General features: G+C 37.0%; 1 protein-coding gene across 1 annotated transcript; it reads left to right on the plus strand.

The window, feature by feature from the left end:
- The first annotated feature begins 33,516 nt into the window (after nucleotides 1-33,516).
- Nucleotides 33,517-36,459, plus strand: SLITRK3 (SLIT and NTRK like family member 3). Its single transcript, XM_068989068.1, has one exon. The coding sequence runs from the start codon at nucleotides 33,517-33,519 to the stop codon at nucleotides 36,457-36,459; it is 2,943 nt and encodes a 980-aa protein (XP_068845169.1).
- The last annotated feature ends 35,630 nt before the right edge of the window (nucleotides 36,460-72,089 follow it).

Consider the following 72,089-nt stretch of genomic DNA (forward strand, 5'->3'; position numbering starts at 1 on the left):
GATCTCTCGCATTGCAGGCACATTCTTTACCATCTGAACCACAGGGAAGCCCGAGGAAAATCCGAAGTGTCCTCTGAAACAATCTTAGTTGCCATTCCCTATTATGATTAACAGCATCATTAGCTACCCAGTCACATGAGCTAGAAATCTCAGAGTCATCCTTAACTCCTTATTTTCCCTTGTCTGTTAATCTACTTCTCAAATGTATTTCTAAATATTTTCCCTTCTTTCCATCATTACTGCCACTGACTTAGCTGCGTTTCTCATTTTCTCCCAATAAGACTTTTTTTTTTTTTTTTTTTCCAATTCATCCTTCACATTGTTTCCGGGATTATCTTTCTGAAACACAAAAGCAGTAACGCTATTAAATCATGCATAAACCACAGGTAAGCCTCCAGTATCCAATGAATAAAAGCTCAAATTTTGAATCTACATGAGAGGTGCTAAATAATCTGGTCCCAAGTTCTCTTTTCATCCCATAATACTACCTCCTTCCCTAGATGCTAGACTGTAATACATTTAATGTCCTTTTAAATACAAAGGTTCCATAGCTCTAATATTTTTCACTTATGGATGAGAAAGGTAGCAGAATTCACATTAAATATGCCCCACTACACTATCTTTATATGAGAATCCTTTATCTTGTTTCTGGTGAGGTTTCAATTTTGAGTAGATATTCCCAGAAAGAAAGACATCAAGAACAGGAAATGTACAATGGTCTCTTCCCTACCATAGTGATTATAACTGTTTTATATGTTCGGTAGTCAAAAGAGGATGAAATGGTTGGATGGCATCACTGACTCAATGGACATGAGTTTAAGCAAACTCTGGGAAAGGAAGGACCGGGAAGCCTGGCATGCTGCAGTCTATAGGGTTGCAGAGTTGGACACAACTGAACAACTGAACAATAACAGTCAAAAGCAAGATGCTAGCAGGTATTTATGTTTTGCTTTGTCATATTCTTAAATATTTAGATTTTACAAATACATACTTCCAAAGATCAGGGATCCATAATGCCAGCACATATCTTCTCCCACTGGAAGGCTGAGAGGTTTACTATGTATGGTACATTTTCTTTTTATGAAGTGCAAAAATTTCTTCAGGGAAGGTTAAAAATGTAACAGTCCTTTGAGGGTAGCCCTGAAAGGAAAACAAATATTTGATTATCTAATGTGTGTAACCAGGGTGAAGTGACTGAACATACAGATGGATAAATGTTTTGCATGAAGCTAAGAAAGACCTAGTGAAATATATTTGAGTATATACTGCATTGAAATACCTTAAAGGTACACCCATCTCAAAATCTCTTTTTAAAAGGTAAAAATAGAGGCATGTTTGGGGAAGCGCAAATCAGTGCACCCAAACCCTCTATATTTGCCTTTGGAATCTGGATTTGTTTACACTTTCACACACATGTACTCAAATAGCCTCTTCCTCCGTGTTGAAGCTGAATCCTTCCTAAGGAGACCCTATATGACTGGCAGCCAAGAACAGTTAGGTGTTCCAGAGAAGCAAGTCTGGGGTTACAGCCAAACCTCTGCAAAGAAGAGAGTTATCTAAATAATAGAGATGACTCTGATGGCAAAAGCCTTCTTGCAGGTGCAGATGTATGTATTTTGAAATGTAGGTTAACTCTTTCAGTTGCTTCTCCTATCCCACCTGTGCAAGCATGCTTAGGAGCTCAGTAGTGCCTGACTCTTTTGAGACTTCATAGACTGTAGTCTACCAGGCTCCTCTATCCATGGGATTCTCCAGGGAAGAATACTGGAGTGGGTTGCCAATTCCTCCTCCAGGGGATCTTTTGGACCCAGGGATCAAACTCAGGTGTCCTATATCTCCTGCATGGCAAGTGGGTTGTTTATCTGCTGAGCCATGGGGGAAGCCCTATTCCACCACCACTACCTTATTTTCACAGTGTTCTAAAACTACTGGAGTTCTTCACACAAGGATTTCTTTACTCAAAACTGTTCAAGGTGTGGGATAGAGAAGGAAAGCAGTGAAGACAAAGGAGGGTGGTGTACAGAAAGAAAGCAAAATAAAGTAAGACTGGGGTGGGGGTAAAGAACTTTCTGCTCTTTCCCAGGCCTTATCCTAACCTTTATGCAATATAATTTGAAGTATTCTATTCAGGTTTAATACATAAGAACAGGCCTTCATGAACACTTTGCTGGCATCTGAAAGTAGTAAATCAATGGACTACCCTATCAAAATGAACCCCCAAATGTCAAGTAAGATACCGTCATCATCACTGCCATTTTTTAAAGAAAGCATATTTCCTGGTGTTTATTAGATAAAATTATTTTATTCATATTAATCTCCACATTCATCTTTGTAATAAATTAGTTTGACATCATTTATTTTTTTAATCAGATCCTAGGAAACTACTGAAAATAACAATTTTGGAACACCACATTTCCTACCTGGCATACAAAACACTTCCTCCCCAATAATACTTCTTAATAAAAAAACACAAATAGCAATTTAATCTGGTTAAGTAGAATTTTAGGCAAAATTAAACACAGCAATTTCTCAAGCTCTACAGTTTTCTTATTAGAGGTAAATAAAAGTTAAAAATAAAGAAAGCAATCCACAAAGCATCATTTTCTGATATTTAGCCTAACAGTTATACAAACCTAGCTTTTCCTGTTTTTCTCAGTGTGATGAAGTGAAATGAAATGAAAGTCACTCATTCGTGTCTGACTCTGTAACCTCATGGACTATACAGTCCATGGATTTCTCCAGGCCAGAATACTGGAGTGGGTAGCCTTTCCTTTCTCCAGGAGATCTTCCCTAACCAGGGATTGAATCCAGGTTTCTCTCATTGCAGGTGGATTCTTTAGCATATGAGCCACCAGGGAAACCCAAGAATACTGGAATGGGTAGCCTATCCCTTCTCCAGTGGATCTTCCCGACCGAGGAATCGAACAGGGGTCTCCAGCATTGCAGGTGGATTCTTTACCAGCTGAGCTATCAGTGAAGCCCCTCTCAATGTGATATGTATCATCAAATCAGACAAAAAATACCCTTACCTTATTGATGAGGATTTTCTTGCTCACAAACTCAGTACTGTATCTCTTTGGCCATTTGTAATTTGCCCATTTTCATAGTACTGGCTGAGGCTAGGGTGACTACTTTTATTAGGAATATACCAACACAGAACAGTAAAAAAAAAATATATCTGCAAAGCTGACAAATATTTATTCCAAAAAATGGAATAATACATATGTAAAGTCCCTCTGAAATTGACTTATGAAATCATGCAGATAGTTCAGAATAACTGATTGCAGTGAACTAGACCCAATTTTAATAAACAGGCATAAATTTGACAAAGCTAATCTATAGTGAATCTAATTTCCCATATGTGACATATCTACATAATAAGCTCTATTTGACATTGACTAGAAGATTCAGCATAGAAAGTGTCAATGAAACCTTAGCAACTTTACCAAACTGAAAAATCTGTGCACATCTCAGAATAGAAGGTACCTTACAAAATGAGAAGAATGAAAAAAATCACAGACATTTTGGTAACTAGAACTGGGTAGGACAAAACTATGGTGCAATAACTGATGAGTACACTCTAAAGGGACAGAAACATGAGGGCAAATTTCTAAGCTGAAAGATAGGTCTTTACTTCTACAAAAAGTTATTATTCAGGAAGCAGATGAAATGATCAGCATGACCATGATGGGGAGCAGATTATGCCACCTCCAAATGTGCCATTGTAGCATTGGATTATTTTGAGCTGAAGGCAAACAAGACCCAACAGACCCAGGAAAATCTTTTGCCTCTCCTTCCTTAACTGCCTAAAAGAATTTAAATAGAGGGCTTAGGCCAGAAAGATAGCTATTACAAAAGATAACTTTTTAAACTTCTGATATCAAATATCTGCTTTTCTCATTTTCCTGTGAATTGTCCTCTTCCTCTTTGAAGCCCTGGGACCCTATTTCTTTTTTTAGCTCAGGATAGCATATAAGTCTCATCTGTCTGATTCCTTTTGGGTCCCATATTTTTATGGGACTCTCATATAAAAATAAATTTATTCTGCTCTTATTAATCTAAATTATGTCAACTTACTTATTAGATCAGCTAAAGAACCTAGAAGGGCAGAAAGAAATTTTTTCTATGCTGACAATCATTTAGTCAGACAATTTTAGTTGTTGTTGTTGTTGTTGTTGTTGTTTTCCAGTGTATTCATAATATTACCTATCACCAATATTGTTATTTAGATTCAATATACAGCAAGTGAATGGTAATATTATTGCTAATGTCACATATATACCTCAAGGGCAAGGTTTACTCTTTTGCATTATTTATAACCCCATTTAATGTTTGGGATAATGCTCTGCATATGAATACTGCATGCCTAAAGGACAGTGATGATAGGTGTCTCTGAAATTTACATATAAAATCATGAGTATATGAAATCATATTCAAAGTGATTCTTTTTTAAAAGATTCAGCTGCCATTTTTTTTTTGTTTTTGATTGTGGCTGGGCAAGAGTGGAAAGGCAAGAAGTAACAAATAATAAAGAGTTTAGATAAAGCTAAACCAGGGAAACTCATTTTTAAAACTTAGAAAAAAGAACAAGGAGACCGGAAAAAGCCCCTCTTGTAGTTACCTCGTGAAGCAGGCAGCACCCTGCTCTGGACTCTCTGCAGAAGGAAATAGAAGAGCACAGGTGATGTAGGTCATTTGTCTGAATTACTTGCTAAGGCAGATTTTGATAATAACTTTCTAATATTTAAATGACACATATTAAAAGAACCATGTGATTCTAGTGATTTTCTAAGTCTGTACTAAGATCAAGCAAAAGGATGTGGGCCTGTGTAGCAGCAAGAGAGATTTCAGAAACAGTTTAGGTAAGAATTTCACAACAATGCAAGTAGCTATACTTGGTGATGAATAAGCAAGGGAAGTTATAGCATAGCTTCTTTGAAAGTGTTTTGATATTGAAGAGATTCTGATATCATCCTAAAAATCACTTCTTAAGCTCTTCTTTAGCCCTCTAAGATTTCAAGATTATATGTTAAGGGCCAATTCAAAAATACAACTATAAAGAACTGGTTATTTTAAACCAGAAAAAGTCTATTGGTAAACTAAGAATATCACTTCTTATGAGTCAAATATCTAGCCTTCATTAAGTTTTTTATTTCGTAATATACCAATAAAATTGCTTGGAACAACTGAAAATTTTTCTTTAGCTGAAGGTACAACAAAGAATTTAATACCTTCAACAACAATTTTTAAAGAAATTGTCAGGCAATTTACTAATTCCTGAGGAAAAAAATCCACAATTTTAAAGAACACTGGTGTTACATGTAAGAAATGCTTCCTTTGGAATGCTCTTTAGAAATTAACATCAATACCCAAAATAGAAAAAAACAAATGTCCTAAAATCTTTGGTATCATTTTAAAGAGTTAGTAGTATATGTGTCCCATAAAAATATGTTTTAAAAGTTAAAAAATATTTCAATCTAGTATTAAAGAGAATGACAATATGGGTTAAAAAGTAACTCATTCAAGAACTTTTTCTTACAAACTCTTATTGAATGAATTGAGAACCCTGTCTTCCAGGAGCTCCTCATGTAGCTGCTGCTAAGTCACTTCAGTCGTGTCCAACTCTGTGCAGCCCCATAGATGGCAGCCCACCAGGCTCCCCCGTCCCTGGGATTCTCCAGGCAAGAACATTGGAGTGGGTTGCCATTTCCTTCTCCAATGCATGAAAGTGAAAAGTGAAAGTAAAGTCGCTCAGTCATGTCCGACTCTTAACGACCCCATGGACAGTAGCCCACCAGGCTCCTCCATCCATGGGATTTTCCATGCAAGAGTACTGGAGTGGGGTGCCATTGCCTCCTCCCCTCATGTGGCAGGCAAGACCAATTTTATCAATTACTACCCAATATGAAAGGCTGGAAAAACTCCAATGGATATGCAGAGAAGTTAAAACCAAATCTTAAAATACTACCTTTTTTTAAGTTAAATCAAAAAATCAAATTAGATTTTTCAGTTTAGGTAGTGTATGTCTGATTATGATACATAGACATCAAAGATCCAATGCATTTACTTTCAAAATCAACATTCTTTAAAGCATATCCCACCAACCTCAGTAAAACTTTACTGTCTACCATTTCTGTTAGTCAAACTGAGTTTTATTTTTGCTTTTGATTTCAAGCTCCTTTAATGTGTTTTGTATTTCAAATGATCGACCTAGGAAAATGAGGCCTTCAAGCCCTGAGCTGATTTTATATCCTGACAGTTTCTAGCCATGCTATGCTCTCCCTGGGGGCTGGGAGATCTCAGGAGAAGGCTTCATCTATTTCCAACTAATATCTGACAACTGTCAAATTTCTGTGTCTCATTTTAAACTTTTCATCCTCCCTTCAGCCTCATTTTTCTAGTTGCCTATATATCTGCTTGCCACTTAATAAAATATCATCAAAATCACCAAGGGAACTTGTTAAAAACAAAAACAGTGACCCATTACAGACTGAATCTCCTGGATTCAAGCATGGGAATTTGGATTGTTAACAAGCCTTTTGCCAGCCTCTGAATTCCCAGGGGATTATCAAGTTCTATCAGTGTGAAAGAGTACTTTATGACATATCAGTCTCATTGCTAACACTGAGCCCTAGGACATATATTTTAAAATCTCAGTTCCATATAATTTTCAAACTAATCATCACAATAATTCTATGCGGTGAGAATTATTGCTTCTATGTTACACAAAATGAAACAGAGGCTCAAAGAAATTAAGTATTATGTGGAGCTATGAACACTGCCAGCATGCTGTGTAGACTGTATGGTAGGATGAAAAAGATAAAGGGCCCAAAAGTGAGCCTTATATTTGAATCCTGGCAATGATACTACTCAGGGGGCTTCCCAGGTGGCACTAGTGGTAAAGAACCCGCTTGCCAGTGCAAGAAACTAAAGAGACATGGCTTCAATCCCTGGGTAGGGAAGATCTCCTGAAGAGGGGCATGGCAACCCATTTATACCATAGACAGAGAAGACTGGAAAGCTACAGTCCACGGCGCCGCCAAGAGTCGGACATGACTGAGCGACTTAGCATGCACACGCATAACGATACTACAGCAGCCTAATCTTGTCATTCGACCTTGCTGAGCCCAGGTTAATCACAGGAAAGTGGTGATTACAATGCTGACCTTTATAACTTATAGAATACCAAGGTCACTTTAGAAACGTTAATCCATTTCCATCTACAATTCCATTTTTTTTTCCTTTTTCAATCTCCTTAAGCATGAGACCATTTTAAAAGTCTTCTTTTACCTTCTTTACTTATGAGTAGAAATGCATTACCACTTTTTAACAACCTTATGTTAACCAGTCATCTAAATATGATTATTTGGGAGGTACATCTGTTATCTAAACCACCATAACAAGCCTGTTTAAATAGGCTAAAATTGGAAACAATAGAGTTTCCAAAATTAGGAGACTATTAAAGAAAGAGAAATTATTAATTAAAATTATAAGGTGAGCCACACAGTGTAATAATATACAAACACTAAAAACTATAATTTTTAAAGAACTGCTGTCAAATTAATAGGCATAAAAGAAGATGTGAATATTACATGATTTCATTTTAAGCTGTCTGTACACATGCATATGTATATATAAACATACATATTGGAAATTTTGTCAAAAGACAAAAAGGAAATATATCAATGTAGTAATAGTAGTTATCTTTGGATTTAATAATCATGTATTACTTTTGTTTTCTTTGTAGCTTTTCTGATTTTACGCATTTTCTACAAAATTATGTGTACATTTTACAGAGAGAAAAAGTAAACATTATTAAAATAAAATTTATAAGTAAGTTCAGTTCAGTCACTCAGTCATGTCTGATTCTTTGTGACCTCATGGACTGAAGCATGCCAGGCTTCTCTGTCCATCAACAACTTTATTTATAAATAAAACAAAAAAAATGCTTCAAAATATTAGAATGGGCCATGCAATCACTTACTTCTTTTTATCCTGGCATCTTCAACAAAAATACATTTCTTACAAGGGTTTCTTTAGTTTCTGTTATACCCAATATTATAAAATACTTAATAAAAGATAAGGATCTTCTCTCAGATTATACACATTAGTTTTCCTCTGACCATATTTGGCTTCCATGAGAATTCTACAAATAAAATATCTGCAACAGAAGGCTCTGAAATCAGGGAACAAACTGTTCTTAACTGTGTGGGATAATTTTTCATTTACATGAGAATCAGCCTTCCCAAAATAAAAAGGCAGTATTCACTCTCTCCTGGGCACTGTTCTTTTCTTTTTTTTTTTTTTTTTTTTTTCCAATTATCCTCTCTGTGACCTTAGGCAAGTAATTTAACCTTTCTGTGTCTCTATTTCTTACATAGAATAAAATGATAATAGTATCAACTTGATAAGCCTTTTCTTTTGAGGATTAAATCAGTTAATGTTTAGAAAGCCCCGAAGAAATTGATCATAACATAATAATGATAATAATAATAACAGATACTATTTTTAACCTTAACAACCACCTTTAAGAGGCAGGTATACCACTACCCTAGATAGTACATGAGGATTTGGAGACTAAGAAGCTGAGTTACTCCTCACCTTACACGTGACACTGATAGTCAAATGCAACATTTACTGACATCGAAGCCTATACATGGTCATTAAACCATCAGCCAACAGACAATATTCATAAATTTTAACTAGCCTATTGTAAGCCAGACACAGACACTGAGCAATACTGCTCAAGCCTCATCTCTTGCCTTTAGTCTAATGCGAAGGGCTATCAGGTCTTTGAGCATGAAGTAGGATGGCAACCATGAGGATATGAGGCCATAATAGCAGTGAGAATGGTGTTAAGTGTTTTCTAGAGAGGTCAGACAAAGCAAACTGGAGGAAGCAGCCCTTCAGTAGAGATCTGAAGGATGAGCTAGAGTTAGCCAGCAAGCTGGTGAGGAACAACAATCAGCTGGCATTTGCTCCCTGGCGTTCTGTGCTGGAACTCCAGAGATGCCAGCGTTAACTTCATGCCAGGTGAAAAACGATCTGAGTGCCCACAGCTGCAGCTGCTGCTTTATACCCTATCCCTCCTACTTCCATCGATAATGAGTCTGAGACCAGAAAGGAATACATCTTAGTAACTAAGGGCTCTTCTGTTAGTCTTTGTTCCAGAGACAGAAGAGAAGTTCTTCACTTCTGTTCATGAAACAGCCACAGATCCTTTGTTACTTTGCTTTAGCACTTTCTAAAATAGAAGTTTGATGCTACTAACTCTCATTTTTATACATCTTGGTGACAGGTTGCTGTATGCTCATAAATATACTGATTATAAAAACACATGATTTTTTTTTTTTCCCCAGGAAAGGTTCTAAAGCATGTCAAAACTTCTAAGGTTCCATAAGGTTAATTCCTGCAGTTAGGGATTCTTCTGATTTGCCTGAACTTTTAGCAATTCTGACTACTTGTAGTTACACAACACCCCAGAGACACAGGCATACCAGAAGGTATCTATTCCAGATGCAAATAACTTTACTGAGTCAAGGTAAGTTTGGGGCCTTTATAGATATCTCTATATTTCAAATATTATTTTTTAAAAAGATGTCTCATTTCAAAGTTATATTTGAGGAGAAGGAACTTTCTTTTTCTGCTGTGGTGTGTCAGATATAGCCTCAGTATACCGAGTCTAGAAAGATTTCTATTTTGACTTTTAGAAGTCACTTCTATATGACTACAACCACTTATTTGAATTTGTATGAAAAAAAAAAAAAAAGAATTTCATCTTTACTTAATCATCAGTAAACAAACTTCAGTGCTGTTTGTGGCTGGCAGTGTGAAATAGGAAGATTCAAAGGAAACACAGGATTTATTTCCTTTCTTCCAAGAGTTTGCATTATGGGTGGAAAAGCTAAAAATCATCTTAAACTGATTTGGGGCACTGACCACAGAAAAGAGTAATATCAGGACACCAGAGGAAGAAAACTTTTCTCTACAGTGAGAAAGAGGAGCATAACATGTGATCCAGTAGCAGCAGCTTTCTATTATTTATATATATTTTGCACCTGTGTGTTTTGAATCCCTAGTTTTCCAAATAAAGGAAAGCTTCTAGTATATTTTTCAAGGCAATGTATCTTTCAAAATGATCACTTAATTAAATTTAAAAAATGTGCTCTCCTGAAATAAGTTTTTAAAAATGTATGTTAGAGAATCTTCACCAAACTATTTCCAACATGCCAAGAAAAGTATATTTCAATTGTTACAAGAAACAGCAGCTTTAATTCAACCACTAGGGGGGAAATCCTGCAGTACTCAATGCAGTATATTTCTCTGAAGCTGTATTTTTAGCTTTATTTGAACAAGGTATGCTTCCTCTAAGCCGTTAGTCTCTAGCCGAGCCAAGCTCCATGGCTTAAAATAAGGTGAAAGTCTTGGGTCACTATATCTTATTACTTCTGCTCATATGGATTAAAAATAAAACAGTAACAGCGGATCCAACTCCAAGGAATGGTGTGGAAATTTGTCTTTCTGACACTGAAGAGAGAAGGTGCCTGACTCTGTGCAGATTAGTTCACAGAGAAATTCTGCATCCTCACTTCAACCGACACTTAAACATTTCAAAAAAAAAATTTTTTTTAATTGAAGAATCACACTCTTGCATAATTTTGGAGACATTATATAAAATCAAATTAAAACAAAAATATCATCATCACAGAAGAGAGGTCTGTCTTGGACAAAAGGGGAAATTCCAGGTCTTTGTATAATTTTTGATGCTATGGATTCAATGACATTGTTTTTTAGCCTCTTTATTTGTAAGACACTATACATCTATCTATAATTTGAGTAGATAACATTTATAAGTTTCTTTAAAATGTTTATTTTAATTTAGTGTCATCTTTTCAAATGACACAAGTTTTTCTTTACATATGCCTATCACTCTCCATACAAGGTATAGATATCATTACACAAAGACAAAGAAAAGGACAGCCTGTGTGTGGAGGCTGGGACCCCAAGAATGTTACCTCAGTGCTCCCCAAAACTATGCAAGCAAATACCTAAGGATCTCCCAAGAAATTACTTTGGACTCCTACAATTGTAAAAGAGCTGTAGAGAGTATGACCTAAACTATGTTATGGACAACCAAATATTTGATCTTTGTGTAAGAAGAGAAGCTTTTATTATAGGATGCAAAAATAGTCCTCAAACCCTTCAACTGTTTCCTTAAATTTATTGCTTTAACATGTGTTATATATCTACTCTATCTCTACTGAAGAGATATAAAAATGAGCTGGTGAATTCTGCCTGAATAATTATACAGTTTATAACTGTCTTAATAACAGTTTGAAAACCGTGAAGGCAAGACTATTCACGTAAGAGGTTAAAGACAGAGTAAGATTAAACATCAACAGTGACTATTCTAGCCACTATTCTAACTTGCTCTGCCTTACTTGAGCCATAAAAGCAATCAACTAGAACAACAGCTCCAAAGAGCTTGGTAAATTTTGAGGTTGTTAATCATTGTTGAGTATTAGGAAATCTACATGTAAATAATAAAGAAACCTGGCCTTGCCTTCATTCATTCATCTATTATGGTAGATAAACACTTTTCAAAAAATTTCTAGGTTCTCTGGATATAATATTGAAAGACTTTGTGTTTTGGAACTTATATTCCAATATGGTAGATACCCAATAAATTAATTACAAAATTACTGTAAAAATCTCATATTGGCTCTCTCTGTTATGCACAGCCCTCAGTGTTTCTAGAAGAGTACTGAATGCCTATATTGTTAGTGGCACTGGGCACAAACTAGTGATAAAATCCAAAATTTTCAGCCCAATGTTCAAGGCCATCTCTAATACTGTATGATTCACCCACCTGTATGATATGATCTTTTACTGCTCACATCTAAAACCAGTGGAGAAGGCAGAACCCAACACAAATGAAATGTATGGTTGGACACTCATTTTCACCCACCCAAATTGCTCTTTCTATCCATGCCTTGAGAGGAGAGCCTTCCAATATGGTCTCTACTAAACCCCTAAGTCGAATTGTTCCCTCCACTTAAATGCTATACACCTTGTGCATACTGTTCTCTAGTAGCATTTATTTTGATTTGTAATTTACTGGGTACTCATATTCATAAATACGCCCATCCTAGTCATTTGACTGACCACTTTTTGAGGGTAGGAACTGCCTCTAACTTTTCTTGGCATCTCAGGCTTTTCTTTTTGAATATATTATCTTACATAGTTAACTCAATTCATATTCTTTTATGTTGAATTGTATTATATTTGCAATGGCACCACATAAAATTCAGTATCTGATTCACATTACACATCTGTTACAAGGGAATACCTACAAGTTTATAAGTGGTCTAACATTAGTTTTAGAGTATTAATACTAAGAGTAAAACCTCAGCAACTCAGCATCTGATATTTCCAATTTAATTCTGAACTTTAGAATAATTCATTTTCTGGCTAGTTTCTAACATGAACTCTTAGTCAGAACTCAAAAGTTTTCAGAGTTTTTGTGCATTTTGGCCATCTCAACTCTAGGGAACCTGAATTTATATATCTATGTATCTTCTTTTCATATAATCATGTCAGCCAATATTTTCTGTTCAAAATATAAAAAACATTTCCCCAAAGTTTAAAAGCACAAAAAACTAAGCACACAACTGAGTGAAACAGTGAAATAAGTATATTCTTTGTATTTAATATTTTTCAATAGATAAGCTTCATACTAAGTTTTCTAGCTAGAAATTGGTGTGTGTATGTGAAGGTGCAAAAATCCATCTAATATCCAACATATTCATTTTATATCTGTGCAATATTTCTGCAACAAAGTCACATATACATGCTACTGACTACACATACACAACACACATTTACATGGCATATTAGACTACACAAAATTACACACAAAACACATATTTTCTATCTTCATTGTTTTCATAGTTACACAACATTCTTTCTGGCACACAGATGTGAAAATCACTCATGTTTTACAGGTGTGTTTATGTCTACACCTACAGATAAAAGTGATTTAATGTTTAATCCCTTGTAGTTAAATATAAATAATTTTTTGTTTTTAAAATTCGATCTAGTAAAATTACATGGTAATATGGTTTAGGTTTACTTTCTTCTTCTTTTTCCCCCTCTAAAAAAGAAATATGAAAGTATTTTGGTGCCACTGTCATGTGTTTCTTGAGACCATGATTCGGGTCATATTTTATCAATAAACAATTTTCTGTAAAGCTTTTATTATATCATGTTGGAGAAATTAAAGATTGTTATCCCAAGCCCCCATGATCCAGGTGAAAATGAAATGAGTGTATACACATAGGCACAATTCAGGACAGAGAACGTTTGGTACACAAAGAATAATCAGATGGGTTCCTACCCAGCACAATTCCATTTAGTAGTTTCTCTTGCACGTACCAGCTCAGCTGCCCACGATCCATGCTGCTTTTAGATACTACAAAGCAATTTTCACTCCAATTGTCGCCCGCTCAAGTTCTTCCTTTTGCACTCAGAAACAGATATGCCTGGACAGTGAGTGATGCCCTGTTGCAGCTGCTTCCCGGAATCCTTCAGCAACCCACCTCAGAGCTTCGCCGGGTTAAGCCCTGCCGCTAGCTCCAAGCTCGTTCTCTCCGGCAGCTGGTGGTATTCGGTCGGCCACTGGGCGGAGAGAACGAGCACTAGGGCGCCATCTGGAGGCGTCTTTAGGCAGCCACAGCAAGCTTAAAACAACTAGGTGGAACAAAAATGTCAGCAAATTCTTTGTTAAATAAGCATACCGTTCTATATATTTTCCTGCGAACATTTTTTTTTAAAGACAGAAAAATGTAAGAGAGCCTCATTCTGTTCCCTATGAGCATTCTCTTTCTTTTACACATCACAATAAAGTGAAAACTTCTATCTCATTTAGGTATAAATATCAAGAGAAGCCAAATTAATTATCTGCTTCTTCTTGTCTCATTTCAAAACAATCAACACTGGCTACTATCAGAAATTTTCAATATTTTAGTAGCTAACTCAAAGGCAGCTTTTCAATAAAGAAATATATGCCTCTGAACTAACATAATGTAAGCATGTTAAACATGCTGTGCTACTTTAAAAATTACAAAAGTTACCTCTGGAAATGTTTAGTGTGTTCCTTATCAATGCAATATACTGACTTGAGAATAACAAGGAAAACCAGTTTTGGTTCAAGCGCATGTGATAAGGTGTTCATATGACTTTAATATTTCAACAAAAGCTCTTTCAATTAATTTCCCTCTATATCTCCCTAAGCTTCTTTCCCTTAAAGAGGATAATTTGTATACCTGAATGAGATATAAGCTTAATTAATTAATTGAATGGAGCACTTAAAGTCTTATCTACTGTGATATGCATTTAGAAATGTGATTATTGGATGTTTCATTACTCCCTACAGATCAAAATGAATATGCATCACCATCCCCAATCCCCATCCAACCACTAGCCCTACTTCCACTAAGCATCATGATTTGGTATTTCACTTTTTCTTTAAAATTAAAATTTGACTTTTAAACTATTTAGTAATAGACACATCTACATTTATGGGACTTCCCTGGTGGTTCAGACAGTAAAGTGTCTGTCTACAATGCGGGAGACCTGAGTCTGATCCCTGGGTTGGGAAGATTCCCTGGAGAAGGAAAGGGCAACCCACTCCAGTACTCTTGCCTAGAAAATCCCATGGATGGAGGAGCTTAGTGCAGGCTACTGTCCATGGGGTCGCAAAGAGTTGGGCACAACTGAACTACTTCACTTCTTACTTCACTTCTACAGTGATTTATAGTTTTCCAAGCAAATTTGGACTAGAGCTTGATTATATACTCTGTGAGACCCTTGTGGGAAATAGAAATTCTTAACACTTCAATTTCAAATCAGTGTTTGAGAATTTCTGTCAGGGTAAACAGAGAATAAATTTGTTTCATCAATAGTTCATCTTAATTTTTGTTTCTGTGTGTATGATAAATGAATGTACTGGCTTTATAAGGCATGCCATTAAATATATTCTTAAGAAAAATGAGATTTTTTTTTCTTTTAAATAGAGCATGTACCAAATAATCAAGCCATAATTTCTGTGGGTTTGTAAAGTCTCTAAAAATGTATGTGCTGATGAGATTAAAAAAGAATGTTAACTCTTCATGTCTCTATATCCTCAACTCCTACTATTGTGGAATATGAAAACATATTAGTTAACTGATTCCTAAATTGTATGACTTACATGTTGTACTATGGTTAGTGTTGCATGGAACTTAGTTGACAAGACACTGAAATATATAAAGACAACAAGCAAAAAATAAGCCTTGGAAATTTACAAATAATAAAGTAATAAGCACTGACCAAACACAGATATGCCCAACTTTTACCAAGTAAAATTTTATACATGAAAATGTAAATGTAAGAAAGAGATAAATTAGAGGATAAAGTTTCCCACCATAAATATTTTGAACTTACAAAATTATTCTTTATGTAAAAAATCCCCAGAATCTCAAAAATGACTTCATTAAAATATAAATTTACATGCATAAACAGAAAAAAAGATATTAATGAGAAGAATAGATGTGTGAATTTCATAGCCAGAGTTACTCTGTCTATCCACATCATCACCAAAAGCTAAAAGTGATAGAAGATGGATGCTACATGCAAAAGAGAAGATTATGTGGCTAGAAGGAGAAGAAAAGTATTATAATCATGTACTGTCTCCTGAAGTGAAGTGAAGTGAAGTGAAGTCGCTCAGTCGTGTCCGACTTTTTGCGACCGTGGACTGCAGCCCACCGGCTCCTCTGTCCATGGGATTTTCCAGGCAAGAATATTGGAGTGAGTTGCCATTTCCTTCTCCAGGGGATCTTCCCAACCCAGGAAAGAAGGTCTAAAATTAACCGCAAGACACTGAGACAAGAAAAAAATATAGGGAAAGACTAAGTCCCCAAATAGGAGTATACTAAGGAAGTCAATTATTTCAGTTTAGCATGTAAAACTTATAGAAAGCAAAAAGGTCCAAGTCAAAGTCACATACAGGAGTCTAAAAATGAAAGCAATATGTGGAGTCTAAACATCTGTCTTTTACAATGAATTAAGATAAAATGTCTGTTAGTGTTCTATGTAACAACAACAACAACAACAAATTAAATGCATTACCTGTCAGTTTTTGTAGGGCAGCCATCCACAGACAAAACTTTGATGAGTACTCAGCTCATAGTCTCACAGGCTGCATCCTGGTATCAACTGGGCCATATTCTTGTCTGGAGCCTTGATTGGGGAAGAATGTTTCTAAATTAAATCAGGTTACTGGCAGAATTCATTTCCTTGACTTCAAGGCCACCAGGAAAACATATCTTCATTTCAGAGAAGCAGCAGTCTCTCTTTTAAGGACTTTCACCTGAGTAAGTCTGACTGATTCAGAATAATCTCCCTTTCAGTGAATTCAAGATCAACTAATTTGTGACTTTAATTACATATGCAAGTTACACTGACCAAACACATATATGCCCAACTTTTAACAAGTAAAATTACATATTTTTTTAATTACAAATACATATTTTTCTTTTTCTCTCTTAATTGGGTAGAAGCAAGTCATAGGTTCCAGTCGTACTAAAGAGGGAACTATGTAAGGGTATTTACACACTGAGGGTCATCTTAGGGTGTGTCTACGATAGGATCTATGTAGACACCCTTGAGTTTTCTTGCTTACTGTCCAAAAACATGAGTGGAGCAGCCTGATAGGAATGGGACTTCATTTTGTTGCCTTTAGGATCAGGGCAGAAACATATCATAGAGGTTTTATAAGTGCATGGTTATATCTAACAAAAAAATATAATAGCAACAACAACAACAACAAAACCCTAGAGCAGTCATTTGATCAAGGATACAGAGGCAGAACGTAGGGGCCTTGAATTGAAGAGTGGTATCAGACACATGAGCAAGACTTGGGACAGGGAAGGGCACTGTTGCTGATGCAGTTGTAATGGTTATTTGTACCAGACATATTTGTGTTGCCTGGTTGCCTGCTCACATCTCCTCACATCTAGTCATCCATACTCAGAAGAGACTCAGCCTTATTAGACCAGGAATATATGCCTGAAGAAATAAGACATCCAGAGATGGGCCAGAAACTTATGGGAAAAATATAAACCTGTCCAGTTAGATTTTCAGGAATTTGAACTCAAGTAAAAGGGAGAAGTTGCCAGTTGGTGGAGAACACTGCAGCTGAAAGGCCACATAGCAATTAAGAACCATGTGTTAGCTGATGCAGAGAAAGAAGCTTAGCATAAGGGAAAAAAAAAATGGTGCAGGCTCAAAAACAAGTAGAGATTAGAGAAACCATTCATTCTCTTAATTCCTCATATGGAGTTCCCATTGTGTACTAGGCACTGTACTAGGTGCTAGGAATACCGCAATGACTAAAACAAAGTCCCTGTTCTTGTGAAGCTTATTCTTGTAGTGAGAGATAGATGGTAAATATGTACCAGCATATAAATTAAATTTCATTAGTTGCAAAAACTGTAGACACAAAAACAAATCAGGGAATGCAGTTTAAAAGTAATGGGGAAAATGCTACCTGGGGAAATGGTCAGGGATATTTGATCATGTCTTTTGAATGGAAACTTGAATGCCAATGATGGTGCTAGCCATGCTGATATTTGTGGGAAAGGGATATTGGACAGAGTGCACGGCAGGTACAAAAGCTCTGAAACAAATGTGTGCTTGATGAATTAAGGCAACAGCAAAAGGGGAAAACTGCCTTGTATAGTGAAAGCAAGATAGCTGGCAATAGGATATGAAGTCAGATACGGAGTGAGCAAGAAGATCACACAGGGCTTGTGAACTTGGGTCAGAATGCTAGCTTTTACCTAGAGAGGTGAGGCTTACCAGAAGATAATATCAGGCTTACATTTTTAAGAATTATTCTGGCTATTGTACAGAACAGATGGGAAGTGAGGTAGGTGACTGGAAAGCTATTTGGACCCTGAGACAGATGAAGTCTGGCCTAATTTCCAATTATGTTTCCCATGAGGTCTATATATTTGTTTGAGTCTTTGAATTTCCATGAGCCAACACTATATCCTTTTCTTCCAGAAAAAGAAGAAAAACTCTTTTCTTAAACTACATTGCTAAAGACTCTAAGGAATGTTAAAAGTATTCAAGACTTGGATATTTTAAATTTTTATATGTTTTGGCATAAGAACTAAAAGATACTAGTACTTCAAAATCATGATAACTTTTTTTTGTTTTATAAATGATAGAAAGTGCATACACATGGGCAGGTGATGTCAACCTATTGAACAGAGTTATTTTTCCAGGGCATTGGCTTAGGCCAGAGAAAGGTCAGTTCCTAAAAATTATTTTCTGATCCTTTGTGGCATGAGTATTTCAAGAGTTTTCAAAACCATGAATATTATCATCCAATATCAATAAAAGAGTATTTAAGATATATATCTGAATTTTAATATTTTATGGACAACTATTTTCTTTGTTATACTATGTGTATGCTAAGTTGCTTCAATTGTTTTTGACTCTTTGTGACCCTATAGACTGTAGTGCACCAAACCCCTCTGTCCATGGGATTCTCCAGGCAAGAACACTGGAATAGGTTGCCATGCCCTCCTCTAGGGGGTCTTCCCAACCCAGGGACTGAACCCATATCTTTTATGTCTCCTGCATTGGCAAGTGGGTTCTTTACTAATACTGCCACCTGGGAAGCCCTTGTTATATTATAGTTTTTAAAACTAAGTATGCCTTCCTTTTTAGATATAAGATAATTTTAGAGGCAAAACAATTCAAATATTTTATAAAGAATCCATTAATTTCCAATTTTATATCCTAATTCACACAAATACAGAAACGCATACAGATATGGGTCATTTGTATACGTGTAGATATATTTTGGGTACTCTTCATGGCATTTCAAATTAAATTTTATAAAATCAGTCATAAAGTATTTCAAAATGAGAGGGAGTTGGGGCAGTTAGCAACACTCTGTCACACTATGTCACTCTGTGTTAACCATATGAGACATCTCATCACTACCTTTTCAATAAAAATATCCAATCAAATCAAGAAATAAGAAAATTAGTGTTTGTTCAAATTATCCTTTGAAAATATTAAGTGCACATCACATTAAAATACATGCTTAAATATACAAAATCCTTATCTTTTATTTATATTTTTGGTGAAGATTTCTAGAAGGCATTTAATTATATTTTTTAGAGGGGAGTAAATTTATAGCATCATCAGTTCCACATTGTTTGATAATCTTGTCATCATTAAAAAAGGTGAATGGTATCTTAGCTCTGCCACAAATGTTTATCTAATTTTTATTCTTATTTAAAACATTTGCTAAAGTAACATTTATAATAAACATTTCCCACTCAAGTTCTTAAAAATACCAACCATTAGAAGAAATCAAATTTAGACCACTATCTGTGAAAGAAGAGAATTTTGTTGGTACGTAGGTAAAACATTAGCATCCATGCAATCATATGTTTATGCTGAGATTTCCAAATGTAGAAGCACACACAAAACATCAGTTTTAACCTTAAAAAGGACAGACTTTTAGATACAGTAATCAACTAAACATTGAGTGGGCCCTTCCAGGTGACACTGTTTTAAGGAATTGGTCTGCTAGTGCGAGAGGGGCAAGATCTCTGGGTCATGAAGATCCCCTGGGGTAGGAAATGGCAAGCTACTCCAGTGTTCTAGCCTTGAAACTTCCATGTTCAGAGGACCCTAATGGGCTATGATCCATGGGGTCACAAAGAGTCAGACACGACTGAGCACACAGTACACACACAAAACACGGACTGACAACAGAAATGTGAAGGGAGACTTATTAATAGATATAACATAAAAATAGATATATTAATAGGACAAAAAGAGATGCCCTTATCATTCCGGGGGACTAAAATGCAAAAGTACAAAGTCAAGAGACACCTGGAGTAACAAACAAATTTGGCCTTAGAGTAAAAAATGAAGCAGGGCAAACGCGAATAGAGTTTTGCCAAGAGAATGCACTGGTCATAGCAAGTACTCTCTTCCAACAGCACAAGAGACAGCTCTACACATGGATATCAGCAGATGGCCAATATGGAAATCAGACTGATTATATTCTTTGCAGCCACAGATGGAGAAGCTCTATACAGTCAGCAAAAACAAGACAGGGAGCTGATTGTGGCTCAGATCATTAGCTCCTTATTGCAAAATTCACACTTAAATTGAAGAAAGTAGGGAAAACCACTAAGCCATGCAGGTATGATCTAAGTCAAACTTCTTATGATTATACAGTGGAGATGACAAATAGATTCAAGGGGTTAAATCTGGTAGAAGAGTGCCTGAAGAACCATGGATAAAGGTTCATAACATTGTACAGAAGGCAGTTCATCCCCAAGAAAAAGAAACCAAAAAGGCAAAATGATTGTCTGAGGAGGCCTTACAAGTAGCTAAGCAAAGAAGAAAAGGAAAGCTATAAGCATCTGAATGCAGAGTTCCAAAGAATAGCAAGAAGAGATAAGAAAGCCTTCTTCAGCGATCAGTGCAAAGAAATAGAGGAAAACAACAGAATGGAAAAGACTTTCTCTTCAAGAAAATTAGAGATACCAAGGGAACATTTCATGAAAGATGGGCACAATAAAGGACAGATATGGTATGGACCTAACAGAAGCAGAAGACATTGAAAAGACGTGGCAAGAATACACAGAACTATACAAAAAAGATCTTCATGACCCAGATATTCACCATGGTGTGATCACTCACCTAGAGCCAGACATCCTGGAATGTGAAGTCAAGTGGGCCTTAGGAAACATCACTACGAACAACGCTAGTGGAGGTGATGGAATTCCAGTTGAGCTATTTCAAATCCTAAAAGATGATGCTGTGAAAGTGCTACACTCAATATGCCAGCAAATTTGGAAAACTCATCAGTGGCCACAGGACTAGAAAATGTCAGTTTTCATTCCAATCCCAAAGAAAGGCAATGCTAATGAAGGTTCAAATTACCATAAAATTTCACTCACTTCACATGCTAGCATGATTATGCTCAAAATCCTTCAAACTAGGCTTCAGTAGCATATGAACTGAGAAATTCCAGATGCACAAGTTGGATTTCGAAAAGGTGGAGAAACCAGAGATTAAATTGCCAACATTTGCTGGATCATAGAAAAAGCAAGGAAATTCCAAACAAAAAAAATCTACTTCTGCTTCATTGATTACACTAAAGTCTTTGACTGTGTGGATCCCAGCAAACTGGGAAATACTTAAAGAGATATGAATATCATCAGACCAAGTTACCTGTCTCCTGAGAAAACTGTATGCAGGACAAGAAGCAACAGTCAGAAATGGACATGGAACAAAGGACTGGTTCAATAGTGGGAAAGGAGTAAGTCAAGGCTGTATATTGTCACCCTGATTATTTAACTTATATGAAGAGTGAAGTGAAGTTCGCTCAGTCGTGTCTGACTCTTTGAGACCCCATGGACTGTAGCCTACCAGGCTCCTCCCTCCATGGGATTTTCCAGGCAAGAGTACTGGAGTAGGTTGCCATTTCCTTCTCCAGGGGATCTTCCCGACCCAGGGATTGAACCCTGGTCTCCTGCATTCCAGGCAGACACTTTAACCTCTGAGCCACCAGGGAAGTACATTATACAAAATGCCAGACTGGATGAAACACAAGCTGGAATCAAGACTGATGGGAGAATTATAAAAAATCTCAGCTATGCAGATAATAACACTTTAATGGCAGAAAGTGAAGAGGAACTATACAGCCTCTTCATGAAGGTGAAAGAGGAGAGTGAAAAAGCTGGCTAAAACTCAGCATACAAAAGCCAAGATCATGGCATCTGGTCCCATCACTTCAAGGAAAATAGATGGGGAAAAAGTGAAAAAGTGACAGATTTTATCTCTTAGTCTCCAAAATCCTTGCAGATGGTGACTACAGCCACAAAATTAAAAGGGACTTGATCCTTGGAAGAAAAGCTATGGCAAACATAGCATATTAAAAAGCAGAGACATCACTTTGCCACCAAAGGTCCATCTAATCAAAGCTATGGTTTTTCCAGTGGTCATGTGCATTGTGAGCGTTGGACCGTAAAGAAGGCTGAGTGCTGAAGAACTGATGCTTTCAAACTGTGGTGCTGGAGAAGACTCTTCAGAGTCCCTTGGACAGCAAGGAGATTAAACCAGTCAATCCTAAAAGAAACTAACACTGAATATTCACTGGAAGGATTGATGCTGGAGCTGAAGCTCCAATATTTTGGCTACCTGATGCAAATAGCCAACTCACTGGAAAAGTCTCATGCTGGGAAAAACTGAGGGCAGGAGAAGAAGGGGTGACAGGATGAGATGATTGGATGGCATCTGGACTCAGTGGAGATGAGTTTGAGCAAATTCTGGGAGATAGTGAAGGAAACGGAAGCCTAGCATGCTGCAGTTCATGGGGTTGCAAAAAGTCAGACACAACTCAGTGATTGAACAAAACAACAACATGAAAGCTAAAAGGAGCTATGTGGCTAAGTCACTTGGCAGAGTGATATAGGTGAGGTAGCCAAATTCAGGAAAATATATTTTTTTTTTTATGTAAGTCACTTTAGGAATTACTAACATTTCTTTATATTCAGTGTTTTATAACACTCTTATTCTATCCCTAAAATGAAAAGTTCTACATAAGATTTTCACTATCTGTGATTTTGAGAACATGATCATACTAAAGCCTTTTATCTTGTTTCATAGTTGCTGGGGAAAGCAATTTTCATCAGGTTTATATTGAAACCAGTCTGATATAACAATATTCACTCCATATTCATGTTAACATTTAAAGATCAAAAATTCAAAGACCATGGGAAATTTGATTTGACTTATAAACATCTACATGTATTGTTTTGGCTCTCTGGCTTCTTTCGCTGATGCCAAATGATATTCCTCTATGATGCTGCAGTTGATCTGAAATTACATTGAGGACACATATAGAACTTCAGATGTGGTCCCTTGGAGATTTCCATGAAAATTGGCTTAAATATTTTGAATATTTCAGAAATAATTTTTATGTCCTATAAAGTCCTCTAATATTTTTTTCCCTTTAGTAGTTATTACAAATTCTGTAGTTTCATGACTTCACATCAATTTAAATGACTTCTTCTTCAGCTCTAAATCATCTCTTGCAGATCTGATTCTGCATTTCTACCCGCCAGGTGAGTTTCTCTGAGTAAATATAAACCTAACTCAAATAAATAGATAGTTTATTACCTCAGATTGTTCAACAAATTCTCAAGAGGTAACTAATACAAATTAATAGGAAGTAGAAGAAAATGTTTTCTTTTCAGTTTGCTTAAACATTTTTCTATTGATTACATTTGTCAAAAAATAAAATGGCCTGCCCTGAAATGTACTATGCTCCACATCTTAGGCAGTACTAAAGAGCATAGGCTAGATAACAACTTGGCAAGAGATGGTGAAGTAGGAGTTTGACTATCACATAGTTGATCAGACAAGATAAACTTTTGCGTCCCACTTAATTCTGAGGTTCTATTATGTTATACAATTACTCTTATGCTCTTCTCTCATCATATATTTTTTGAAAACATTTCTTTCACTGATAAAACTTAAATGGTTTACATTTTTTCATTACATATAACACAGATTACTTACTTCCTGATGTATTATTCAACAGTTAATTCATTTCAAAAAATATGTTTGCTCCTAATTTGATCTTTTAAGGATGTTTTTTTTATCTCTTAGTAAATTTAATCTTAACACCTATAATCTGTTATTTCCTAATAAATTTAGAAAATCTCTTATAAAAGAAACAATGACTTCCTAGGCTTGATTCAAATTACAAATAAAAATCTGGAAACTTGTTCATATTGAAAGATTAACTAACTCTAGGAATCCTAAAATAGTTTACCTTTGAGATTAAAAGATATGTTTACTTCAAAAATAAACTGAGATTTCATTTGGCGATGCCTATAAAATGTATCTAAATGTTTCAGTGAAACAGGATAGAAAAGATCACTGTCTAATTGAATATATTGGAACTACCCCATACTTACAGCTTGTTAGTTATAATGAAAGTACAGCTAACATTACAAATCTAAGTTGATTAACTAAATTTTACAAGATGCTTTTGAAAAAAGTTACAAGTGCTCTTGCACTTTTTCTACATGATATAAAATGGTTCAAGCATGTTTCTTCTATGGAGGTTTAGAAAGATCTATACAAATAAATATTTGTGTAAGAACATAATCTCAGTATCAATTGATCAAGCCTTTGAATTCTCTCAATAAATACCAATAAGCTCTAAAACAAAACAAAACTAAAAATATTTAATTTCTGTTTCCTCATACTTTTATTTGCCTATTTATTTTTGGCAAGCTAAATTTCCATTTTAAAACTTGTGTAAGTAATTGTATTTTCAATTGTTTCAGCAATGGTCTAAAAAGTTGATGAAATAAGGATACAATTAACATTTTTATAATTATTAAATACGTGGCTTGTTGGCCTGAAAATTATTTGGAATGGACAAATAAATAAAAGAAAGAAGTAGGGTTCACAATGCTTATGCAAAAGGTGAAAACAAATGAATACAATATTTAGATAATTTAGATATGCAGTATAAAATCATAAATTGCCACAGTCTGGAACTTTCTTGCGTGAATGTTCCATTATACAACAAACTCTCTAGTGATACTTCAGTTAGTTTTAAATCTTTCAAAAGATGTATTTATATCATTTAAATAAGAGTAAGTAAAATATATATTAGACAAAAGAAATACACCTCCTTTATGCATTTTAATACCTTTGTCTTTCTCTGGAAAATGGCACAGTAGTAAAAAGGAACCTGTGAAGTATTATAAAGTCTTTGTAACTAAAAATATATGTTAATCAGCATTATAAACATTTAATTTTTACTGAACTGAAAACAATATTTTATATGTTATGGCTACATTTTCCCTTTATCAATTATGTATTTTTAATAAAGAACAGTTTTTTTATGAGTTCTCCCTTTTCACAATGTAAATTTATACGTAATTAAAACAAAACTAAGGACTTCTCAGGGGGCGCTAGTGGTAAAGAATCCACCTGCCAATGCAGGAGATGTAAGAGATGAGGTTTGGATCCCTGGGTCAGGGAGACCCTCCTGAAGAAAGGAATGGCAACCCACTCCAGTATCTCACCTGGAGAATCCCACGGACAGAGGTGTCTGGTGGGCTACAGTCCATAGGGTTGCAGAGAGCTAGACATGACTGAAGAGACTTAGCACACAAAATAAAACTATGGACATATAAAGAGTTTTCCCAATGGCTCAGCAGGTAAAGAATCTGCAGTGTAGGAGACACAGATTTGATCTCTGAGTTGAGAAGATCCCCTGGAGAAGGAAATGGAGACCCACTCTAGTATTCTTGCCTGAAAAACCCCATGGACAGAGGAGGCTGGAAGGCTACAGCCCAACAGGTGGCAAAGAGTCTGATATAACTGGGCAATTAAGCACACATAAGCATGGACATATAAATGCCTTCACAGAATCCACTAAAAACTCACAATACAGAATCACTTCAAGGCCCATGAAATTTACCTACCCTGCTGCTGCTAAGTCACTTCAGTCATATCTGACTCTGTGCGACCCCATAGACGGCAGCCCACCAGGCTCCTCCGTCCACAGGATTTTCCAGGCAAGAATACTGGAGTGGGTTGCCATTGCCTTCTCCACAACATTTTTACGGCCTGAAATATTTGTGTTGAAAGTACTCAACACTAACAACCTGCCTTCACTATTCAGTCTTCTGTAGCTCCCCAGTACCATCAAGCCATACCAAAATCTGCTCAGTATTAACATGTTCAGGGTCCTCTCATCAATAAATAACTTTGAAAATCAAATAAAATGAAAAAAAAAAAATTTAAGTTAAAGAAATTCAGCTGTTTTAGAAATGATGTTGCCTGACGGTTTTCAGGGTTACTCTAATATCCTCCAGTCCTAAAGCTCAGGGGTGTGTATGTGATTTCACACCTGCCCACATAGAATATGGTGTACTCAGGAGTGATTCTCCTCAAATTGAGCAACCACCTGAAAAGGCCAGAAACATGTCTGTGACTCATCAGCTTATAGATGTAGCTTAGTTTCCTCTAAATCAGACTGATTTGTTATATGCATGGATCTTTTTTGCAAACTTTCCTGCATATAGCTCTTTAAAACTGAACTTAAAGACTTAATGATTGTGAAACCTGAGACAAATGTTCTTTTCATATCCATGTTTTCACATATGTAAAATTCATATGGAAGTATTTAGTACCTAAGAAAATACTGAGAAGATGTTTGGAATTCATGTCAGTAGATATGCAAAGCTATATTTGCAGGAATAAGTTTTGATATCATGGTATTCTTTTATCATTTTCTTGGTTCCTATAGATATCTTGTTAATCTAAATAGTTTTAAAGGAAACAGAATTTTGAACAACAAATTGGAACATTGCAATTATGTTATTTTTTAAAAAAACAATATGTATTCACACTTTATAAATAACCGATACAGTTAGTATACTGACTTTGGCATATATTTGATCCAAAAAAATTCACAGGCCTCTAGTTTTTCACTATAACCAGTCCCATCCTTGTCATTTTTTAAATGAAGGTAATATGGACACTAGACTTCTCATACCCAAATAATGAAGAGTAACAATGATATCACACAGAAAATAGAATCCATTAAATAAAGGCTAAAATCCTATCTTGAGACCTGCTCCTCAGAGATTTTCATATATAAAAGCACTGTCTCTTAGCAAGGGTTGAGTTAGAGTTCCTTTGAAAGCTTTTGAAATTAGGGTGAGTTCATGTTACATTTACAATTGTAACAGCTACACAACTTCCCTTGTCTTGGACAATTTATTGCATTCACTTCAGGAAGGAATGGTAAGAGACACAGAGATGATTCTGCAGACTCTGTCCTATTCAGTTTGGTAGCTAGTGGAAGACTGCCCTCTCTACCAACACAAGTCCCTGATGAACAGGACCTATTAAGAACTGCGTTGGTTTACACTGCAGATTGAATGGAGCATTAAGTGACTGCGTTAGTATGACTGCAGTGGGGGTAATGGTCGCCTTCAGTGGGTATATAATGTTGCAATAATACTTTCACCTAGGTGCAACAATTGTTCGTGTCCTTAATTTGTCACTATCCAGCATATCTTCGTTAAATTCCCCCACCTTCCTTCAGTCTACAGTCTTATTTTCTTCCTTCTTAGCAGGTGTAAACAGATGAGAAAATACACGTACTCTCAAATTGTCACTTATGTATCATGAACGTGGAGGTCTGCTGCAAATAACTTGAAAACTGCTTCTAGGAGGCGTTTAGCGATACCGCCCACCGAGACAGGTCAGATGCGCTTAATTTGATCACCCCCACCCCCTCAGGCCTGGGCTGTAATTTTCCAAACAACAATCTCTCATTTGCAAATAAAAGTTAAAATCAATCCAGAGATACAGAATGCTAACTTCTTGTTAGTCAAATTTACAGGGTTTTTCTTTGTAGAGCTGCCAGATTGTGACCGATCAAAAGAGGAGAGAGAGAGAGAATATGAATATCACTTGCTTCCTTGCTTCCTAAGCAGGGATTTGCCTGCGATGCGCGGCGAGAGGACTGCGGCGGCTGATTTACACAGTTGGAGCGGAGGAGGGGCCGGGGGTGCTGGGGGGACAAGCTGGCGGAGGCTCCGGTGATGGGCTGATCTGGGGGCTCCCGAGCGCCGCTCCCTCCATGAGCGATTTGGGGGCGGCTGATGGATTTGCATTCGGGTTCCAGCCTGGCGTTCGGTGTATTGTCTCCTAACACCCGACCTGGTGCTCCCAGTTTGGGTGCAGACGTTGGTAAGTAACGTGTAATCCGATTTTAGTTATTTCCTAGGCCATTAAAGTGGCACTTTTAAAGCAGGTCAGTCTTAAATGAGGCTGCCTCCGAGAGCGTCTCCTTGGCCTGAAGCATTCCGCGGTCCCCTTCCCCGCCCCCCACCCTCTCCTGCTCCAGAAGTGAGGACGCTTGAATGGTGAGCTGTCAGGGGGCTCACTCTCTGCCAACCGGATCGCTTCACCTTGGTGCTTTACCCGAGATCCCCCAAATTCAAGTCGAATTTGGAGTGTACAGCCATACTGTTGTATTTGTATCCCGTCTCTCTTTTTCTCTCCTCCTCCCCCCGCCCCCACCTTCGCTGTCTGGCCAATGCTGGGATCTGGGATCTGGACACCCCCTTCCAGCCTGCTTCCCACTCCACCCCACCTCTTCTTCTCTCATCTACACAGCACTCACCCCCACTTCCACCTACCCAAAGGGTCAAGAGCAAAGACACCCGGAGAAGGCAAGGTCTAATCCCATCTCCCTTTAGGGAAGAAGGCCTCGGGAAGGGATTGCGCTTTGAGTGACAACCTTTCAGGAAGCGAGAGAGAAAAACCCGGAGACCGAGCCAGGGTTCTCGGGGACCGTGGAGCTCACAGCTGAATCGAGATCACCGAGATCTGAAATCAAAGAGCCCAGTCCTGGGACACTCACGCTGCCTGCCTGCCATCAAGGGTATATAGAGCTGTGGTCCTGAGTGTCTGTCACCGGCATTGCCGCGCTAGGTGTGCGCCCGGCTCTCCCGTTGGTATGCAGCGACCATTTCCCTGCGAGTCTCAAAGGTGGAAACACTTGAAAGGATTACAAGCATGATTTGGTGGCCTTTCTGAAAGTTGGCGGCCTGAGGAGGAGAAACTGCAGGCTACGGCATGATGGATATAATTCTGACTCCCAGAGAGTTTGCACCTCTCGCTGGGAAGCCCCTTGGAGTAAACCTCGGAGATCGAGAGCGCTCGGCACTGATAGGTACTCGCCGCCATCCTTTCCTACTTTGCCTAATTGAAACCAGTGTTCTCGCGTGTAAGGATGTTCTTTGTAGAGCATATAGTTTGGCCGCGGTGGCTTCTGTTCGCTCACAGGTGCTAGAGGGTTGTATCTTTGAACCGGATCATTTAGCTGTAAGGACGATGATAGAAAGAGTGGTACTGGAGACTAAAATACCCTCGGACCCCTTTTCTTGGGGGTGTAAATCGTAAGTAACTCCACAAATAGGCCAGGTGGCAGAGTGAAGGGCCCCTCCCCCAGCGGATCGCTCGTGTTGTAAAGGATAGAAGGAAAATGGCTTGAGCTTTTTAACCATTTTCCATTTCTAAACAGACCCATTGTCCGTTTCGCCTGGCGACAGATTAGAAAAGGACCTCAGGAAGGATCAGAGCTTTTCAGAAAATGAATGATGCAGCATTTTAATTATCTGTTCTAGGGAAAATCATTTTGCTTCCATATTGGAATATTTAATTTTAGATATGGAGAGATTAGTGGTCTCGGAGATCCAGCAAAGGGGAGGGGGAGGTGGGAGGGGGCACTGTGGGGAGAAAGGGCTTCTTGTCCTCCCTGTGGACAAACAAATGATGCTGGGCGCTCGCAGCAGGAAGCGGTCGAAATCCGGACTCCAGGGCCCTTCATCCCCTAACTTTTGGAGCTCTTCCTATCTCTTAGATACACTACACCGAGAAAAAGGAAAGGAAAATGGTGAAATGCCCTTTAGGACATGTCCCAAATCAAGAACTTGGAGCGGGATGCTGGGGTGGGAGTGGTGGTGGTGGTGGTGGTGGTGGTGGTGGTTGTAGTTCAAGACAGAACAGAGAATGATTGCAGAGAGGGCCATTTACTGTCATTGGGAGCGCAGGGAAGCCTCCCGGTTAACCATCGATTCCATCGCATCTTGGGTTCCGATAAGATTCCTGAAATAGTCACCATCTCTGCACGTTGGGTACAGAAGATGGTGTTGGGGGCTGGGGCGGGGGGCAGCTGGTGAAAGAGACGGGATTGCTCTGTTCTGAGCTCAGCTTCTTGGCTGAGACCGATAGATAGGGTGGGTCTGAAATGTTAAGTTTGGGGAACGTTAAGAGAATCCTGCCCTCCTGCTTACTTAGTCTCTGACAGCCACTGTGGAGTGGTGGACACAGGTGCGGTCACTTCTAATGCAAAATATGCAAATATCTTATGACTGATTTTTAAGTAACGGGTTTTTTATTTCTGTTAGATTATTTTTATATATTTAGAATGGTAATGACATATACATTTCGTCTCGTGAAAAAGTGCTTTAAGAAAAACTCACCTTTACGGGCTAGCTAACTTTGAGCCCTTGGGCAAGTCCAGTTCTTTAGCGACCATAAAGCCTTTCCCTTCCCTGTGAGATGATGACAGGATTCATGTGTGTTGTGGGGGCGGGGGCGACATCCCCGAGGCACAGTTGTCGCTAACTAGAATCCTTTGCTGCACACTTGCCTCTCTCCAGTTTCCCTACTAAGGTGCATTTTCGTCCCAGCAGGTAGGACTGTAAAACCATCAGATGAGGCTTTAAAAACTCTTCTTAGAGAATCCTTGTGAGCTCTGATCTGGTGGCTCCTCTTCACTGAAACGTCTTCCCTCAATCAACCCCACCCTCAGGACTCTCTACCATCCTCTTCCCGAAAATACCACGGAGAAATATGAGGGGGTTGTGGGGGAGGGGCGGGGCAAAGAAATGAAAGGAAAAAAAAAAAAAAAAAGGACTCTAAACCCTGAAATGCTGCCCCCTATCCCCACGAGGTCTTTCCTGGTGGAAGAAGTGAAATGTGTCATTGTTACCCAAGTGGTCTGCGTATCCTTCCAGAGCACTGCCTTGTCTCTGGTTTTTAAAATGTGGAAGCAGCCAGGGCTGTTGAATCCAGGCGAAATCGAAGGCTCCGAACTACCGCACCACAAAAGGATTCCTGGTGCAAAGAAATCGAAGCAAAATGCAGGGGAAACTCGGTCCAAGTCTCTCAGGCTGCCTGAGCTCTTACTTAGGACACCCAAGCAGAATCAGCTATATTCAGCTCTTCTCGTTTAGAGACCTGAATTTCCCTTTATCCCGTCTTTGGGAGTAAGTGTGGGCTGTGGAAAGGATAATTCCAAAGAACAGTCTTACTTTTCAAACTGTGTACACTAGAGAGCGGAGATTAGGGAACTAGATGAGCAAACTAGTCAGGCAATGGTTTCCTTCAGAGTTAAATTAAGAAATCAAAATTAAAAAAAAAATGCCAACCACCCCTTCCCCCGTCCCGACCAAAGGAACGTTTCCCCTTGGTTGATCTCTTCTTCCTTTTTTAAAAAATTTTGACAGTTTGTCATCCTGATCCTTCCACTTCTTTTCTCTCCCCTTAAACACACACACACACACACACACACAACGGTATAGTCACGGCTTCCTAGTGCTCGCGCCCGACCCCATGGTAAGCGCGTTCCCCTTCTCGGGGCTCATTTTCGTGACGTGGAAAGCCGGATCCAGGGTTACAGCACATATTAAAAAAAAAAAAAAAAAAAAAAGCCAGCGCAAGAGAAGTCCGCGATTCTGCACTGTGATTGAGCCTGCCCTCCTCCCTGCCTTCCTCCCGCCCTTCCTCCAAGTGCCCAATGATGTGCTGCCGGTACCCAGGGAGAGCAGCTACGGCGGCGGCGGCGGCGGCGGCGGCGGCAGCGAAGCTGGAAGCCTGCAGCAGCCCCTTCTCTCTCCTCTATTGAGTGTGCCAAGGGGCAGTTCTGCATTCTAAAGAAACCCATTGAAAGGCCCCTTGCATTCTCAGCACGTCTCAAGCTTGCTTTTATTTTTTTCTGTGGTCTCTTCTCCCACCCCCTACTATCCCCCTTTGCTTCAGCTTCAGCAAAAGGAAGGAAGGGGGAGGGAAAGAAAGAATCCTTAAACTCAAGCTTCTTTTTCTTCTTTTTTTCCCCCCTCCCACGATGATCAATGCTTAAAAAAATAAAAATCCTGCAAAATAGGTAAGTCAAAGCCATCTGGAGCTTTTCTTGTCTAAATCTCAGGGACCTCAAAAACAAGGGAAAACATAGGAAAAAAAAAAAAAAGAAAGAATGGTGGAAAAGGAAGAACTTAAAGAGGTTTTAATATTTTAAAAGGGATACAAGGAAGACTGATACTGCAGTGTAGCCTCATCTGCCTTCTTTTTTTCATTTAATTGTTTCCAAAAATTGAGTACTGCATGCCTAAGGCAAATTTCTCTTTGCTTTCTTAAGGGTTCTCCTCTCTGTACAGCTGCATACATCATTTGCAAGCTGAATGTGGAGATTTACTCTTTTCACTCTCCCTATAAGTTATATCATTGTGTTTTAAGTTAGGTTGACAAAATATTTCCTTAATGGATGCATCTGTGTGGAAAGAAAATACATACTAAAAAGTCGGGTTTATTTTTATTGATCAAAAACAATTCAATTTTGATTGATATTTCAGTGACTAAGAAGGGCAATCTAATATAACTGCATTATTATAATTTATTTATATATGTATTTTCATATATGGATATTAGGCTCCAGAAGAGCCATGGAGGAAAGCTCCGTATTATTAGAATAGTGCACTGTATTTGTTCCTTCTCATTGGAAAAGAGCAATATCTTTCTGAAATGTATTTCATGTGATAGATCATTTATCAGCAGGTTAAGAATCCAGATTTCCACTATTTCTTGCCTTTACCCAAACCTCCTCTACAAACCACCTGCCATTCCATCTTTTTGCAGGATTCCTCAGTTGATCATGAAGGAACAGATATACATTCCAAACTAAGCTCTGCAAGTGTTTTAATACAGATACTCCTAGGCTCAGCACCCTTTAGCTGTCACTATCTTTAGCTCTGACAACTGCATGGGCTTATTTTTTAGAAAGGCTAATCACACCTAAAGGATTTAAACAGCCAAATGATACACATATATAGAAATCATTTAATTAAAGGAGATGTTAATAATCTGTGCTTGGGCAAAAGGGGTTGGGGTACCGTGAGTTTCTGGGCATGCACTAAAATTAAGTATATTGTGCTCATTTCTTAAGAGAAATCTTGGGTTTTCCTGAGATTCCAATCATCTTACACAGCTTAACATCTGATGTTGGTCCAAGGGCTCATAATCTATCATACTCTTTAATCTAATAACTTTGGGGCATGCCATTATCTTTTTATGAACAGAAACCCATAGTTTAAAGAACATTTTCTTCCATCAGAGTTTCAATCAGATCCATAATAGGCACCTCTGATAACAATGTGAGTTTTAATAGGCAAACAAGTGTAATGGCCAAATAATTGCCATTATTACTGAATCTGCCTATCCCTAAGAGGAATCACTGTATGCCAGTTTCCTTGCTTGCTACAAGAGACAACAAAGGCTGCTTTTGATTTAATGATATGCCCTTCACCAGGTATGGCTTGATTCAGGAAAATGTCATCACATGGCACAATACTTCAGTCTCCTAATTCTAAGATATAGGTCGTATTAAGCATGTTGATAGGTTATTTTGAGTGTCAGTTCAACAATTACTAAAGTTTTTATATCACTCTTAAAAAGGTCCACATATAGGAATCAATTAGAGTAGTGTATATGATGAAAAGCTAAAAATCTGCATCTTTATTTCTGTTGCAGTTTTGTAATCAACCACGAATGATGAAGCCTTCTATAGCTGAGATGCTTCACAGAGGAAGGATGTTGTGGATAATTCTTCTAAGCACAATTGCTTTAGGATGGACTACCCCAATTCCCCTGATAGAGGACTCAGAGGAAATAGATGAGCCCTGTTTTGATCCATGCTACTGTGAAGTTAAAGAAAGCCTTTTTCATATACATTGTGACAGCAAAGGATTTACAAATATTAGTCAGATTACTGAGTTCTGGTCAAGACCTTTTAAACTGTATCTGCAGAGAAATTCAATGAGGAAATTGTACACCAACAGTTTTCTTCATTTGAATAATGCTGTGTCCATTAACCTTGGGAACAATGCATTGCAGGACATTCAAACAGGAGCTTTCAATGGTCTTAAGATTTTAAAGAGATTATATCTTCACGAGAACAAACTAGACGTCTTCAGAAATGACACCTTCCTTGGCTTGGAAAGTCTGGAATATCTTCAGGCAGACTACAATGTAATTAAACGTATTGAGAGTGGGGCATTTCGGAATCTAAGTAAATTGAGAGTTCTGATTTTAAATGATAATCTCATTCCCATGCTTCCAACAAATTTATTTAAGGCTGTCTCCTTAACCCACTTGGACCTGCGTGGAAACAGGTTGAAAGTTCTTTTTTACCGAGGAATGCTAGACCACATTGGCAGAAGCCTGATGGAGCTCCAGCTGGAAGAAAATCCCTGGAACTGTACATGTGAAATTGTGCAACTGAAGAGTTGGCTGGAACGCATTCCTTACACTGCCCTGGTGGGAGATATCACCTGTGAGACTCCTTTCCATTTTCATGGAAAGGACCTGCGAGAAATCAGGAAAACAGAACTCTGTCCCTTGTTGTCTGACTCTGAGATGGAGGCTAGTTTGGGGATTCCCCACTTGTCATCAAATAAGGAGAATGCATGGCCAACTAAGCCTTCCTCGATGCTGTCCTCTGTCCATTTTACTGCTTCTTCTGTTGAATACAAGTCTTCAAATAAACAGCCCAAACCCACCAAACAGCCTCGAACACCAAGGCCACCGTCCACATCTCAAGCTTTATACCCTGGTCCAAACCAACCTCCCATTGCTCCTTATCAGACCAGACCACCCATTCCCATTATATGCCCTACTGGGTGTACCTGTAATTTGCATATCAATGACCTTGGTTTGACTGTCAACTGCAAAGAGCGAGGATTTAATAACATTTCTGAACTTCTTCCAAGGCCTCTGAATGCCAAGAAATTGTACCTGAGTAGCAATCTGATTCAGAAAATATACCGTTCTGATTTTTGGAATTTCTCTTCCTTGGATCTCTTACATCTGGGGAACAATCGTATTTCTTATGTCCAGGATGGGGCCTTCATCAACCTGCCTAACCTAAAGAGCCTCTTTCTCAATGGCAATGATATCGAGAAGCTGACTCCAGGCATGTTTCGAGGCCTACAGAGTTTGCACTACTTGTACTTTGAGTTCAACGTCATCCGGGAAATCCAGCCTGCAGCCTTCAGCCTCATGCCCAACTTGAAGCTGCTGTTCCTCAACAATAACTTGCTGAGGACCCTGCCAACAGATGCCTTTGCAGGCACATCCCTGGCTCGGCTCAACTTGAGAAAGAACTACTTCCTCTATCTTCCTGTGGCTGGTGTCCTAGAACACTTGAATGCCATTGTCCAGATAGACCTCAATGAGAATCCTTGGGACTGTACCTGTGACCTGGTTCCCTTCAAACAGTGGATCGAAACCATCAGCTCAGTCAGTGTGGTGGGTGATGTCCTATGCAGGAGCCCTGAGAACCTCACCCACCGTGACGTGCGCACGATTGAACTGGAAGTTCTCTGCCCAGAGATGCTACACATTGCACCAGCTGGAGCATCCCCAGCTCAGCCTGGAGATGCTCACCTTGCTGGAGGGCCAACGAATGCATCACCTTATGAGTTCTCTCCCCCTGGGGGCCCTGTGCCCCTTTCTGTGTTGATTCTCAGCCTGCTGGTTCTGTTTTTTTCAGCAGTCTTTGTTGCTGCAGGCCTCTTTGCCTATGTCCTCCGACGGCGCCGGAAGAAGCTGCCCTTTAGAAGCAAGAGGCAGGAAGGCGTGGACCTCACTGGCATCCAGATGCAATGCCACCGACTTTTTGAGGATGGTGGAGGTGGTGGAGGTGGAAATGGAGGTGGTGGTCGACCAACTATTTCCTCCCCAGAGAAGGCCCCTCCTGTGGGTCATGTATACGAGTACATTCCTCATCCCGTTACTCAGATGTGCAACAACCCCATCTACAAGCCTCGTGAGGAGGAGGAGGTGGTTGTTTCATCAGGGCCAGAGGCAGGGGGTGCAGAACGTGGGGCTCCTGTGATACAACCTCCGGGAATGGGGGAGGTTCTCCTAGGAAGTGAGCAGTTTGCTGAGACACCCAAGGAGAACCACAACAACTACCGGACATTGCTAGAAAAAGAAAAGGAGTGGGCGCTGGCAGTGTCCAGCTCCCAGCTTAATACCATAGTGACCATGAATCATCATCACCCTCACCCTCAGCACTCAGCAGTTGGTGGGGTTTCCGGGGTAGTTTCGGGAACTGGGGGAGACTTGGTTGGGTTCCGCCACCATGAGAAGAATGGCGGGGTGGTGCTCTTTCCTCCGGGGGGAGGTTGTGGTGGCAGCAGTATGCTACTAGACCGAGAGAGGCCACAACCAGCCCCCTGTACGGTGGGGTTTGTGGACTGTCTCTACGGCACAGTGCCCAAATTAAAGGAACTGCATGTCCATCCTCCTGGCATGCAATACCCAGACTTACAGCAGGACGCCAGGCTCAAAGAAACCCTTCTCTTCTCGGCTGGAAAGGGCTTCACAGACCACCAAACCCAAAAAAGTGATTACCTCGAGTTAAGGGCCAAACTTCAAACCAAGCCGGATTACCTCGAAGTCCTGGAGAAGACAACATATAGGTTCTAACAGAAAAAGAAAAATACATTAGTGCTTTTTTTTTTTTCAAAAGAAAAGAAAAATAAAAGAAATATATCCCTTGCTCCCTTTACACTTGTCCCAATAACTCCATCCTCACAAACTTCCCTGCCCTGAACAGAACTGAAACCGCATGATAACTAGAAAATACAGATGTATGCTCTCCCCACTCAGATGTGATTTGGAGGAAGGGCCATACACAGATCATTAATCAATGAAGTGCCTTCGCAGACTTTTGCCAGCAAATGTTATCATTATTTTTTTATACTGAAACTTGAGACTTTGACTGTGCCATGTATAAGGTATATTGGGGATCATTGTATTGATCCTAATTAAGTAAAATTCAATGTGTCTTTTTATTTTCAGTAACTTTTTTTTTTAGTTGTAGTTTGTTTTGACAGGGAGGGGGGAAAACAGATTGACATTTGTGGTTTTCGTTCCTCTTCCCATCATGGCACAGATTCTGTACATGTATTAACAATGCAGTTTGCTGCATGCCTGGAAACTGCAAGACGGGGAGGGAGGGGGCGGGCTTTGCTGGAATGTTTTCACCCACTCGTTTTTTCTCTCATACACATACCCACATGCACATCACAAATCACTGCACATAGTTAGGTCCCTAAACCTGCAGCTTCTTCCTTCTGTTGTAGGCACACACACACACACACACACACACACACACACGCATACACACACACACCCCTCATCCATTCAACCCAATCTAATTAGTTCGGGTTTGATCCATTCCTATCCTCTCCATAGCTTCACCTTCCTTTCTCCTCTAGTGTACAGCTCAAAACATCTCTCCTACCACCCTGGAAAAGTCATCTTCTAGGCTGGAGCCTACTGAAGTGGAGGCCTGGTGGTTTAACAGCCGGAGGCACTTACCTAGGGATGAGCACCTTCTTTGTGACACTTCAGCCTGATGCCAAGATTTTTTGGAGAACATCTGCACTTTCTTATATATATATAATATAAAAAAAACATAAAAAAGCAACTGGGTATATATCACTAACAGCTTTGTAGGAAGCACTTTTAATGTTTTCTCTCTCACACACAAAGATTCAAAAGAAATGTGCATATATTTATTCTGTAATTTCAGTGATTATAAATTGTAAAGGTAATGTTTAATCATTGTATAGTGATTATGCGTCTGGTATAGCTTTCCTAATAAAAAGTTTTTGAAAAACACAATACATTATATATAGAGGATACAAAGCTTGAACTTTAAACTCCAGCTATGCCATGCCTTTCGTGCTCCCATTTTTAAAAATCTTTCTTTTACTTCTTACACAGAAAGCTAGTTTATTAACAAGTTTGATGCACTGTGATGTTAATAAATCTTGTAACTTACCACACCCATTCCACACACTAGGACACAAATGGGACATAAAAAATGTGATTTATCGATATATAGTTCACTTCTTTCTCTTGAATTATGAGTTTCAAACTTAGTACTCCAATGATGTATCATTTTTCCTAGGCAGGATGCAATTGGAAGAAACTGTAAATATGTTGCTAAGAAGTACAGGATTAATTAGGAGACAGTGATCAAGAATCCATGAATCGTATGATAGTTAAAGGCTTAAAGGAAAAGTGAAATTGCTATACTTTTAAAATAATATGCACTAAAATTACTTACACACACACACACACACACACATACCAACCAATCAAAGTATAAGGCCTGGGAGCCAATTTGACCATCAGCATTCTGTTATCTCTGAAAGCTGTCATTGTTATATTTTAGCTCTTGCTTTTATCAACCATTTACTACAACCAACCCCAAACATGCTTGAACTAAGACAGGATGCTGAGTGAGTTTATCTTTCTGTATGACACTAAAACGATGTTGCAAAGTTAATCTGACAATAATTTATGATCCATTTACATGTGAGCGAAACCAAAGAAAATCGTATTTTTAAGGTGCCAGTATCTTGTTTGTGAAGAAAACGGAACAAATACAAAGAAACCAGAGAGCTTTGAGACAGGCATTTATCTCATTAGGCCAGTAGAGGCCAGCAGAGCTCCAGAGATTCATAGACCCTGTAGCTGCAGAGCTGTGCAGTGAGGCCAGCGTTCTCTGCTAGTTTCCTCCAGTTGTCCTTAGTAGAAATTATCATTATGTTTTGAATGTAATTCACTGCAGGCCCTGATGCCTTACATCACATTTTTTTTCCATAAAAAAGAAGACTAGTGGCTTCTAAAGCTCCATAACTGATACAAAACTAAGGCACGGTACTTAAAAAAGCCCCGTGAATGTCTAGAATAACATATTTGTATATTTCTTGATTAATTATATATGAATAATAACATAGATATGCATAAAATAAAACACAAGTATATCAATGTAAAATGCAACTTTTCAGGACTACCTTGTATTTGGCACATTATATCTAAAACTTTCCTCCTCCATTATTTGAAGTATATTTTGGAATCAGTTCAGATGAAGAAAAGTCCATGGGTATAATTCACTATATCTCTATATACAATACTGAAATACAGCTCTTAAGCAAGATCAGACCCACTATTACATAGCTGTTGTTCTTTGTTTCTTCTTTTCTTTTCACTTTCCCAGAAGTTACCTTTTTCAAAGTTATCTCACCTTCCTTGCTCTTTCTAATTATCTCTTCATCCTTTACCTGAAGATTTTTTCTTTTAAGGCACAGAAAGTTAGTATTAACCTTTAAGTGGCTTACTATCAGATTTATGAAGTCCCTCTAGACTAGGTATTTATCATGTTCCCATTCTTCCTAATCAAATGTTTTGATGATTAACAGAAAGCATGTGCATAATAAAACTCAGAGTGCAAAGGGAGATACTTCTAACATTATCATCATTTCCTTAACAACTATGCATACAATTATAACATGACATATTATACAAATCAGACTATAGTACAATCCTTAGTAAAACCAGATCTTTCAACATTTGAAAAGTGTCCATAAACCATATCAAATTATAACCTGATAATTATGTTTATATTTTATTCATTAAATACAGAAAGTAAGACTGTCTTATCTTAAATATAGGTATGAATTTTACCCTTGAATTAGGAATAAATTTATTTAATGAAAATAAATTTATATGAGAATGAAATTTTGTATCTAAAGAGATAATATTTTGCTTCCATAGAGTTTTCTATTCCCTTGGCAAGGCCACTTATTTTAGCTGTGCATTAAAAATAGTTAAGTTAACTTCAATTTATGATACCAGATATGTTTTCTTCAAGTACCATGGGTATTAACATAGGTCCTATGATTAGGATTTGTTCTATGTTTTTGCTACAGTAAAATGATTATTTTTTTTAAAAGACAGATTATTAATTCACTTCATAGTGATGGTCAGTTAGACTGAAGCAGTCCCAGATCTGACTAATATCTGCTTATATTCTTTGCTGTTTTATTACAAATTAGAATAACAATATTTGACAGTAACAACATGTATTGTTTTATCCCTTTAACTATGAGATAGTGAGTAGAAAATACTTGAAAGTGAAATGTTAGTTTGACTTAAATCCTACTAGTTTTAACACATTATTTTTCTGTACAGTATTATTATGTGAATACTTTTAGGTTTTAATTTAAAATGCATTATTTCATCTAATTGCAAAATACTAAAAAATGTAAGGATAATGAGCACCATATTTTAAATAAAAGTTTAGAAAGAGAGATCACAAGGAAAAAGCTTACTGAGCTTGAAAAGTTTTTTTTTTTCCTTATCTAGGAATGCTAGTTTTAAATTCTTGCTATCTACAAAGAATACTTGTGTTTCGAATTATGAAAATTGATAATGCAATCACAGAACATAACTTTTCTTGGACCATTGTAACACATTATTTTGATCCATTTAGTATAAATTCATTGCTCACACAGTCCTAACCTTTTGCAATTATGTTGTCTAAGCCAATAAATGTTGTATTTTTTTGTAAAATGGCTATGACAAAGGAATCATTAACAAGATGCTCCACAAAACATAAGACATATGACTGTAATGAGTTAAGATAATATGAGAGGAAATGACTAAAAGAAGATTTCATCTTAAGTGACTTGAGCAAGTTGAATTTGAGCTTAGACATTTTTTTTTTTTCTTTTTTTCCTTTTTGCTGCACCATGTGGCATGCAGAACTTCCCTGACCAGGGATGGAACCTGTGCCCCCTGCAGTCTTAACCACTGGATCTCCAGGGAAGTCTGAGCTTAGGCATTTGTAACATATTTAGCTCAAAATTCTCAACTGAAAATTCAGGTAAACAGAACATAAATAACTATCACAAATTTTACTATATACGTATTCTGCTTAACAAATATACTCTATGCCTTTTTAAATAGGAGCAATAACACATGTGTAATTGGGCAGTCATGTGTGTGTGTATATAAATATAGTACTATTATATATGTATATACATTGTATATACATGTATACAGTTTATATATGCTGGATTATATATACATGTAAATTATGGATCTTTTTCTTTCATGTATAATAATTTCAGTCTTATGCATTTATTTTCCTTGCTTCTGTTTAGCTACTGTCCAAGTAAAGCTGGATGAAATTATGAGTCTTAACTTTGGGAATATTCACATGTAAAAAGTAACTCTGTAATTAGTATCTCTGAATTTAAAAGTCTTTTATCTTCCAATTTGTTTCATTTTATTATTTAAGTCATAGGGGACAAATCTCAGTCAAACTGTGATTTAAGTCAAGTCCTCACAGAAAAGAAACTAATCTCTTATAAATATGCAACACAAGTCAAATGAAAAGCAAGTGCTTCTTTCATTTTTATATTTCCAAAATAAATTTTGCAGGTAAAAACAATTTCAGCAGCTTTATTAATTTGATAAGATCTTTGTAATTTATTTAGATATATAGAAAAAATGAAATCTTAAAGGTAAATATAAGTAAAGGACTTATTTAAGACATTCAGCATCCTATTTTACTTTTTTCAATAACATCCTTGATATATAATATATAATACTGGAAATAATAATAAGCAGAGGTGGTCATTTCTAGTATGCTTTTATAAAGTATAAATTGAAGGCATAGATTTTTCAATCAAGAAGGCAGGTATACCCCAGGTCCGCTAGTTGTGAAGAGGTAATGGTTTGACTATCCTCTTTAATTCTGATAATATTTGCTCCTGAAAATAATATACATTTTTTGAGAATATGTATTGTTTCTTCTGTATTGCATAGATATAGATGATTTTTTCATATGACTTTAAAATTTTAATAGAAACTGATACTTGTGATGAACTTCAAAGATATATAGACAAGAAGACTTTATCATAAATTCATGGGTGACCCAAACCCTCCAATACCTTCAAACATTAAAACATAGACAAACACTAGTAAAAAGAAGGCTTTCTTCAATAACACCCAGTATAAAAAGGCTTAGCATACATAATTAAATATTTCTTTAGTGTATCAGTTCATCCACGTGTTTATGAGTATAGTGAACTGGTAGAATTTACAGTGTATTCAATTGTATCAAAAAAGTTTCATCAAAAAGGATGTGCTAATATCCAATTAAAAACAAACCTGAGTACTTTATTTTAATTCAATTGTAATAATTAGCAGACCATTCTCTTGAAGAGGAATTAGCAGACCATTCTCGTAAAGAGGAAAAGTACCATGTAACTGATATTGTATTATATCTGAATGCAGGGTTTTTGTGCTTTTGGGGACTTTACTAGGAACTTTTGGGGTTTAGAGTTGATTTGCATGAGGAAAGACTACATAATGATTTTTGGTAGAATTTAAAACAAGAGCATATCTTGCCTAACCTGGGGTGGCAAAGTTAGCTCTGAAAAAGGATGCTGAAACAAGGATGTCATCTGATTATGTGGAGAAATGGAAAGTTCTCTTCTCACTTCTGATCTAATTCCTTTCACTATTCCTGACAGTTCTGCTTCTACTTCTGTTTTTGACTCAGTACCAAGATATTCTTGTGACTAAGGGCACAATCACTGAGCTCAAATTAGGTGCTAAGGCAAGAGGAGGGAATGATGAGAAACCCCTCACCCGATAACAAAATGTTCAATTCACTTATCTTGCACCTGAAGCTGAGAAAATAATCCAACATATCTCACTTCACTGTGAAATCATTTTTAAGTCCAGTGAAAAAAGTCAGAACCTAAAATAGTAAACTTAGAACCACTTCTGAAGATCAAGAGAGAACCACCAAATGCTTTAAAAATGTGGACCTTATCTTTAAAATCTCAATGTCCTGATTTTCCTACTCTAAAATGCCCTTTGTCTTTGTCATGCATTCAAAATATTGGTTTAATCAAAATTAAATCAATAATGTAAAATACCTGTGTTAAGACCCACTCTTCCTACTGGAATCCACACATTTTCAGCATATTTCCCTTATTTTCAGTTCAAACTTTCCATTTAGCTGTTATATTGTTCATTAGAATTCTAAAGGTTTTTTTCCCCAGCAGAATTATGGCAATTTATCTTAAAATGTCTCTTTTTTTGCCTTTCATAATTAGCTTTATAATAAAACAAAGTCTGTCAATATGTAAACTATTAACCATATACTGTAATTTGCAGGGGAAAGAAAAACTCTAAAATCTACCTAAATTGGGCATCTTATATGTACTGAATTGATTTGGGATTTTTTTTTTTTTTTTTTGCTTCCTTATGCTATTCTTCACAAAATTTGTATTCAAAAGTGAAATCTAGTCCTTTATTTCTAATTAACAGTTTTATTAGATGCTCTGTATCTCCAGCAGGTAATAAGAGGAAGGTGGGCAAAGAAAATATTAATGGGTAAAAATAATCTGTTTGTGGAATAATTATGTCCATGACCTCTCCTTTTTCTTTTAGTAAAACTTCCTCAACAAAAAGGACAATGGAAAGAGAAGAGAAAAAATATGCTTTCTCTTTTTGAAGACCATTTGATAAAGGCTTAGTGTAGAAAGTTTGAACTAGACTTTCATAATAATTTTTTGATGTTCTACCTTTGGAAGAGTTAAACCTTATAATTGGTTCACTGTATCTTCCAACATGATTCTAAGCCATTTCAATCTCCATTATTTGACGTAGTCATTGGACATGAAATTAACCCTTAACAATAATTAAACCAATCATAAGTAAAAGTAAATATTTGGTGTGTATATATCAATCTCAATCTCCCAATTTATCCCTCCCTTCCTTACACTATAATTTTGGTTTTTAAATCTGTAACTCAATTTCTGTTTTGTAAATAAGTTCATTTGTACCCTTTTTTTAAGATTCCATGTGTAAGTGATATTGTATGATATATGTCTTTCTGTGTCTGACTTAATCTCACTCAATAGGACAATCTTTAGGTCCATACATGTTGCTGCAAATGGCATTACTTTGCTCTTTTTTTTTTTTTTTATTGCTGAGTAATATTTCAGTGAATATATGCACCCCATTTTCTTTATCCACTCATCTGTCGATGGACATTAAGGTTACTTCCATGCCATCACTATTATAAATAGTGCTGCAATGAACATTGTGGTGCATGTATCTTTTCAAATTATAATTTTCTCTGGATATAAACTCAGGAGTGGGATTGTTCTATCATATGAGAGTTCTATTTTTAGTTGTTTAAGGAATCTCCAGACTGTTCTCCATAATGGCTGTACCAATTTACATTCCCAACAGCATGGTAGGAGAGTTCCTTTTCTCCACACCCTTTCCAGAATTTATTGTTTGTAAATTTTTTGATGATGGCCATTCTCACTGGTGTGAGGTGATACCACATTGTAGTCTTAATTTGTATTTCTCTAATAATTAGTGACACTGAGCATCTGTTCATGAGTTTTTTTTAACCATCTGTATGTCTCTGGAGAAATATTAGATCTTCTGGCCATTTTTTATTGCTTTTTTTTTTTTTTTTTGTTACCAAGCTACATGAGCTGTTTGTATATTTCAGAGATTGATCCCTTGTGGGTTGCTTCATTTGCAAATATTTTCTTTCATTTAGATAAATGTTTTCTCTTTTGTTTACTGTTTTCTTTACTGTGCAAAAACATTTAAGGTTAATTAGGTCCTATTTGGTTATTATGTTTTTAATTTTTTTACTCTAGGAGGTGGATCAAAAAAGATACTGCTGCAATTTATGTCAAAGAGTGTTCTGTCTGTTTTTTCCTCGTGGCTCTAGCAGTAAAGAACCTGTCTGCCAATGCAGTAGACATAAGAGACATGGGTTCCATCCCTGGGTTGGAAAGATCCCCTGAAGGAAGGCATGGCAACCCACTCCAGCATTCTTGCCTGGAGAATCCCATGGATAGAGGAGCCTGCAGAGCTACAGTCCAGGGAGCCACAAAGAGTCAAACATGACTGAAAGCGACTTAGCAGGCACAAGCGTTTCATAGTATACAAACTTCCATTTAGGTCTCTAATCCATTTTGAATTCATTTTTGTGTACGATGTCAGGGAGCATAAAAAATAAATTTTAATGCAAAAGAAATTATAAGGATAAACGAAGGTAATGATGTAAACTAAGACAATTAACTTAATTCATGTTACAGATGTGTAAAATGAAGTCCTCTCTTTTAATTAGTGGTTTTCCCAAATAATCCATAAATCATTACAACACAGTTAATTTGGGGGCTGTGTTAACATACTTTTTTCCTTTGCCCCATATCAGAGTTTATTTAAGGAACATAAACCAGTTATGAATATTTAAGAAAAATAATTATTTATTAAAAATTTACTGTGATTTGTCATATAATATATCCTAGTTCTATGACTATTCCAGAGTCAAATATATGTGATTTAAAACAGTTTCCATTGTTGTTCTTGTTCAGTCACTCAGTCTTGTCTGAATCTTTGTGACCCCATGGATTACCATATGCAAGGCTTCTCTGTCCTTCACCATCTCCAAGAGCTTGCTCAAACTCATGTCCAATGAGTCGGTGATGCCATCCAACCATCTTATCCTTTGTTGTCCCCTTCTCCTCCTGCCATCAATCTTTCCCAGCACAAGGATCTTTTCTAATGTGTTGGCTCTTTGCATCAGTTGGCTAAAGTATTGGAGCTTCAGCTTCAGCATCAGTCCTTTCAATGAATATTCAGGATTGATGTCTTTTATAATTGATTGGTTTGATCTCCTTGCAGTCCAATGGACTCTCAAGAGATTTCTCCAGCACCACAGTTAAAGCATTGATTCTTTGGCACTCAGCCTTCTTTATGGTCCACATCTCACATCTATACATGACTACTGGAAAACCATAGCTTTGGCTATATGGAATTTGTTGGCAAACTATCTGCTTTTTACTATGCTGTCTACATTTGTCATAGCTTTTATTCCAAAGAGCAAGTGTCTTTTAATTTCATGGCTGCAGTCACCACCTGCAGTGATTTTGGAGCCCAAGAAAATAAAACCTGTCACTGTGTCCATTGTTTCCCCATCTATTTGCCATGAAGTGATTGGATCAGATGCCAGAATCTTCAGTTTTTTGAATGTTGAGTTTTAAGCCAGCTTTTTCACTCTGCTCTTTCCTTTCAAGGAGCTCTTTAGTTCCTTTTCAGTTTCTGCCATAAGGGTGGTATCATCTGCACACATGAGGTTATTGATATTTCTTCCAGCAATCTTGATTCCAGTTTGTGCTTCATCCAGTCCACCATTTCGCATGATGTATTCTGGATATAAGTTAAATAAGCAGGGTGACAATATATAGCCTTGATGTACTCCTTTCTCAATTTGGAACCAGTCTGTTGTTCCATGTCCAGTTCTAACTGTTGCTTCTTTATCTGCATACAGATTTCTCAAGAGGCAGGTAAGGTGGTATGGTATTCCCATCTCTTTAAGAATTTTCCACAGTTTGTTGTGATCCACACAGTCAAAGGCTTTGGCATAGTCAATAAAGCAGAAATAGATGTTTTTCTGTAATTCTCTTGCTTTTTGTATGATCCAACAGATGTTGGCAATTTGAATCAGGTTTTGCTGGAGGCAGGTAAGGTGGTCTCTTTAAGAAATTTTCCACAGTTTGTTGTGATCCCAACAAAGGCTTTAGCATAATCAATGAAGCAGAAATAGATGTTTTTCCGGAATTCTCTTGCTTTTTCTATGATCCAACAGATGTTTGCAATTTGTCATGCAATATATCCTAGATCTATGATGATTCTTGTTTAAATATGTAATTTAAACAGTTTTCATTAGCTATAACATTATTCTTCTCTATTGGTATTTTTAATTTAAATTTTATCAAATGATACTGAAATTACTCCTTAATTTGGATCATAAACTCTTTTCTCTTTATAAATGTAGATAACTGATATCTGAGTGCTGCTTAAATAACTTTAATATATATATATATATTCTGTACATATAAATATATACACATATATGGATTTTATTTACAAATAAATTTATCAAATACATTTATATAATGCATCACTGCACAGATGAAATTTTAAGAAGATTTAAATTAAGGATTAAAAACAGGGTAAAATATACTGTAGAATGCTGAATAATACATAAAGTCTGGTTACTAATGTTTTCTTTGTTAAACAAACCAGGCATAAGTTTGACAATAAATCACTTTTCTTCTCATTAATTTAAACTTGGCTATCCCATTTTGAGATGATAAATGCATTACTTCTACCCCATTTAAAAATTAAATTAGCATTTCTATAAATCACTGTGTCTAAAGAAGGGCAGGTAGAGATATCAATTCTGGGAAATTTCTCTGTAAACTACTCTCTGCCTATATTAACTGCAACATGCAGAGTTCCACACTTATTTACACTATAAGAGGCATCACAAAAAGGTAATAAACAAATATATATTGCACACAGAAAATGAAACAATAGAGAAGACAGTGTGTTGTCGGTAGAAAAAGCTCCTAAGTTAGTTCTGATATATTCACTCATCAACCTGAACTTAGGGAGCTGCTGTTCGCAACAAGTGTCTTTAGTTGCATCCAAGTAAGTGCTTCATCTTTCAGTATTTGGAATTTGCTAATTTCCATGTTTGTACAAATCACCATGGTTATCCTTTTATTTTCTGAAAATACACATCTCTCATGTTTAAATTTAGTTTCAAATTTCCATCATCCAGTAGACCTTTACTGATACAACAAAATTTTGATATTCTCTCAAATACTCATGTATGCAATTTATGCTATGCTGATTTAGATAAAATATGTTGGAATATTTTACCCTAAGTGTCCTTCAGTCACTTTGCCTGTCTAAACCAAGAATTATTGACTTATCCATTATATTATAAACACTTGAGAATACAGACTTTCTTCAAGTCTTCTGTAGCTCTTGTCTCGGACCATATTTTGCATAGCTATGGAAAATGCATTCTGATCAAATTTCTGAGCTTTATGGATCCTATCTTGTTTCTAGAATAGCTACAATACTATGATTTTCCCCCATTATTTCGAATACACAGCCTTCATAACAACAGACAGTATGTAAATATTCGTTGACTAAATACATGAACAGAGTTTTAAAATATGTAAGGCCTATGAATTCTTGTGAAAAGCTTATAGCCTTTTGGTATGCAACCCAGGGCAAAGATGAAAAGAGATAGAGGGGGCTGGAGTATGGAAGAGGTGGCAAGAACTATGACAGTATGGGAAATTAATAAACTCATACTTTTATTTCATTTCTGTACTAGTAATATACACACTGACCTAAAGGAAATAAGACTGAAGAAACTGAGTAGTGTGAGTTTGTCTCTTAGGAGAAAATAGTGAAAAGAAAGATAGGAAAGATGGGAAGGAGGAATGAAGGAAAAGAGGGAAGGAGGGAGAGAGAGGATCTATAAAACTTAATTTTATCTTCCTCAACAGCACCCAAAGCAAAGGAATTTACCCAGTAATGTGCAGATGTTGCATTAGTGAAGCTTGTGATCAGTTGTTTAAATGTTTATAAATAAGAGCAATAATTTAATAGGCTTTGTTGATGTCTTCATTGTTATCATTGTTTAACTGATAGTTTTACCACTTTACTGAAAATTTTATTGAAATATTAATCCAGCCAAGAGTGGTAAATAAAGTAGGGCATACATACACGAATTTTATGCACAACATTCCTTTAAAGGGATGTGCAATTTAAATTTTTTATTTCTTCTATACCATCCAAATATATCACTACAAAATTTCACACTTAGTGACAGATGATGACTATCTCTATTCATATATTTCAGTCTCTGATCCTGTTGTGGATAATGGTGAGGTAAATTTAGCTGATGAGTGAAGAAGTGCATGGCTCATCATATGAATAATATATAAAATATATTTCTATCTTATAAGATTCAAATATTAATGCATAGCTAACCACATTTTCACTTAGGTAATATCAGACTTTAAAAAGAAAAAAAAATTCATTTATGTTCTTACTAACATTTGAATCTTTTTTGTTATTTATTTTTTTAACTTTTTTATTTTGTATTGAGGCATATAGCTGATTAACAAACAATGTTGTGATAGTTTCAAGTGAACAAAGAAGGGACTCAGTCATACATACACATGTATCCATTCTCCCACAAAATCCCCTGCCATCCAGGTTGCCACATAACATTGAGCAGAGTTCCATGTGCTATATAGCACTTTTGGTTGTCCATTTTAAGTATAGCAGTGTACACATATTCATCCCAAACTTCCTAGCTATCCATTCCCCACATCCTTTCCCCCAGCAAACATAAACTCTTTCTCTTAAGTCTGTAAGTCTGTTTTTGTTTTGTAACTAAGTTCATTGGATCATTTCTATTTAGATTCCACAATTAAGAGATGTCCTACAATATTTTCCCTTCTCTGTCTGACTTGCTTCACTAAAGATGACACTCTCTAGGTCCATCCATGTTGCTGCAAATGGCATTATTTCATTTTTTTTTAATGGTTGAGTCATATTCCATTGCGTATATATACCACTTCTTTTTTATCCATTTCTTTGTCAATGGACATTTACGTTGCTTCCATGTCTTGGCTATGGTAAACAGTGCTGCAATGACATTGGGGTACATGTATCTTTTCAGATAACATTTTTCTCTGAATATATGAAGGGTCATATGGTAGCTCTGTTTTTATTTTTTTACGGAAGCTTCATACTGGTCTACATAGCAGCTGTACCAATTTACAATTTACATTCCCACCAACAATGTAGGGGGCTTTCCTTCTTGCCATACCCTCTCTGGCATTTATTGTTTGGGGGTTTTTTGATGATAGCCAGTCTGCCTGGTGTGAAGTGATACCTCATTGTAGTTTTGATGTGCATTTATCTAAGAATCAGCAATGCTGAACATTTTTCACGTACCTATTGGTCATCTTAATGTCTTCTTTGGAGAAGTGTATACTTTAAGTCTTTGGCCCATTTTTTGAGTGGGTTGTTTTTTTGGTGTTGCTAAGCATATTTGGAGACTAATCTCTAATCAGTTACATCATTAGCAAGTATTTTCTCCCAACCTGTGGATTGCTTTTCTGTTTTGTTATTGTTTCCTTTGCTATGCAAAAGCTTTTGGTTTATTTAGGTCCCATATCTTTATTTTTGATTTTATTTCCATTATTCTGGGAAGTGGATCAAAATAAATATTGCTGTGATTCCCTCTAGGAGTTTTACAGTGTCTGGGTCAGTTAGGTCTTTAATCCATTTTGAGCTTGTTTTTGTGTATGGAGTTAAAGAATGATCTAATTTCATTTTTTCACATGCAGCTGTCCAGTTTTCCCAGCACCATTCACTGAAGAGACTGTCTTTCCAATATTATGTAGTCTAGCCTCTTATGTCATAACCATATGTGCATAGGCTTATTTCTGGATTTTCTATCCTGTTCCATTGATCTATATTTCCACTTTGTGCCAGTACCATACTATTTTGATGACTGCAGCTTTGTAGTATAATCTGGAGTCAGCCTGATTCCTTCAGCCCTGTTTTCCTTTCTCAAGATTGCTTTGGCTATTTGAGGTTTTTGTATCTCTACAAATTTTGAGAATTTTTTGTTCCACTTCTGTGAAAAATGTCATTCATAATTTCATAGGGATTGCACTTAATCTGTAGATTGCCTTAGGTAGTATAGTCATTTGACAATACTGATTGTTCCAATCCACAAACATGGTATATCTTTCCATATGGTTTTGTCTTCTTTGCTTTCCTTCACAGGCTTCTTACAGTTTTCTGAGTATAGGACTTTTGTCTCCTTCAGTTCAGTTCAGTCACTCAGTCGTATCTGACTCTTTGTGACCCCATGTATCACAGCACGCCAGGTCTCCCTGTCCATCACCAACTCCCGGAGTTCACTCAGACTCGTCCATCGAGTCAGCGATGCCATCCAGCCATCTCATCCTCTGTTGTCCCCTTCTCCTCCTGCCTCCAATCCCTCCCAGCATCAGAGTCTTTTCCAATGAGTCAACTCTTCGCATGAGGTGGCCAAAGTACTGGAGTTTGTCTCCTTAAGTAGGTTTATTCCTGGGTATTTTATTGTTTTGATGCAATGGCAGGTGGAATTGTTTCTTGAATTTATCTGTCTGATCTTTCATTGTACTAATGTTTGAACTTTGGAATGCTACTATGATCACACACTTTTCTATCCTACCAAAGGAAATAATAAGGCAATCAATGAAAGTTTAGTTGATGGTAAAATTAGACCCAAAATAAACATGTAAGGCAAATACAATGACATACTTTTATAATTTGCTGGTATTTATTTCATGTATTTTCAGCTTATGTAAATTCAGAGTTCTTTTTTGGGTATCAGGAAGCTTGCTACTGTGGTGCTACACTTTAACTATCTTGAATTCTTGACTTTGCATTAAAACTGCATATTCCTGTTGGCACTTTATGGGGTTCTTGAAACATACTGTGTTTGAATTCTAATTCTATTAGAAAAAAAAAATCCAAAATTGTACATTTGTATCTTTTAATACATCTAGAGTATAATTCATTAAAATATCTTAGAAGTTATTGTGCAAAAGAATTGCAGAATTTAAATGGTTGTCAAAACAAATAAATGATGCATAGTACACTGTGTTTTAGAAGATGTAATGTAAGAATATCTTGCTTATTAAACAGAATCAGGGATGTAGAGATAATTAATTCTTCAAATGTAAAGTAGGCTTATATAAAATTAAAATATAAAAATATGATATTAAAGACTAATATATTGGGATTTTAAAGTAAACTTTTCAAATATATAGCTATATGTACCTATATTCCACATACTTTTATTACTATTTCCACTAATAAAAATGCTACAAACATAAGTTAAAAAGTTAACATAAAACTTACAAAAACTATGAACATGAGACTCGAATTGTTTCATATTTTGACCCAGTGTAAAAGTTATTAAGCATATCAACCTGAATTTTTCTGAATAACCAGCTTATGTAAAAACACGATGTTGTATGGAGGGCAGATACGGTAATAATGAATAACTCACAGGGAAAACTTTCCCATGCCTTGAAAATACTCATAAAATATATATCTCACTAGAGCTTTACAACATGCTGAAATCTAAGAAACATAAAAGGCCTTTTGCATCTCCTAATAAAATTTATTTTTTGATTGCTTATAGTTATGAAATTGCAACATGATCAAATTTGTTTTGAAGAGCTGAGGATTTCCAATATATCACTGTTGTGTGTAGATTCTGCTCTGAGTCATAATTATTTTTGTAATATTATGGATTATGCTCTTATCTTAAAAGATGAAAATGTCAAAACAAATGAAAAAATAAAAAAACACAAATCCCAACAACTACGAATCTATGTTAAATGAGTAATACAGGCATTAAGATTTCCTCTGCTTTCTGCAATTAACAACTGAAGTGACAACTAGAAGCAAAGACTACTGTAGTTTGTAATATCATCCTTTTGTTCAAGTTTCTCCACTAAAGTTACTATGGTTCAACAGAAAGCTAGTCTAATGAGGATCCCACAGATAAACAGAGATAATAGGTCTCAGGGCTAAATATCTTCCATCCCATGAAAACAAAACCTGGGATATTAGGGCTTTTGTTGTTGTTGTCTTGTCACTCAGTTATGTCCAACTCTTTGCGACCCCATGGACTGCAGCATGCCAGGTCTCCCTGTCCCTCACAATCTCCTGAAGTTTGCCCAAGTTAATGTTCATGTTCATGTTCATGCCATCCAGCCATCTCATCCTCTGACATTCTCTTCTCCTTCTGCCCTTGATATTTCCCAGCATCAGGGACTTTTCCAATGAGTCAGCTGTTCACATCAGATAACCAAAATACTGGAGTTTCACCTTTAGCATCAGTCCTTCCAAGGAGTATTCAGGGTTTATTTCCCTCAAGTTTGACTGGTTTGATCTTGGTTGTTCAAGGGACTCTCAGAAATCTTCTCCAGCATCACAGTTCAAAGGCATCAGTTTTTTTGGCGCTCTGCCTTCTTTATGGTCCAGCTCTCATGACCATATGTGACCACTGAGACAACCATAGCCTTGACTATACAGACCTTTGTTGGCAGAGTAATGTCTCTGCTTTTCAACACACTGTCTAGATTTGTCATAGCTTTCCTCTGCCTTCTGCTATTAACAATTGAAGTGACGACTGGACAAGACTATTGTAGCTTGGAATCTCATCCTTTTGTCCAGTTTTCTCCACTAAAGCTACTATGGGTCAACAGAAAGCTAAGGTTAATGAAGATCATGCAGATAACCAGAGATCATAGGTCTCATTGCTAAATGCCTTCCCCCTATGAAAACGGAACTTGGGATATTAGGGGTCTTTGACCTAACACTAAGCTGAGTAGCCTATAATAATACAGCTTGAAAATCCTTGTCTTTTTTTTAAGCATAATTTTAGTTCCCCATTAAACTCAAGAATGTGGGATAGGCTTAAATTACAAAGGATGTCTTCATGATTCAGCTACTGCTTTGTAAGGAAGGGGAGAATGAAGCTCAGTGTTCAGGATGTGGAACCTCTGCTAATGACCCTTTTGATATGTCCATCCCTGTAAGCCATCATTGTGAAGGCAATTGTGACTACTGTAATAACCTTTCAGAAAGACTTTTCTCATATCTTGATAAAAATCTCAGATACTGCATTCTAGCTGAAAAACATTAAAACACACACACACACACAAATTTTTTTCACTCTCTTACCTAGCAGGTTAGGTGGTATCAAAGAGGATTTCTTAGGATTTTGAATCAGACTGAATTATACCATGAGTAGGACATATGCAAAGCTGGGAGACACTGATTTCTTTGTGATACATGTTGAATTCACAGCTCAGAGAATCCAGGAGTAAAATGCTTAAGATAAAGTGAATTCTGTCAGATATGGGTGAGCCTCCCTCTTCAGGCATTAATACCAATATAATCTTGGGCAGGTTGTTTTAATCTTTCTGAGATGCTTAAACTCTCTAAGTTACATGGCCAAATTTATATTATGAGATCACTCTAGCAACTGTGAAGAATGGATTTAAGGGGACTAGAGAGCAGCTAAGAAAGTAGAGCTTATAAAAGAATTTTTCTTTGCAATAATTTTAGATGTACAGAAAAGCTGAAAAATAGTAGAGTTTCATGTGTATCATTCAATCAGGCTCCTCTAACAATATCTCACATACTGATGATGCAATTGTCAAAATTAAAAATTGGTACACCATTATTAGTTCAACTACAACTTTATATTTCAACAGTTTTTTTTTTTTTCCTCACTAGTTTCCTTTTTTTTTTTTTTTTCTGATCTAAGATCCAACTCAGGATATCATATTGCATTTAATAACACTGCTTTTACTTTTTAAATTTTATTTTCTTCCACATACCAGCCTAGACTTGGTGGTAGCATTGAAGATTGAAGGAAGTAGATGTGAAATATATGCTGAAGATAGAAACAATGGGTGAAGTTACTAACAGATATAAATCATGAGCAAAGGAAAGAATCAAAGATGTTTTATACCTTCTGGCTAGGAGAACTGAGTAGATGGTGGTGACTTTTACTGAGACAGGGGACTAGAGGGAAGGTGGGATTGAAAACACGTCTAGAATGAAAATCATGAGTTTCATGTTAGACTTGTTAAGATATATTAGCAATAATGTACATAAAACTTTTAGATAAATGGCTGTCCCACAGTATGTGTCCAGTAAACGATGGCCACTACACAATTATGATGATGATCACCACTATCATCATTATCATTACTGTCATCAGAAAGTAGTTTTGATATTGCTTCAGATTGCAAAGAAATTTTCTATCAGATGCCAGTTAGAGGCATTCCTGTTTGGTTCTATACTTTTCTCTGTAGAGTGTATTCAGATACCTATCCAAGGTAAGTGTAATCTCAAAATGCCAGGCCTTGTTCATTGCCACAGAAGGATATGCATATTCACATTCCCTAATTAAGGACCCTATAGTACAAGGGCTCCACTGTAAAATCCCAAGTAGAGAGTAATTGCACAACTTGAACAAAGCCACAGGGGTATAAAAGGGAACAAAATGTTATGACAACTGAAGAGTTTTGGTGAGTTGAAAGGAATAAAGATGAAACTGGTAAGGCAGACTGGGGACATACTGAGAAGAGCTTAAATGCATACTAAGGAGTGTGGAATTTATGGTGCCTGATCACTGGGTCAGGAAGATCCCCTGGAGAAGGCAGTGGCAACCCACTCCAATCTTCTTTGATGGGAAATTCCATGAATAGAGGAGCCTGGTGGGCTACAGTCCATGGGGTTGCAAACAGTCAGATATGACCGAGTGACTAACACTTTCACTTTCAGAGGGGAGAGTATATAATTTTTTAATATCAATATCCTTCTCCATGGGAAAACTACTACATCAATGTAATAACGGAATTCAAAGTGAAAAAAAAAAATCCTTATAAGGAACATGATTTCCTGTATTCAGCCCAACCTAGATAGCATATTGAAAAGCAGAGACATTACTTTGCCAACAAAGGTCCGTCAAGGCCATGGTTTTTCCAGTGGTCATGTATGGATGTGAGAGTTGGACTGTGAAAAAAGCTGAGTGCCAAAGAATTGATGCTTTTGAACTGTGGTGTTGGAGAAGACTCTTGAGCGTCCCTTGGACTGTAAGGAGGTCCAACCAGTCCATTCTAAAGGAGATCAGCCCTGGGTGTCCTTTGGAATGAATGATGCTGAAACTGAAACTCCAGTACTTTGGCCACCTCATGCGAAGAGTTGACTCATTAGAAAAGACTCTGATGCTGGGAGGGATTAGGGGCAGGAGGAGAAGGGGTCGACAGAGGATGAGATGGCTGGATGGCATCACTGACTCTATGGACGTGAGTTTGAGTGAACTCTGGGAGTCGGTGATGGACAGGGAGGCCTGGCATGCTGCGATTCATGGGATCACAAAGAGTCGGACACAACTGAGCGACTGAACTGAACTGAACTGAAGGAGTTTGGAATTTATCGTGCCTCAGATGGTAAAGAATCTGCCTACATTGCAGGAGACCCGATCCCTGGGTCAGGAAGATCCCCTGGAGAAGGAAGTGGCAACCCACTCCAACCTTCTTTGTCTGGGAAATCCCATGAATAGAGGAGCCTGGTGGGCTACAGTCCATGGGGTTGCAAACAGTCAGATATGACCGAGTGACTAACACTTTCACTTTCAGAGGGGAGAGTATATAATTTTTTAATATCAATATCCTTCTCAGTGGGAAAACTACTACATCAATGTAATAATGGAATTCAAAGTGAAAAAAAAAATCCTTATAAGGAACATGATTTCCTGTATTCAGTCCATCACTAATCATATAGTGCTTTTCAGAGCAGTAAGAAAGGATATTTTGAGGATGAGAATGGGGTATTTAGCCAAAGGAGTCACATCTGATTTTGATAGAAATATTTAGTAGATTCCTACACTGTAAAAAGCCCAGGGCTGCTGGAAATGTTCAATTATGATGTTCCTTTCCTTTGTCCATCTTAAATCATTCTCAAGTCGGAGAGTGAGAAGACTAATGTGCCAAAAATGAGGGATTGCTCTTGATCTTCTCTGAAGGAAGGTAAAATATTTTAAATCCTGGCATAAGTTTTATCCAGTGTCAAGAAATAAATTCTGGCTGAGCCAAGAAATGAGTCATCTCCAGGGTAAGAAAGGGCAGTATGTCTTCACGATGCTGTAGGATACTTCCTTTGTGCTGTGCATAACCAAAATACCCAGAATTTGCTGACTACCTGATTTTAAAAGCATCATGTACCTAGACTCCATGCTAATTATAAGGTAGTCTTATTGGAATTGTATGTTATATTTAATCCTGTGGCAGGTTCATTATACATGTGACTTGAACACTAAAGAGGGACAAAAGGGTAGCCTCAAAATACTACTGAATGTTAAAATAGGAAGTGAGTTGTATACATACTAAACTACTAACAATTAAGAGTTATTCTACCATTCATTAGATGGAAGGTGGGCACATGTAAGTTGGTAGAATTAAAAAGCAAAGGAGCAAAGATTGCTTCTTAACTATGAATAATCTTTCAAACTCTAGTCATATTTCCCCTGTGCTGGCATTACTGGGCATCAGACACATTCCCTAGAATTATTTTATTGTGTTGACATAGGTCCTGAGACTCAGATTCTTCAGTGTGAACAGTACAGAAAGGACTGGAGCTGAACTTCACTTATCCTTCCACTTATCCTTTTGCTCTGTTTATTCTTCTGTTTATAGCTTATCTTTGTACTTTTCTATCTGCTTATATTTTATTCTCTGAGCACACATACAGTAGAGAATAATAAGGTTTAAAGCATTCACAAACAAGGGAATGTTATTAAGAAAATGAATATTTGTACTTAGAGTTAGCATGGTAGAATCCAGGCCATGAATCCCATTAGTCAATTTAGTCTTTTAATGCAGCCCGTGGGGATAGATAAAATGCCAATAAAGATTGACTTCACATACATATATGAAGGATGAGAGTGTGAATGTTTAAAAACATTCCCACTTCTTCCTCATCCAAAGGGTTATTTAATCTTACTGGTGTTTCAGGAATAATGGTCTCAACTCTCTCCTTTGCTTTTCCTATGCAGACACAGTCACTATAGTGCTGAGCGGAGAACCTGTTTTCATAATTTAAGTATTGTTAGAATAAAAATAGGAGATGAGCCTTCAATAACGCATGTACTATTTTAAAATATCTTTGAAAGTTCTCTGAATGATATTCTATAGGCTTCTTTCTTAAAGTAAGAGATGTCATTTTTAAAGGCTTAATTCTGAATGACTTTATTATTGCTGTCTGTGATACTGGTTTCTGATCTTCTCAGTTTCACTTAGTCCAGTTTCTGAACCAGTAATCCTCCCCTCTATCTTGTTTTGAGTGAAGAATTTAATTATATCAGTTTAAATTTTAAACCTGCCATAAAACAGGCAACAGTGGCAGGGGTTTTATGACTAAAATATACAACATGATGCTTCTTAAATGATGTTTTAAAATGTGACTTTCAAGTATCTTAGGAACAATGCAAAGTTACTTATCAAGAAGTATGTGAGGTACTGACAAGGATATATAGCTCCATATTTTGCATAGGGCTACTGAACATCTGCTTGAAGGCAAGTCACTATGAATACAAAACTGTATCTCAAGGAAATGACAGACTAGTTTTTGGAGATGTCATCTACACATGCAAAATTATTTAAAGGTTTAAAAACTACTGCTATAGATAAAACAGTATAGGCAATTCTTATAGAAGTTAATTACTATTTGATACTGTTTGATACCTTGATATCTAATCTAATGTCCAACACAAAGGTTAGCCCTTGGCAAGAACCTTTTGAAATTTAAAGAATATAGCCATAGCTCCCTGTTCACAGCTCATTTTTGTTTCAGTTTGTATTAGCTTGAATCAACTATTAAGTGTATAAAACGCAAAGTCTGTAAATTGTTTGAAGGAAAAGATCAACCATGGCTTGACGCTGAGTCCTGAGGTGCAAGTCACTTAATGATACAGTTATAATTATTCAAACTACTAGATATTATTAGTGTTCTAAATAGATTTAGAAAAATGCTGACTTGTTCAAACAACTGCATCTGACATCATTACACTCCTTTTGCAAGAAAAAAAAAAAAGAATCTCATATCATCATGTTTTAAAATATTCATTTAAGCATATTTTATGGAAATAAACTCCAGCTCCCTGAATTTTGGTTGTCTTGCCATCTTTATCTCTGAACTGATTCATAATCATTGTGTCCATGCAGCCTTCAGTGAGTGGTAGAAAAGGACTCACAGTGCTATGAAAGAATGGCTGAAGTTACAGTGGTTGTACAGTTGGGAATCAGGTCAGGTTTTTTCAAAATCTTCTAGGTTGCTATGACTGCACTCACCACTATGCACATTTCAATAAATAATTATTGATCTATGCAATAAATCTATAGGAGTCAGCAATATTCTACTCCTTAGAACTTAAAAAGAGCCTCTTAAAGTAAAAATCATAAGCATAATGGAATCATTCATAATGAAAAATGTTATCCATCTGCAGAATAACTTAGGCAGTTATTTCTGTTGTGAGTTTCTTATATAATCATATTTGGTCAGAATGATTTAAGTGTAGTCTCAGGAATCCATGGCAGGAAAAAACAGCCTATTGATTTTTATATCCTCAATATTTCTGGAATTGTTTTTATCTACCACTAGAAAACCATTCTTTAAGCCATCATAATTTATTCCTAAACTAAGCAATAGCTAATTATTTCTAACAGTTTTCACTCTTGACCCTACCCAGATAAATACTTGATAGCAGTAGCAGTCAAACTGATAATTTTAAAATGCAATTCTAACTAGTTTCTTCCTTGTTTAAAAACCCTTCAACAACTTCTTAGAAAGTCCAAAATCTGTAATACATTCAGGAATGCCCTGCTTGGTCTCCACTTGCCAAATCCTCACTTCTGCCCTTCATTATTAATCACTCTTTCCTTCATTCACTAAGCTTCCATATGTCTACTCTCTGTTAATTACTTAAAATAGCCAAGTTATTTCTCACCTGGGGACCTTGCTCTGTGTCCCCACTGCCTAAAAGTCTCTTCCTCTACTTCTTTGTTATGTCCATGCTCTAAAACCTAAAGTGAAAGTCGCTCGGTCGTGTCCGACTTTTTGTCACCCCACAGACTGTGTTCATGGAATTCTCCAGGGAAGAATACTGGAGTTGGTACCTTTCCCTTCTCCAGGGGATCTTCCCAACCCAGGGATCAAACCCAGGTCTCCTGCAGTGCAGGCAGATTCTTTACCAGCTGAGCCACAAGGGAAGCCTACCTTAAAAATCTCTTCCACAGGAAAGTCTCCTCTGACTTCCCACAGAAAACTGGGTCCTCTGTTTCACAACCTCTCAACACCACTCACTTTTTCTTCAGAGTAATGAAGGCAGCTGTAAATCATTTTCTTGTGCTTACTTCTTTAGTAACTGACTCCATCACTAAACTGTAAGTTCAGTTAGGACAGAAACTATGTCTGCCTTGTTAATATGGTGTCATCATGATTTACTCAGTGCTTAGCACATAGTCTGTGTTGACTAAATATCATTAAATGAATTAGTCAATGAATAAATGAAAACAAAAACCTAATCAAGTTAGAGGAATAACTACTAAAACCAAATACTAACTAAAACAAGTCAGTGAATAAGAACTTAACCACTACTTCACTGACACTGTGTCAGGAATGTAGGTGCCTCCTGAGGAAACACCAAGGTTAAGTGTCGTACTGTGGATAAGAATGAATTATCCATTAAGATTATCCAGCTACTATTCTTGCTTGATCCTATGCCCATCAAACAACACTCTTTTCAATTTTTTCTTACCTTGCTACTTTTTTCAGAAAGAAATGCCACTGTGAGACATGGAACTATCCTGATTTCTATGACACAGTTCTCACTGTAAATAAAATATATTAATATTTAATTTATGCATGATTCCTTATAATTGATTAATATGACTCAGTCTCTCAAATCCAGATACTTCTTCTCCCTTCATGGGCAAAATGGAGGAGAGCTAAGAAGACAAGATTTTGAAGGAAGCAACCTCACTCACAGCTGAAAGTGAAAGTGAAGTCGCTCAGTCTTGTCTGACTCTTTGTGACCCCGTGGACTGTAGCCCACCAGGCTCCTCTGTCCATGGGATTCACCAGGCAAGAATACTGGAGTGGGTTGCCATTTCCTTCTCCAGGGGATCTTCCCAATCCAGCGATCGAACCCAGGTCTCCTGCATTGCAGGCAGATGTTTTAACCTGAGCCACCAGGGAAGCCCACTCACAGCTGAAGTGGGCCTTAAATCAAAGGCATACGCACGATCTGTGCCAGTAAAAAAAAAAAGAAAAAGTTAAATGTCTAGAAGGGACTTCAAATATATAGAATAGAAACTATTACAAATGCAGGATATGGAGCTAAGAATTCAACAGTCAAAGCAATAAAAATGAAAGGAGGTTGAGTAAAACTAGAGTGGTCTGGGAAATTTGTATGCCAAAAACATTGTTCTTCATAGCAGAATAACAGAAGTACTACGTTGTGGCTGCTTGGTCATCTGCATTTAAAGAACAGCACACTTGAGCGACACTGAAGACTGGACATGAATGAAGCAACACAAATGCAGTATCACAGGATAGGATCACAAGAAATCTAAAAGTACACCAGTTGAAAACCAGTCAATCTCTCTAGGGAGGCAGGAGGTGGAGTCACAGAATGCTTGAGTAAGAGATGGGACCTAGAGTTAGAATGCCTAGTACTGAGTCCCAGACCTCCACTAACAGCTATGTGGCCTTCAACAAGTGACTTTACATTGTTAAACATTAGTTTCTTATTTTATAAAATGGTGATAATAATAATGATAGTGTCAACTTGTGAAAATTTAATGGAAATTTATGTATACACTGCTATTTAGCATGGTTCATGGGGCAAAATAATGTTTGTAATTGTAATGGTTCCCTAAATAAAATAACCTACTATCTTCAGAACACTGTAATAACCATTCACAGGAGGAGGTAAGGGAGGGTGAAGGAAGATAAATTTGGAGATAAATAAGACTGGGCTCCTATCATATATTTACAATTTAATAAGAGAGATTATCTTGTTAAAATGAAACAGCTTGTCTTGTCACTGTTTGACCAGGACAAACTCTTTTAGCAGATGGACTTAGTTATACAAGAAGGAGAAAAGATGAAGTACAGAGATTAACTTGTTAGATTTATTTAACCTTTTGATATGACTGAATTCATAACACTTAGTAGAAGACAATTAGCAAAGTCATCTAGGGACATGAAAATTTAAATTTCTGTCTAAACAGAAATACTATTTCATACTAAAATTAAGCCTGGATGCAAAAGCTCACTTAAATAAAAGTAGTGTGTTTTTTGACTTATTAATGTGTATAATTACGCAATAACAAATAAAAATGATGCTGACCTCCTTTGAAAAATTCTGAGCAATATTTATGGGCTGTTTATGTAATAGGGGCTTCCCTGGTGGCTCAGATGGTAAAAGCATCTGCCTGCAATGCTGGAGATCCAGGTTCGATCCCAGGGTCAGGAAGATGCCCTGGAGAAGAAAATGGCAACCCACTCCAGTACTCTTGCCTGGAAAATTCCATGGATGGAGGAGCCTGGTGGGCTACAATCCATGGGACCACAGAGTCAGACACGACTGAGCAGCTTCACTTTCTCTTTCTTTTATGTAATAGAGAAATTGAAGATTTCAAAAAATAGACACAGCATCGGAGGAAAGAGAAGGAACACTATGAAGAAAATAAGAGAACTGTTTGGTTGGGATGCTCTTACACATATATTTTAGGTAGGTGGTCGACCATTTGGGACAAACTATACCAGTACCTACTGAAATAGTAAATCATAAGAGGAAGGTTATCAAGTTAGTATTTTACAAGTAAAGCATAAAATAATGGCTTGGTAATAGGAAGAAATCTTGAGCGCTTTAAAAATACTTTGAAATACCAAGTGTTACAGGCAAAGCTGGATTTAGAAAAGGCAGAGGAATCAGATCAAATTGCCAACATTCACTGGATCATAGAAAAAGCAAGAGAGTTCCAGAAAAACATTGATTTCTGCTTTATTGATTACACTAAAGCCTCTGAATATTTGGATCATAACAAACTGTGGAAAATTCTAAAAGACATGGGAATATCAGATCACCTTAGCTGTCTCCTGCAGAACCTGTATGAAGGTCAGGAAGCAACAGTTAGAACCGGACGTGGAACAACAGACTGGCTCAAACTTGGGAAAGGAGTACATCAAGGCTGTATATTGTCATCCTGCTTATTTAACTTATATGCAGAGGACATCATGTGAAATGCTGGCCTGGATGAGCACAAGCTGGAATCAAGACTTTCGGGAAAAAAACAAACAAACAAACAAAAAAAACATTAACATTAAACTCTGATATGCAGATGACACCACCCTTATGGCAGAAAGCAGAGTAACTAAAGAGCCTCTTGATGAAAGTAAAAGAGGAGAGTGAAAAAGTTGGCTTAAAACTCAACATTAAAAAACTAAGATTATGGTATCTGGTCCCATCACTTCGTGGCAAATAGATGGAGAAGCAATGGAAACAGTGAGAGACTTTTTTTGTGCTCCAAAATCACTGCAGATGGTGACTACAGCCATGAAATTAAAAGATTCATGCTCCTTGGAAGAAAAGCTGTGAAAAACCTAGACAGCAAATTAAAAAGCAGATATATCATTTTGTTGACAAAGTTCCATATAGTCAAAGCTATGGTTTTTCCAGTAGTCATGTATGGATGTTAGAGTTGTACCATAAAGAAGGTTGAGCGCTGAATAGCTGATGCTTTTGAACTATGGTGTTGGAGAAAACTCGTGAGAGTCTCTTGAACAGCAAGTAAATCAAACTAGTCAGTCCTAAAGGAAATCAGCCCTGAATATTCATTGGAAGGTCTGATGCTGAAGCTGAAGTTCCAATACTTGGCCATCTCATATGAAGAGCCAACTCATTGGAAAAGACTCTGATGCTGGAAAAGATTGAGGGCAGGAGGAGAAGCGGGTGACGGTGGACAGTGAATGAGATGGCTGGATGGCATCATTGACTCAATGGACCTGAGTTTAAGAGAACTTTGGGAGACAGTGAAAGACAAGGAATCCTGATGTGCTGCAGTCCACAGGTTGCAAGGAGTCGGACACAACTTCGCGACTGAACAGCAACAAGCAATGCAGTAAGTCATCATGGTAAGAAGCATGTATAAGTAAGCCAAACATTGGTTTTCAGTTTTTGGTTGAAACCACCTACTGATGACTCAATAATGGGACTGAAAGGTAAGAATGATAAAGTATAAAAGAATATGCCTGTAGGTTAGGAAAGTGTGTGTGTGTGTGTGTGTGTGTGTGTGTATGTGTGAAATAAAAAAGTATATATGACTGAAAATTCAACTGTCTAATAAGAATAAACCAAGGATAGCCAAAATAAAAAATGATGTAAGGAACATGGCTTTGACCACATAAAGTGACACTACAAGTCTGATAAGTTTTCCACTTCCCAAACCTGCTACAAATAATAGATTATTTACCTCATTTACCAAGGGATCTCATTTACCAAGATCCAAGACTTAGAATATAGCATGAATTTCAATTTAGCAAAACTAAACAGACCTAGAAGCAAATTTACCGATTAAAGAAATGCCAAACCGTGCCTAAGTGTTACCAGTTATTCATGTGTTTTGATCAAGATGTTATAAGTTCAAAACATAATCCCTTAAACTATATATAGAGTCCTTGAGAAGTAAAATTCTCTTACTTCTGAGCACCTTTCTATATTCTGAGCAGTAGTTCATGGTAATAATGAAATCTGTTTGAGTGATAGGTGTTTGTATGTGTGAGAATACTGGTACCAAGTTCAAACTACAACATTTGAATTCCACATAATCATTCTGCTCTAAATTTGTCTAAGAGATTACCTTAATATATTTGCCTTTTTGTCAAAAGCATTTATTTTGCTTAATATTTTTAAACTTGTGAATCATTATGGTACGTTTTATCAACTGAGGTTCTATCTTCCAAGCTTTCTATAGATGTATGTGTTTAAAATTAGGTTGCACTGAAACCTCTACAAAGTTTCATTTTATTTGTTTTTAATGTAACTTGCCTTTAAACACTTATTTCAAATGAATAATAGAAGGCAATTCCATTTACCCCAAACAAACACTAAGTCGAATAAAGTCTTTTTTTCCCAGAAAAATCTATGGCAAAATTAGATGCTGGAGAAGAGACAGATACCCTGTATATGAAAGCAAAGACCCATTCTTGTAAGACAGCAACAAGTAAAGATTTTGCCTTTCTCAAAAAACAATTTTAATACCATTTTCAGAAGGTCATATTCAGCAATCAGTTTCACAGAATTCTGCTCTTATTATTTAAAATGGGATTTCAGAAGTTCATGGGAGAGCAAAATCTACCCCTTAAGATATATGCTCATCAATGTTTCATTGAAGGAAAAAAAAATACAAAATGTGGTTCTGACAAAACCTACTTATACAAATAACCTTTTACATGATTTGGAATGTTCTGAACTTTCAAAAAGAATTGTTTTTCTTAAAGTCAAGATTTTTAAGAAACTGACCCTAATTATTCAGCCTGAGTAGAAAAGAGCTTCAAAACTATGGCTTCTTAAAACTGTGTTTTATCATCTTAGCCATTTATGAAATATTATGTTATGGGTTAGAAAGGGAGATATGGAATCATGAATTATTTGAAAACATGTGTCCTACTTGTTTTAAGATTGAAATACACATGGTATGATCATTTTGTATATAATTTTAAAGCACAGAGAGATGAATACTGTTCTCCATCTAAGAAATTTCTCCTAAGGGGTAGAAAAGGTAGTGGGACAGTATATTTATTTGTACTTGTCTTTACTACTTCATCACTAAACGTGTTAGTATGTTATCCATGTGTTTAAAGGGGAAACTTCTATTTTTATACAAGTGCCTAATATAGAATCAGGAAATCTGCCAACAGTGCACTGTCTGGATATAAAAAGAAAATTTATATCAACACATTTTTATTCCTAAACTAAATGAAAAGTATATGAACTACTATTCTCTAGCATAACTAAAGAGAGCAAAAATTTATAAAAGTGATTCACTCTGGATTTGTACTCAAGAAAAGAGTAGTACACCCTGTATAAGGCTGGATTTTGAGGGTTCATATTGGCGGGGTTGCTATGTTAAGCCTCAGAATATATCCTAACTAGGTGGCTGGTCTTGTTTTTACAAATGTGCTATACAGATTGAATGCTATTATCTTTCCCAAACTCATATATATTAAATCTTAATGCCCAATGTGATGGTATTAGGTGATGGGGCCTTTGGAGAGTGATTAGATTATAAGGGTAGAACCGTCATGAATGGGATTTGTGCCCTCAGAAAGGGAACCCAGAGCGCTCCCTTGCTCTTTCTACCTTTTGAGAACTCAGAGAAAAGACTATGGTCTAAGAGTTAGAAAATGGGATCTTACCAGACATGAATCTGTCAGTGCCATGATTTTGGACTTCCCAGCATTCAGAACTGTAAGAAATAAACTTCCATTTAGGCTACTTAGTCTATAATATTTTTATAGCAACCCAAATGGACTAGAACAGAATGACTAGGATTGATATGAAATATGCATATTTTGTATCATTCCATTAAATAATGATTTAATAATTTCTGCTTGAGCCAGGCTTCAGGAATGAGAAGAAAGTCCAGAAGAACAGACCAAAAATAGATTATCAGGCTATATAGGGTTGTATGTGTCAGTCTTAACAGACTAAGGTTTTCCTAAAAGTAAAAAAACACAGTCTGGATGTGTCTTTCTGTCTCCATCTCTTTCTTGCTGTTTTGTCAATGTTTGCTTGCAACTTTCAGAGCTTACACAGATAAGGATAAGACATCACTGACTCAATGTCCATCAGGAGTTGGTGATTGACAGGGAAGCCTGGCGTGCTACAGTCCATGGGGTTGCCAAGAATCAGACATGATTGAGGACTGAACTGAAGACATTACAGACTTTAATATTCCTGGGAAATTCCCATTTTGGTGGGACAATTTTTCTCCATTGGCTGTAAAATTCATGTTACTTTTACCACCATAAAAATTATGAGAATGTATGATTATAAAGTGTTTTTTTTGTTTGTTTTTCAGGGTTGCATATAAGGTAAGACACATGTGAACTTAGTTTTTTTTTTTTTTCAGTTGGGTAGGATTCCACAGATTTGGACAGATTAAACTAAGGTTTAGAAGATGCTGGGATATGACGATAAGCTTTTGTTAGACCAGAGACAGGAAGAGCATTCCCCAGACCATAAAAAAGATATTATATTAGCAGGATTAGACTAAAGTGAAAATCAGAATTGAGAGTGTTTAAAATAATGCCTGAATGGGATGAGATAACTGATAGTCTCAAAGGAGAACTGAGATGAGACAGGACTTTAAAATTGGGTAGTTATTCTTTTTGTAGGTTATTTCCATAAATTGATGCTTAAATGTTAGTGATTGGGATAAGAGAAAGATTGGAGTTAACCTATAGCATGCTTTCTGTTTCAACCTGTAAGTCTTTAAATCCGTATTCATGATAGTGTAATAGTCTGTAAACATATGTCACATCATAAATTTGTGTTGGAATGCAACAGGATAAATACTTTACTTGAAAATACGTTATTTGAATTTAATGCAATTCTTTCAATTTCAGGGAGTAGAAATTGACATATTACTGTCAATTCATTATAAAATTTTTTAGCACTAAAAGTTACTAAAAGCCATTTAAACTCACTAATCGGACCCTAACTTTTCAAGCATCCACTGAGGTTAAAAATAATAACAGGAAAATTAACTTTGATGGTATAATAGATGATTTATATTATTTAAGACCTAAAAACAGACGCATAAGTGTTCTAGGTTAGAAGGAGGTAGGTTACATTCTAGATTATAATGTAAACATCATAACACCCAGTCACAAAGAAATAAACTCTTATAGTCAGTGCCTGAGGTTAGTAAAGGTACAAGCACACTTTCACTAAACATGCACTGTGAATAATTTTGAAAGACATAAAACAAGAAGAAGGGACACATTCCAAAGGTTTTACAGAGAACTGGATTGTGAATTGTTTTAAAAAATTGAGTATAAAATTGGAGTTATTGATATGCCTGCTCTAAACTCAGATCTAAATTCTAGGAAGGAATCAGTGGGAAAAATCAGAAGTGAAATGGTCCTTGTAGTTCAGATGTCCCAAATAGGGCCTGCATTCTATCTCCTTCAACTTGAGCTAAAAAAAAAATTCTTCTATTAAAATAATACCTTTTCCCACTTGACTGTAGCTTCTTCCTAGTCAGAGGCTGTGCACATCTTTGTACCTAGCAGAGTTTCTGGTATATAACACACTGAAAAAATGGTGTGTTCTTGTTATTCCCAGTAGCAATTTTCTATAAAGGTTTTGGGAACACTGAGTTAGTAAATATTGAACTTTTGCTTCTAGGAGAAATACATATATATGTATACATACATGCATACAATGCACACACATATCACGTATACAGTATAATACTAAATCCTAAAAACAATCCATTCTGGTAAATTCTATTTTATTTTGCAAGAAAGAAAATGATGTTGAGAAATCACTCAACAAAGTGATTTTCCTGAGGCTGCCCCATTAATACGTGCCAGAGTCCATATCCAAATCTCACCCAGCTGGCCCCAAATCTAGAGCATTTTGCAATATACTGCACTGCCCTCTACTCTCTCCATCTCCTGGTCATCTCTGAACAAAAATTGAATCTAGGCAGTGTGCTGCCATGTTCGATCTCAGCTGAATATATGTACGTTTATAGGTACTCTAAGCATGTCCAGCAATTACCCTAGAAACTGCCTCAAGTATTACCCTTGAGGTTACAAATAAATTTCAGTAAGAAGGTGAATTCACTAACAGAACCCATGAATAACAAGAATATGCTATGATTGAATTGATAATATATCATTGTTATTTTATCTCTTCCTCTGCTTTTAAGTACACTAATCCTATCAAGAGAGTCCCTTCCTCATGACCTCATCTAAATGTCATTTTCTCTCAAAGCCTCTACCTCTAAATACACCATAGGAGGGGTTAGAGCTTTCAAGACATGAATTTGGAGAGGAGGTATAGTCAACAACATATTCTAAATAGTATTTGCATTCCGACTATTTTCATTAATTAGAGAAATAGTAAAAATTTAATCTTCAAGGTGAAATGCAATTTTTAATGGGTTATACATAAGATGATCACAGAGATAAAGTGCCATGTTTATGAAGCATATACATACTCAACATGATTTATGACGATATTTAACTTGGTCCCTTGGCTGAAGTACTGTAAGGTTTCTCTACTGTAAAATTACTGTTTATTTCTTCCTTTCCATACTGTACATTTTGTGCAGCATACTCCTTTAGGGCAAGTTTCTGTATAATTTGTTTGAAATTCTTCTACATGAGGGATTTATCTTTTTCCTCCATGTGTTAACTTAGGCAATCATTTCAGTATGGAATCATATGTATTTATTTTATACTTGTGGTTATAATTCAATACTAACTTATTTTCAATCTTTCACTTAACTCCTTTGTCCCATTAATACATTTCAATTCAGTTCAGTTCAGTCGCTCAGTCGTGTCCGGCTCTTTGTGACCGCATGAATCGCAGCACACCAGGCCTCCCTGTCCATCACCAACTCCCAGAGTTTACTCAAACTCATGTCCATCGAGTCGGTGACGCCATCCAGCCATCCATCCTCGGTCGTCCTCTTCTCCTCCTGCCCTCAATCCCTCCCAGCATCAGAGTCTTTCCCATTGAGTCACCTCTTCTCATGAGGTGGCCAAAGTATTGGAATTTCAGCTTTAACATCAGTCTTTCCAATGAACACCCAGGACTGATCTCCCCTAGAATGGACTGGTTGGATCTCCTTGCAGTTCAAGGGACTCTCAAGAGTCTTCTCCAACACCACAGTTCAAAAGCATCAAGTCTTTGGTGTTCAGCTTTCTTCACAGTCCAACTCTCACATCCATACGTGACCACTGGAAAAACCATAACCTTGACTAGACGAACCTTTGTTGGAAAAGTAATGTCTCTGCTTTTCAATGTGCTATCTAGGTTGGTCATAACTTTCCTTCCAAGGAGTATGCGTCTTTTAATTTCATGGCTGCAATCACCATCTGCAGTGATTTTGGAGCCCAGAAAAATAAAATCTGACACTGTTTCCACTGTTTCTCCATCTATTTGCCATGAAGTGATGAGACCAGATGCAATGATCTTCATTTTCTGAATGTTGAGCTTTAAGCCAACTTTTTCACTCTCCTCTTTCACTTTCATCAAGAGGCTTTTTAGCTCCTCTTCACTTTCTGCCATAAGGGTGGTGTCATCTGCATATGTGAGGTTATTGATATTTCTCCTGGCAATCCTGATTCCAGCTTGTGTTTCTTCCAGCCCAGCATTTCTCATGATGTACTCTGCATGTAAGTTAAATAAGCAGGATGACAATATACAGCCTTGACGTACTCCTTTTCCTATTTGGAACCAGTCTGTTGTTCCATGTCCGGTTCTAACTGTTGCTTCCTAACCTGCATATATGTTTCTCAAGAGGCAGGTCAGGTGGTCTGTTTCAGAGTTTTCCGCAGTTTATTGTGATCCACACAGTCAAAGGCTTTGACATAGTCAATAAAGCACAAATAGATGTTTTTCTGGAACTCTCTTGCTTTCGATGATCCTGCGGATGTTGGCAATTTGATCTCTGGTTCCTTTAACTCAGTGAAACTAAGCCATGCCCTACGGGGCCACCGAAGATGGGCGGGTCATAGTGGAGAGGTCTGACAGAATGTGGTCCACTGGAAAAGGGACTGGCAAACCACTTCAGTATTCTTGCCTTGAGAACCCTATGAACTGTATTGATACATTTATGTCCCCATTAATGTGATATTTTAGCACTTCCTTAACTTTCTAAGATGCTCTTGCTTGAGGCTCATCTTAATTATATCCTGTCACAATCATTTCTAAAAGAAACCCTGGTTCCTTTTAGTGGTGAATGATATCATAAACCAAGATCTAGGTTCCAGTCATGCTCATTACTACTGGGATGCCTTTACTTTAAAACCCTCTCAAATGATAAAGAAAATAAATCTATCTTTATACATGAATGTATAGATGCACACCTATGAATATTTCTGTATTTAACCATCAGTGAACTCAGTTAAACATGAGTTCTGATTACTCTTCAGTTTAGTTCAGTTGCTCAGTTGTGTCTGACTCTTTGTGACCCCATGAACTGCAGCACCCCAGGCCTCCCTGTCCATCTCCAACTCCCAGAGTTCAGCCAAATCCATGTCCATTGTGTTGGTGATGCCATCAAACCATCTCATCCTCTGTGGTCCCCTTCTTCTCCTACCCGCAATATTTCCCAGCATCAGAGTCTTTTCCAATGAGTCAGCTCTTTGCATCAGGTGGCCAAAGTATTGGAGTTTCAGCTTCAACATCAGTCCTTCCAATGAACACCCAGGACTGATCTCCTTTAGGATGGACTGGTTGGATCTCCTTGCAATCCAAGGGACTCTCCAAAAAGGGAAGTCCAAGAGTCTTCTCCAATACCACAGTTCAAAAGCATCTATTGTTCAGCGCTCAGCTTTCTTTATAGTCCAACTCTCACATCCATACATGACCACTGGAAAAACCATAGCCTTGACTAGATGGACCTTGGTTGGCGAAGTAATGTCTGTGCTTCTTAATATGCTGTCTAAGTTGTTCATAACTTTTCTTCCAAGGAGTAAGTGTCTTTTAATTTTATGGCTGCAGTCACCATCTGCAGTGATTTTGGAGCCCAGAAAAATAAAGTCAGCCACTGTTTCCACTGTTTCTCCATCTATTTGCCATGAAGTGATGGGACCAGAGGCCATGATCTTAGTTTTCTGAATGCTAATTACTCTTACACCATGAATAATCTTAGTGTCTTTCCTCTTGATAATTTGTAAATTCCCACTTCAATAGTAATAAACCTTGCTCCCATCAACCACCATGCACTTATTTATTGGATTCTAGAATCATGTACAGTAGTTTCAGATAGATAACCTGTACTCCTGCGGGAAAAAATAAATCATCAACCAGAGTACAGTGTTTATGGGCAGGTCCTTTCACATTTAATTTTACAGATTCCATTCATTTCCAAAGTTACTTAGGTCAGTACCTCCACCCTATGACCCCCCCATGAGATTTTTTTATACATTTGTAATTCAGTTAGATTCCCTTGTCACAGTGTTCATTCTTCCCTAGGACCAGCTGATTTCCTAAATTATTATTTAAAATTGCATACTTATGTCTCACTCTGTGTTGTAAAGTTTCATGGGTTTTTGAAAATATGTAATATCGTATCCACCCATTATTTATTTAATTGTGTCACAGTCCCAAAATACATGATTGAATTCTACCCCCACCAACCTAGTACCTCGAAATGTGATCTTATTTCAGAACGAGCCTTACAGAGATGATATATAAAATAAGGTCATTGAGGTGAGCCTTAACCCAATAAAGCTATCATCCTTATAAAAAGAGTAAACTTAGATACAGGGACACACACAGAGAGATGCCACGTTAAGGTGAAGAGTAGGGATCATAGAGATGCATTACAAGCTAAAGGATGCAAAATCTTCCAGCAAACCACCAGAAGCTTCCAGAGAGTTATGAAACAGAGTCTCCCTCATAGCCCTCCAAAGGAACTAACCATGTCAATACC

Source organism: Capricornis sumatraensis, chromosome 1, assembly GCF_032405125.1.
Source record: "Capricornis sumatraensis isolate serow.1 chromosome 1, serow.2, whole genome shotgun sequence".
Classification (NCBI taxonomy): Eukaryota; Metazoa; Chordata; class Mammalia; order Artiodactyla; family Bovidae; genus Capricornis; species Capricornis sumatraensis.

What these genes read in the sequence shown, in the direction of transcription:
- SLITRK3 (XM_068989068.1), top strand. Translation starts at nt 33,517, where the DNA reads ATGATGAAGCCTTCTATAGCTGAGATGCTTCACAGAGGAAGGATGTTG.